The 55450-nt window shown below is 34.5% G+C and overlaps 3 protein-coding genes and 1 long non-coding RNA gene across 10 annotated transcripts; 2 read left to right on the top strand and 2 right to left on the bottom strand.

Annotated features, from left to right (window-relative positions):
• The first annotated feature begins 3391 nt into the window (after positions 1 to 3391).
• On the top strand, positions 3392 to 5667 carry LOC126725024 (uncharacterized). The gene has a single exon (XM_050429498.1). The coding sequence runs from the start codon at positions 3646 to 3648 to the stop codon at positions 5368 to 5370; it is 1725 nt and encodes a 574-aa protein (XP_050285455.1). The 5' UTR covers positions 3392 to 3645; the 3' UTR covers positions 5371 to 5667.
• Positions 5668 to 6236: 569 nt separating this feature from the next.
• LOC126725023 (aminopeptidase M1-like) lies at positions 6237 to 27497 on the bottom strand. Of its 3 annotated transcripts, XM_050429495.1 has the most exons (19): positions 14990 to 15302; positions 14745 to 14893; positions 13952 to 14054; positions 13365 to 13551; positions 13072 to 13165; positions 12183 to 12336; positions 11635 to 11739; positions 11423 to 11539; positions 10832 to 10945; positions 9843 to 10025; positions 9416 to 9737; positions 8931 to 9052; positions 8745 to 8842; positions 8167 to 8344; positions 7964 to 8078; positions 7808 to 7875; positions 7642 to 7719; positions 7369 to 7443; positions 6237 to 6589 (listed from the first exon to the last, which is right to left on the bottom strand). In XM_050429495.1, exons 1-19 carry the CDS (start codon positions 15218 to 15220, stop codon positions 6407 to 6409), a joined length of 2676 nt encoding a protein of 891 aa, XP_050285452.1. In that variant the 5' UTR covers positions 15221 to 15302; the 3' UTR covers positions 6237 to 6406. The 3 variants fall into 3 exon arrangements, with proteins under 3 accessions (XP_050285452.1, XP_050285453.1, XP_050285454.1); XM_050429496.1 differs by lacking the exons at positions 14745 to 14893; positions 14990 to 15302 and adding an exon at positions 27376 to 27497; XM_050429497.1 differs by lacking the exons at positions 14745 to 14893; positions 14990 to 15302 and adding an exon at positions 16765 to 16892.
• Positions 21265 to 26540, bottom strand: LOC126725025 (uncharacterized). Of its 5 annotated transcripts, none has more exons than XM_050429503.1 (9): positions 26014 to 26540; positions 24992 to 25353; positions 24365 to 24540; positions 23842 to 23909; positions 23593 to 23694; positions 23284 to 23439; positions 22175 to 22288; positions 21667 to 21723; positions 21265 to 21590 (listed from the first exon to the last, which is right to left on the bottom strand). In XM_050429503.1, the coding sequence occupies exons 2-9, from the start codon at positions 25096 to 25098 to the stop codon at positions 21570 to 21572; spliced, it is 801 nt and encodes a 266-aa protein (XP_050285460.1). In that variant the 5' UTR covers positions 25099 to 25353; positions 26014 to 26540; the 3' UTR covers positions 21265 to 21569. The 5 variants fall into 5 exon arrangements, with proteins under 5 accessions (XP_050285460.1, XP_050285459.1, XP_050285456.1 ...); XM_050429502.1 differs by having other exon boundaries at positions 21667 to 21796; positions 23842 to 23964; positions 26014 to 26535; XM_050429499.1 differs by having other exon boundaries at positions 21667 to 21796; positions 26014 to 26533.
• A 3254-nt stretch (positions 27498 to 30751) lies between the features above and the next one.
• On the top strand, positions 30752 to 32382 carry LOC126725027 (uncharacterized). Its single transcript, XR_007655257.1, has 3 exons — positions 30752 to 30921; positions 31522 to 31576; positions 32087 to 32382. It is a non-coding gene; the product is annotated as an uncharacterized LOC126725027 (long non-coding RNA).
• Positions 32383 to 55450: the final 23068 nt, after the last annotated feature.

Genomic DNA, 55450 nt, shown 5'->3' with positions numbered 1-55450 from the left:
TTAGGGTATGTGGGCTTTAGGCCCACCTTGTTTACTTGTATAGCACACTTACTTGTACTGCACACTCTGCCTCCTATATAAAGGCACTTATGTATATTCTATTACTTGAGAAATACAATACAATTTATTCAGTATCTCTAACACTAAGTACTAACTGACTTTTTATTTTTATAATCAAGCACTAATGGACTTTGATAAGGGAAATTACAATCATCCATAACTCTAATAAAAGCAAAGGCAATGAAGCTGGTAAAAGATTAAATTGCCATAGACTAAGTTCTATGCAGATGCAGTTGGGAAAAAAAAAATTAATGGGGTCAGTTAATTTTATAATTACAACCTAATCATTTAAACATATCTTTACTAGCTCTTGCTTTTAAGATTCATAAAATCTCTAGTATGATGTTGCTGGGGCTCCCACTATCCCAACCCCAATGGTACAAAAATGTTATTAACCTAACCAAACTAACCAAGGCAATGTCACTTTTTTACCTTGATGCCTTGATGGAATGGGGGAGTACAAAGTGAGCCAAAAATGGTTGCCACTTTTTTCAGTTTTTTAACCCATCAGCTTGTTTGGCATCATTTGGTAAAATTTTTTGTGTTGTGAAAAAGAAAAAGTTTTTCTCCATATCGGAGAGAATCATGTTATTATTAGATGGTGATTTATAAGACTACGAGTAGTAAAACCCACTACGTAGGAGATTTGATTTTCTCTAGAAAAAGATTTGATTCAAATCTTGTCCACACTAAAAAGAAATTTATTGGTGTCTTATCATAATAATAAAAAACAAGTATCTTGAAACAAACGTCATAAATTTCAAATCCTTCACACAAAAGAAAAAGTTAATTGATGCCCTAAGAATATTGGTTTAGAAACTTTTTTTAGAAACTCTTTATGGGAAAAAAAATTAATTTTTTATAGCTTTTTATATTCCCATGAAAGTGAGATTAAAACTTTTCTAAAATAATTTATGAATTTGGCATACCTTAAGTATTTTTTAACTGAAATTTCTTTTTGTTTTAATAAGAAACTATCACATCATCTATTAACTAAATAAAATGTGGAAATTAAAACTCACTACTATCTGCTATTGTGTATTTAAAACAAAATGAGATCTTTAATTAAAAAAGTACTGAAAGTAAGCTAAATCTATAATTTATTAACAAATGCATTAAGAATATCCCTTAAATAAAAAAGTAGTCTTTTAAGTCACAACACAACCTTTTGATTCTACCGGTCCACATAGCAACTAACCATTCACACCAAACTTCTAGAATTACCAGTGCACATTGTGTAGAGTCTGTAGACATGCTGCGTTTTGTATCTGCATCACGTGTGTTTGCCAATTGTAAATGTGAATACTTGTTTGGTGGGAATTCCCTTTCCCTCTTGGAATTATTCATCTAGATTTCGTGTTTATTATTTTAACTAATACAAAAAACAAAGGTGCATACTGTTTTGGTGGGAATGCCCTCTCGGAATTATTCATCTAGATTTCGTGTCTATTATTTTAATTAATTCAAAATTTTATTTTTTGCTGAATCAAAACTTACTTGTTTAATACTATGTTACTTATTACAAATATTATCCTCAAGAATTTGTTTGCATGGGAAATTGAATTCTCATGTGAGCAAGGAATCCCTGTCTGCCAAACAAAGCTGTTGTAATCTGACAATAAAACTTTGAGCAAACTCCATGGTGTTGTGTCCTGAGCCCTGCAGCTTATTTTTAAGCCTTTCAAAATTTTTTTTTTTTTCAAAATTGTTTTCAGTTCTTTAAAATTCTGGTGCATTATCTTGTGGAACAATTTCTGCAACAATAAAGGCTTATCATGTCAGTTATATTGTGTTGCAAGTGAAATTCTACCTTATAATTACTCTTTTATGCAAAGGATGTCGGCTAACAAAAGATCCCTTAAAAAACCCAACAAGAAATTGAATGTAGAGCTCATATGACCCTTACATACTTAAAAAAAAAAAAAAACATTATAAGTTTCTTAGAATTTCATATAAATACATCATTTCGATGTTGAAATTCCAATGATAAAGGAAGAGTAATGGGGTTGAACTGTTGAAGTGATATTTCTTTGTGGTGTTCATGTTTATGGCTCAAAACCTACATTTCCATCCCCTATTATCTACTAATCTCAACAAAAAAAAAGGGTGATAAGACCTATAAAAAAAAATCACAACTTACTTAAATGGTTACGATTTGTGCAACATTACTTTTATATAAACTTGTCAGTTGTCACTGACATCATTAGTAATAGTACCACATCATTTTCACATGAAATCATTACTAATATTATTTATATTGTACACTTATCATAATCTTCTACCTAACCGTTATAAAAAGAGGAATGTTTATTTTATACTATTGTTGCACACAACATACACACAGGATTGTGTTTACAATTGCATGCAACGACCCGTGTATACTAGCATTTACTTTATGAAAAATATTGTGAAATTTGTTATACTGAACTTTCATACAAATAAGATAATAACAATGTTAAACTGATGAATTCGCAGGGTTAGGGGGAAATGAAACCATTTGACATTCTTGATGCCAAAGTTTAGAAGCTTGCTGCAGAAGTATTGAATAGTGTTTTCCAACTTTAAAAGTGGTTGCTTTTAGTGAAGAATAAAACAATCTGATAGAGACATATAACAATGAGTGGAAAACGCGTTTGTCTAAACGTCTATACGTTGTACCTAGCTTTTTCTCTATACTTGTCATTGTCATTGTCTTACTCTATAAAACTTGTACAAAAACATCATATTAAATTATTAATAATACTTTTTTTTTTTGTTTGATCAATCTATTTTTCTTTTGGGTTTTGTGAGATTTAATTGTCTTAACGCGGAATGTGTGTGTGACCATGACCAAATCGGTGAGCCCATAATTCTTCCTTTGCTTTTAAAGCAACAATTATGAACCTTCTAAAAAAATGAAGTGGTAGTTTTAACTTTTAATACATAAATAAATAGCTTGGATTTCTTGAGAGGCTAATCAATTTACATGATACAAGCCGCAAATTCAGGCCTTTTTGTGGTGCCAACTACAAAAATGTGTAAGAAAAGTCATGTTTCTTTTTCCTACCCAACTGTTTTATAAAAGATACAAATTTACTTTTTGGCGAAAAATTAATGACACACAATTTTACCATATTCAGATTGAACTAGGATCTCAATAATTGAATCAGCTACTTGGTCAAAGTTATAAAGCTCAAAACTTTAAAAAATAAAAGATAAAATCACATGGTTTTCTACAATCATATGCCTGTAGTATGCAAATTTAGCTGTCATACTAACAATGACAGATGCTAACGTTTTTCTTGGACATGAATCATACTGTCATATAATAAAAATAAAAAAGGACCCCACATTATGTAAGAGTGATGATGCTTGTAACTTATAAACCCATCACTCCCCATTTTCAACAATAAATACACATTCTATCAATCCAAGCCAAATAATTTATCAAAGGCAAAGCAATCAAAAGCAAAAGCAAAAGCAAAACACAAAAGCATATTACATAAGGTAAAGCAAAAGAAAAGTGTCTCAAAAAGCTCATCCTCCTCAGCTCCTCCACACCTCTCTGCTGTGAAAAGGCGTAAACACACAATTCAGCTTCAAATAATGGAAGAAGAGGAAGAAGTGCCCTCACCATTTTGGCTACAAAACACTCACTCTCGCCGCCGCCGTCGCCACTCATCATCTCTCTTCCTCAACCCTGGTCTTCTTCTTGTACTTTTGTTAGTCATAGCCATCTTATTTATCTTCATAGTAATTCCTTCATTCCTGTCTTTCACATCACAAATATTTAGACCACATCTAGTGAAGAAAAGCTGGGACTCCCTCAATCTAGTCCTTGTTCTCTTTGCCATTGTTTGTGGATTCCTCAGCAGAAACACCAACAACAATGAAAACACAAGCTCTTATGAAGATGCAAGCCTTTCAAGCTCATCACAAGAGGCTCACAAGTCAACCCCATCAACCTCAAATCAATGGTACACCCAGTACTCAGATCGTACAGCTGATAGCTATAGCACCATCAACAGGTTAAGGAGCAGCAGTTCATACCCGGATCTTAGGCAAGAATCTGCTTGGGTGAGCCATGATGAACGGTGGAGATTCTATGATGACACCAATGTTAGTGGTAATTTTCGGTTTCCGAGCTCAGATCAGCTGCATCATCGCCATCCAACGCGAGATCAACCTCAAGAGGAGGAAGAAGAAGGTAACTTGGAGCCCAAGAATATACCTAGAGATACTTTTGTGGTTCCTGCAGTAGAAGAAGATGATCCTTTTGTGGTTCCTGCAGTAGAAGAAGATGCCTTGGAGCCCAAGAATATACACGTAGACACTTTTGTGGCTTCTACAGAAGAAGTTCCATCTTACAAGTCTCCATCACCACCATTGCCTTCATCGCCACTACCTCAGCCATCTACACCACCATCACCATTGTCACCATTTACACCGCCTAAGGTGGTCAAGCACAGAAAAAAGAGAACATATCAAACTCTTGGACACAAAGAAAAGACTGGAACCCCAGAAAAAATTGATTCACAAGTCAAGAATCTCCAAACCCCACCTTCTCCGCCGCCTCTGCCACGGCCACCACCGTCGCCACCACCAGTGTTTCAGCAAGTGGAGCAAAGGAGTGGTGACAAGAATGAGAAGAAGAGAGGAGGATCAGCCACTAAAGACTTCTTGAGCTCATTAAGGAGGAAGAAGAAGAAGCAAAGACAAAAGAGTGTTGAAAATTTTGACACCTTTCTAAATTCTCAACCTTCTTCTTCTACTTCTCATCCTTTATATCCACCAACATCGCCACCACCTCCACCACCTCCACTGCCGCCTCCACCATCAGTTTTCCACAGTTTATTCTCTTCTAAAAAGGGTAAGGCCAAAAAAGTTCATTCAGTTCCACCACCACCACCAACACCACCACAACCACAACCACAAGCTAAGGTTTGGAAACCTCCATTGCCGGTTAAAACAAGGATTTTCAATAGTGGGGACGACAATGTGAGCTCAGGTAACGAGTCACCACTTAATCCAATACCACCACCGCCACCACCACCGCCGCCTTTCAAAATGCGGCCTTGGAAATTTGAGGTGCAGGGTGACTATGTTAGGATAAAAAGCAATAATAGTTCGCGTAGTGGATCACCAGATCCAATGGATGGTGGAGAATCACCTACAAAGACTATGTTCTGTCCCAGTCCTGATGTTGACACTAAGGCTGATAGCTTCATTGCAAAGTTTAGAGCTGATCTGTTGTTGCAGAAGATGAATTCTTTCAAGGAGAAGCAAGGGAGAGGGAGGTCCAATCTAGGCCCAGAACGAAGCCCAAAGTGAGAGGAAGATCAGACCCAATATAGAGTGAAGTGGGGGGTTTTTTCCTTTTTTGGTCATTTTTTGATTTTTTTTCTCAGTCTTGACTTTCTGTTTTGAAGGTTTTGTTAAAAGTGAGCTGTTCTGACATACACATAAAATCTGATTATACATGTTACATATATAGTTACAGAGGAAGTTTAATGTATTTGGGATATTTTTCTTTTTTTGTTAATTCTTTTTTTTTATGAGGTTTTCCAAATTCCAATTTTATTTATTAAAAAAATTTACAGAGATGTATGATAAGGTTTGCTTTGGACATTAAGGTTGTCAGATTTTGTGTTTATTCAAAAGCTGCGGTCTTTGGCCTTTTTTTTATTAAAAATGGACAGGAACGCGTGTTTACATTTGGATTTTACCTTTCTTTCTGTGCGAGATTCTACGTATGAGAGGGAGTAGTCCAGGGAATGGGGACTATAAGCACATGACAGGTAAGTAGTAATGCAGAAGTAATGCTACTTTTGAATTTAGACAACTTCAAGGGGAGAGAGATTGGGCTATGGAATGGCCCTATGTTGGCTTCTGACAGATAGTTGATATAGAACACTTCCTGTTCAAGTAAGGTCATGACAATAGTTTATAAAAGTAATGAAAGAAGTAAAGATATTTTATAGACGATTTTAACTTTTTGTTTTAGGTGTTCAGCTTATAATAAACTAAGCAAAGGCGTTTGGGGTCGTGCACTTTGTATGAGGGCTCTAATAAACCACTTTCCGCCTGACCAAATAAATTAAGACTAGGTATGGCTGTCCTAGTGGCTAGTAGGAATATTGAAAAGGAACTTGAGAATATATATAATCCAGTTGATTTGCTGGTCTGACTCAACTGACTTGCCTTGGGATAATGATGCCAGGTTGGAACCTGTTCATGGTATATTAAGTTGACTTGAATAACACCAATACACCATACATATAGAACACAATTTGTGGAGTATGCAGTGTATGTAGCTCATCAGTCTTAACATAATCACAATATAGTTTTGGAATCAAAGTGAAGGCTTTCATTTCTTGAGAGCCAATTGTTTGACTAGTTCTGGTAGAGATTGCTCCTGCCTTATGTTCTCAACCCACCTTGCTTTGAGTCGGATTTCCTCGATGCTTTGCTTCAAATTCCTAGTAAAAGAAGGATGCACTCGGCTGACAAAAAATTCTTCTATCTCCTCAGCCTTTTCATTGCTGCAAAACTGCCGTTTGATAATATTCAAGGAGTGAGCAATCTGTCTTTAGGAATACAAATAGATAGATTTACCAAATATCATAATTTGGCATACTGTGATTGCTTTATATTAAGTGAATCAGATATGTGATCTTATATAAATGAGTGCATATATTCAAATAGACATTGGTTTAGCAGTAATCGATTTCATCATTTAATTGAGCACTAATGTTAAAACTCAGCAGTTTCACTAGTCATTACTAGGAACAAGCTATCAAAAATTGATAGACACAACAAAACTGATTTCAAGAGATAACTGGCTTTTTGGACATAATATGAGTAATTTGATGGTGATTACTTTTCCTATGATGAATTTCATCATACTAATAGAAACAAACTTTTCAAGGTCATTCATAAGTAAGGAACATGTCCTTGAGTGGTGGAATATTCACAAAAAAATAATCTTATTTTTCTTGATATGTTGAAATCACCCTTTAAAAAAATTATAATACAATTTATTCAAAAAACTGACAGTGAATTTGACCCATGCCAATTAAGGTATAGGTGGATGGTACGCAACAAGGCAGCAGTACCTTAAGCTTGATATGTCTAACTACTATAGATAAAGCACTATTTTCAAAGGTCAAACTACATTTATCAATATATAATTATTGCGACATATCAAATTGCATAGAGTTTTCTACTGAACTTGTCAACCAATGAATCATAGCTAACAACATGCATGAAAATACAGACTCAAGATGCATCACATATACCATTGCGATCCAACTAGGTTGAATTGCTTACCAAAGTGAGAATGTAGGTAATGAACTGGTGGAGTAGAATTGCACCATATTTGCTAAAGATCAAGTCCCAATTCTCCTGCATTTATCACAAAAAAAATAATAAGCCTCCAGGTCCTCCACAAAGTGTAAAATTCAAGAAGAAACCTTCATCCTAACACCCAATCATAATACTTTCCTGACTATATCCATATCTATACATACTTCAAATTATTTTCTTAATTTCAATATGATAGTAATACATTCATAATGAAGATGTTGACCATGAAATGCATACCTTCAACCATCTCCACGCTACCTCACGCCCTTCAGATCTTAGTCCAGCAAGCACATAAAGAATATCTTGATCTCGAACCTGAAAAGATATTGAGATGAAGCAAAAATTAGACTGACAAGAAAGATGGGACTTTTAGAAACCGTAATTCAATATGCACAGCAAGTACCTCCTCAGACAACATAAAATTCAGAGCCTCAAGAACTATATTTGGGTCTGGACACGATGCAATACAACCTGTATAAGGATCAAAGGAATGGCATTAAATCTAAGTAGCTTTTATCCACAAAGACAGGATATTATTTCAAATGTTACTACTTATTACGTAAAAGTGGTTCTTTCTCTTGCACTGTATCTGCTTCTCTATAGAGCTTCAGTAAGGACTCAAACCCATTCCTATTCGTGGTGCTAGTGTTCAGCAATACAGCAATGTAAGCAGCCTGCAGGGCACATAGCAATTCTGTATATCAACCTTGAACAGACCCCTATGAATGAAGAGTGATTCAGATATACAGGTAAAACTATTACCTTTCTAGTGTCAGCTGACAGAAGAGGAGTATTTTGATCATTCAGTAATGCCTGAAACCTCTGGACTGCTTCTTTGTTAGTTTTATCATGGCCAAAAGTAACCAAGGCCAGAAAGACTTCTCCTCTCAATAGTGCATTTAAATGACTCTCTCCAGGTATTGATTCCCATCCTGATTTTCTGCACAAAGAATAAAAAGAATATGATATTTAAATGTATGAAGAAGCTTACTTCACTCCATAACAAAAATCCAGTACATAAAAAATGTCAGTAATGTGAAACATGATGCCAAGGAGACTAGAAAACATCATAAAGACGATGATATACATTTTGTGAGATAGAATTTCATATATTTGAAAAACGATTTGATGCACAATTGAAAGATACAAAGGAATTTTCTTTTCATTTTTTTTTCTTTAATGTTGTTTCATAGTTCATACTCCTCAGCCCTAACCAAGAAAGTTGCAAACAGAATAAAAACTCATCTCCACTCAAAGTAAACATTCATGAAGAAGAGGTTCCAATAAATATCCCGCAACAAGAGGGTTGGCATATTAAAATATATGGTGATAGTTCTTACTCTGAGGAAAACAGAAGGAGATTGATGAAAAATTGTTTCAAGTCATTCACTAAATCTGGGATAGCATCACCAGAGATCTCAACAACTTTATAACATACCTGTTGTATATATCACATAAAAACTTCAAGTTCTGGTAAATATTTGATGAAAATGGTAACATTATCAAGATACAAAAGTTATCCCTACATTAATGAGTTTCGATAACACAATAAAATCAAGCTCTTTTCTGTATACATCCATCAAGGAAAGCAATGACGACAGTGGTTGCTCGCAAGCCACACAAAGAGCATATGTGTCATCCAAAATGCCTGAAAATTGAGACTGCAAGGAGTTATATGCTATTCGACAGTGATCACTGAGCTTATAATGGCAGAAATAAAGGAAACCACAAAAGGATGGAATTAATTATAGGGATGGGAAATATGTAGCCTGAACAGTCCATTTGGTATTCAAAAGGATTTAATATATAGAGAGACCAAATATGCAGTATTAAGTTAGCCAAACTCTACTCATTGGAATTCCACCCTGCTGTGGAACTCACCTGATGGATCAGGCACAAAAATGAGAAATCTAGTATACTTCACACCATGTGATCATGCCAATAGATACAGCATACCCACTACAACAACATAAGATACAGTTATTAATTCATCTTTGGACATAGTATGTACCAAATTTATCTGTTGCTGACAAGCAATTACTCTCTATGGCTTTCCTCAGTCGGGCTGCAAGCTTATCTTCATATTTTACCCTGTAGAAACCACTCTGCTCAATATTAACTTTGACCCAGAAATGTTCATCACATTTCTCTTCATTCTTTTCGTTAAATGTGCTTTTGTTTTGGTGGGGAGAATGAACCAGTTCAGATAAATCCAGTTTTTGAGACTTTTTTTCCAAAAGGAAAGTCTTGCATTTGATGTATGAGCCAATGGATACTGTTATTGGAACAATCCATAGTCCATCACCACACAAACCAGACGACAAGAATTGTGACTGCAGATCCTAAAAATGTATCAGGTCTCCAAAGTAATAAAGATGAAATTTGTGGCTGTGAATCTTTTAATGCATGCATGTTTGCTTATTAATCAATAACAAGACCTGTTCAAATTCCAAAATATCATCTTTGGATTTTACAGAGATAACTGGATATCCATTTTTCTTCGTCCAATCATCCATCATTGAGTTGATTTGAAGACCAGATTCCTCTGAAAGAACGCACCATAAATCTTCTGTCTTTGCATTTTTCCCAGCATATCTTTTTATGTATAAACTTAAGGATTTCTGTTTCAAATAAGAAGTCACAGAGTTAAATAAGTGATTTAAGCAACTTTAATTTTTATCAACTCATTACATAGTAAAATGATTACGTTCAAGAAATGCATAGTAAATGACTACATGATGGAACATGCTCCAAACCTTTCCCTTAGTCATTTTGTTCATGACTTTATTTACAACATTTTGACAACAAAAGTTTTCATGTTGACATTTTCCTTACCAAGAACCTCATTTTCCATGAAAAAGTGATGTTAATTTATTCCACACCAAGAAATGATAAATTGTACACGTTACTGACAACAACCAGTGGAAAGAGTGATCAAAGAATGCTTCCAATATGACGAACGTAACAGACACAATGCAGATATAGATTCCTAAATCACACCACACTGGACAAAGAGTTTCTACCCAGGAAGAAACCTAGAAGATGTTACATGGAAAAAGTATCCTGAGGGCTGAGTCACATGCCCAGCAACTCGAAATTTTTTAGCCCACCATCCAATCAAAGACAACAACAGCATTGTTAACATAGAATATGGTCAACAAAAAACAGAAGTTACACAATAGTCTTGATAATTATAGAGTGAAAGATGTATTTTTTAATGGGTAAGAGAGCCATTAAAGATATAAAAACCAAATTACATCAGACAATAAATGCCAACTTGTAGCCATGTGTACATTTTAGAGTGTGTTTATATATATAAAATTTAGTAATAACATCCACATAGAATTTTAACCATGAAAATATAAAGTCATTGTTTGGTGCTTCATATAAAAACAACGCTATAAGCTAAGAACTCAAACTATCCCACCTGGAACATGTCATCGCCAAGATAACCCTGCAACATTCGAATAACAGCAGATCCCTTTTTGTAGCTGATATCATCAAATATTTCCTCTATTGAACGAGCATGATGTACCTCCACCTGAAAATATTCCAAACGGCATGTGAAGGACATAATTGAACTACATGTTGAAGTTATGCTTGCTTTATATAGCAAATTGCCTAACAATTTTCTCTCATTTGAAGTCATAATTGGGACTTTATTAAGATGTAGTAATTATTGTGCTACAATCTTTGGAGTTGGGTTATAAGAAATTTCCATGCATTGTTACCTCCATTTTACTGGGTAGAACTCCAAACACACAGATGATAGATGCAAGTTCATGTGCACAGACACCCAGACACATTAAGTTCACCACATGTCAATGCATGCATTTACTTTGATGATATTCATTGCAGTGCTTGAAAATTCAGTACAACAGGCCATTAGGGGAAGCAGTTTGCTCTAAATAACTATTTCTTACCATTGCTTTATGACTGCATTTGCTAATAAGCTATATAATTTAACGTGTAAGTGATGTGTTCCCACTAACCAGAAAATTCTGGAGCATTCACTTACCTCAATAGGATGTGACTGTTCCATTGCATCCATACGTAAGCCATCAGCTGTTTGTCGAAGAAACTGAGTCCATATTTTCCACTCAGGAAATATGATGTCAGTGGCCATATAACTTATCTGGAGATTTAAGATTGAACAGAGGTACCAAAATCATAAAATTGAATGCAGTGGAATGGCCAGACAAGTGGTTGCAGAGATTTAAGATGACTTACCCAGGTTGCAAATCCCTCATTCAGCCATAAATGACTCCACCATTCCATTGTTACCAGATTGCCAAACCAATGATGGGCTACTTCATGTGATACAACAATCGTGAGCTGGCAAAACATGAATAAGCTTTGAAGATTACATACAAGTATTTAGAAAAATGAATGAAGAATCATATTTCAATGTCATTTCTTTTGTAATTGAACTGTTATTTGCTTCCAGAGTTTTCTCATTGGTATCTATATATAAACTCTTTAATGGGTTGACTGCATAAATCAATTATATATAATTGTCAGTTATTCTGTCTTAAGGCTTTTTGGGGAAAGAAAAAATAATACTGCACTTCCCTTTTATATGTTTTCATTTATGAAAAGGGAAATGGAGAAAAAGTAAGGCAAAAATTGTCTTGAATTTCATTTCTTGACAAGCAGATCTGCACCTCGCAGTAGATTGATTACTTTTTGGGAGCATCATAATGCAAAGGAGAAAACTGAAGCTAAAAGTGTGTTAGATATGTAACTTACAAAAAAAAAGTGTTAGATATGTAACTTACAAACTGCTTCATGTTAGCTGATGAAAGCAAATCATCGTAAAGTAGTATATTTTCACGATATGTGATCAAACCATAATTCTCCATAGCTCCTCCAGAAAATTCAGGGACTGCAACCATATCCAGTTTTGGAAGTGGATAAGGAGTTGAGAAGTACCTAAATGATTCCATAATCAGGGCTGACCAGTGTTATCAGTATCACCACAGAGAACTTAAACAGTCTTCAACCAAAGCAAAAAAACACAATGTTTCGTAACTTTTGATTCTTCTAACCTACACTATAACACTGGTTCTGTTTTCAGGCGATCTCCGTGGATAAAGGAGGTCAAGTTATCTAAAACAGTCTTTGTTTTAATTTGGAAAATTTTGAAGGGGAGACCCAATGAGGGAAGAAATCCATGTGTATCAGGTACTTGCTTTGGGTGCAGTCATATAGTGCAGAGAAGCTAAATTGGTACACAAGCTTTACCAATCAATTGAAAGAAAAGAAGGAAAGACAACAAAAACAACAACAACAAAGCCTTAGTCCCAAAATTTGGGGTTGGCTATGGATCTTTGACAGATTAGATTGGTCAGCCACATGAATTCCTTTTTGCCATTCTATCCTATCTGAAATCATGCTCTTTGTTACTTTAAATAGGGTAGAAGGGAGAAATTCATTCTGTTCTTTGCAAGGTCAAACAAGAAAGAATTGAAAGGATCACCTTCCCTTGAACATAAGCAAACACTAAACTCTCTATTTTGTGGCATGTGGCTGTTTTTTCTCCCTCATAACTTAGTTCTGTGTAAAACTACATTATGTTGGACACATTTCAATTTATTGATTTATGAGGCTGAAGATCATAAAATTTAAAATCTCCACATGAACAAGGAAAATAAAAGGGGAAATTACCTAGTAAATATGTCAAGCGCCTTCACAGCAAGATTTAAAGCAAACTTCCCTTTATCACTCTTTCCAACAGGACAATATACACGAACCTTGATCCCTGCATGCACAGTGCATTATTCTATATAACAACAACCAATCCCTAGTCTTAAAATTTTTAGGTTCAACTATGGATTCTCAACAAATTAGTCAAGGTAGGCCACATGCTCTTTCCCACCATTTTAGTGTAATAAGCTATTTAAACCAAAAAAGAAGAAGAAATAGAGTAAATGAATGCGCCTCTGCCATATATGCATTACCATCAGCTGTTGTTTCTTCAATATGATCAAATACCCCAACAACAACACCCACCAAATAAGTTGACATGACCGGAGATTCCTCAAAATAAACAGTCTTAATATTTTCATTAAGCCTTTCATCAGCAATTGGCATATTAGACAATGCTGTCAACTCTGATGGCACGTCTATCCTGATCCTGAAGGTGGCCTGTAAAGAAAGTATTAGTAATTTCTGAGTAGTATATAGAAGGGGGAAAAATGAATTTTCAAAGTAATTTAGACCACATGAGAAGAGTATTATGTAACTTCAATCAGAAATTTTCTGCCACTTGTTATTCATTAACATTTACTAAACAAAATGAAAATACATGTATGTCCTGTACCTATCTGTTTTATGTGCATCAGTATTAACAAACTTTTCTCAAAAATCTGTGGTAATGTGTTTATATTCTTTTTTCATGATTAAAGTTCTATTTCACAAATTCTTTCAAATAAGCATGTACATGACACTAATTAAATGCCACTTACGGAAGATTGATTCAAAGGTTCTAAACAAGTAAAATAATGAGTTCTTCCAAGGGTAAAAGCAAGTTCTCGATTACGCATACCTTAAGGGCAGGTTCATCCCAGCAAGGAAAGCACCGCCTTGCATCCACAGCTTCAAACTGAGTAACTGCCATATTCTTCTTCACTCCCCCATCCACATAAGTACTGTAAACAGTGACAGAAACCAGGATTTCACCTTTCGGGGTCCAAATTATGAATTTTCACCATTCAAGATTGAGAAATATATTAAGTTTCAAGATAAAATTAATACATGAACAATAAAACTGGCATCTACTGTTTTTGGTTTTCCCAAGATCTACAAAATAAATGAGGTCATACATATGATCTCATTATATGTCCAATATTCATCTATCAATAAAAAACCAATTATTGCTGCCAAGTTAAAAAGGGGGAAAAAGAGAGAGCTAAATATCATAATCAAAGAATGTGTGCAAGATCTATACAGACACAGAAATGAATCATCAAATACAAAAGTACGAAAGATGAAAAAATGATGCAAGCAAGTGTTAATGTTAAAAATAATTTACTTGAGCACTAAAATTCGTCACAGAATGAAATTACCATATATAATTCGAGAAAATTATCTCTGTTCATCTCAATGATTTACATAGTTGTTCAGTTTCATTATTATGTATTTGATCATTCTCAAAAGTAACTAAAAATTCAAAATTTATAGTTTCTTTCTTTCTTTTCACTGATTTTCTTAGCAACCAAACAAGAAAAAGCTTGAATAAAACTAACCAAATTATTCCAAATCACTTTCCAAGTTCCATAAATTTAGAAACAAACTCACTCTAAAAGATAGAAAATTTAAATAAATAAAAAAAGATTTACCATTTATAGAGACCCTTCAAGTGTGGGTTAAGGGATCCAGAAAACTCAATCCCCAAAACCCCATCACCAACACTAAGCACTTCATCAAACCCCAGCACCAGTATCTCATCTTCACCATCCAAAACAACAACATCACAAGGCTTATATGTCTGCAAAAATCAACAAAAACATCATTTAAAAAAAAAAAAACCCATAAGAAGTTAAAGCACAATAAAACCAATGGTTTAAGAGAGAGTGTTAATTACTTGGTGATTGGAGTTGGTGAACCAGACTTGATGTACATCAAGTTCGAGAACATTTAGGACAAGGAACTTAGTGTGTTCGATGATGTTAAGGTTGACTTGTACTGTACCAGAAAAAGTGCATGCTGTGAGATCAAGTTTGATATAAAGATCATAACTTGTTGGGATTGCAAATTTTGGTAGCCTTGTTTGTCCTTTGAATTGCTCTATGCTTTGTTTTGTTTTTGTCTCCATTTCTCTCTACGTTTCTCAGTCACTCTGAATTTCGTGTTAGTTTTGCGAAGTGCATGGATTACTGAGGCTTTACTGTATATTTTTTTGCTAAAAGCTTTTCGATATATAGGGCCTGTTTGGATAGAACTTATTTTGCTAAAATTGAAAACTGAAAACTGAAAATACTGTAGCAAAATAATTTTTAAATGTGTGAATAGTAACGTGGGACCCATTTTTAATGAAAAAATTGATAAAAAATAAAATTTGTGGGTTCATGAACAGTGCACGGATGCACTATTCACAGAAAACTGGTCAAATATTGCGGCTACTGTTCATGTGCAGTACATGAACAGTAGCCGCTTGTGAGGGGGAAAACGCGTGGAAAAAAAAAAGGAGAAAACGCAGAAACGGAAACGCAACGCAGCAAACGTGAACCCAAACACACACATAGTGACCGTTTGGATTGAGCTGAAAGCTACGTATGCGTTTGTTATTTTACATTTGGTTTTTTTTTTTTTTTTTTTTTTTTTTGCCGCAACATTTGACTTTTTCATGGTAAACAGTGTATTTGTGTACTGTTTACAGATCCTACAAATTACATTTTTGAGTAACTTTTTCATAAAAATAATCCTACAGTATTATTTACACATTTAAAAATTATTTTGCTACAGTGTTTTTATTTTCAGCAAAAATAAACTGTATCTAAACGGATCCATAGACACATGGACGTGGGGCCAATATTAAAATAAAAAATAGTAATATATATATATATACACACCAACTGAGTGCCCCTAAAAAAAAAATTTGCAATCTCGCACTATAAAATTATACTATGTTTCCTTACAATATTATTGATTCTTTTTCTTCTAAATTTTTTTTTTATTAATTCTTTTATAAGCGTAATGTTATAGTTACAAATTTTTCTACAAAATTTTTACAAATGGTTGAGATAGCAAATTCTTCACACCTGAACCTATTACCTACATCACATTTTTTTTTACTTACCAACAACTACTCACTACATTAATAATTTGTTAAAAAAATTGTAAATATAACATTTCTCTCCTTTTAAAGACCATAAAAAAATTTATAAATTTTAAAAAAAAAATAGCCCCACAGAAAAATTTATCAATAGTAAAGTTAAAAAAAAAAAAAAAATTAAGGCAAATCAACTTATTTTACAAAAAACAAACAACCCGATCCTTTAAATTTTTTAAACAAAATAATTTTGTTCATACACGCATGTAACAAAAAAAAAAAGATAAAGAAAAAAAGACCTCAACTATTAAGCAATAAAGTCGGAGGTGAAACCATTGCACACAACCAGCAATAAACCAACTTTTTTTTTTTTTTTTTTGAGAAACCAATAAACCCACTTTTAAATCCAAGTCCTAGCTGATTCATGTTAACTTGTGAAGAAAGAGTGACAATTACACTTTGGCCAACGCATGCTCCCATGCATTGAGTGTAATGAATATAACAGTTGCTTTACAATTTTTTTTTTTTTTTTGGTAAAAAGGGAAATGCATTAAAACTAGAAATTAACAACTGTCTCAGGGCAGCACCTGTTTAAGTACAAACCAGAACAGTCAAAATCTAACAAAGATTGCAAGCCCTCAGGGGGACTATCATACAAAATAAAACTGGAAGATTGCTGAGCTCCCATCCTAGCTAGCATATCAGCACTCCTATTAGCTTCTCTATAACAATGATCAAAACGAATCTGGGGAACTCGGGAAGCCAGCAGCCTGCAGTCATCCACGATGGAGGAAATGATTAGATTAATATTGTTGGGGTTATTCAAGACTTCAATAATAGCTTTGGCGGAAACTAGAAGCCAGCTGCCTGCTTTACCATTTTGGATTTAGCCAAAATTTCACATGCCAAGTTGAAAATAAGTAAATAACGCCAAGAGGTCCCGTGGAAAATAATGACCTTATCCTTTTCAAATTGACATTTTGGGCTTGAAAAAGGATATATATACAAGAAGAGCATGAGTGAAAGAAAATGAGACATTTTTTTTTTGGAAAAGAAAGTAAAGGAGACTTAAAAGAAAATGAAGCATCAAAATACTTAAATGCATAAGTGAAAACATATTAACTTAAAAAAAAATTGATTCAGCAATTAAATCAACAATAATAAAAAGGACTATTAGTGGAAGGAAAAAAAAGTGATAGAAATAATAAATAAATAAATAAAGAAAAAAAGGAAGCTAAATTGAAGAAATAGAAAGAGTATTGACCCTTTATTTATTTATTTATTTTGGTGTTGTGGATTGAACTTGGAGGAATAGGTGATTGCTTTTGGTGTTGTGGATTGAACTTGGAGGAATAGGCAGTGGCGGAGTCAGGATTTCAAGTCAGGAAGGGCAAGATTTAAAGACAAGATTGAAGGTAAAATTAATCTAAGAAATATTAATCGATACTAATAATAAGATAAATAAACAACTATATGCCAAAGTCATTGTCATACATAATCTAATATAAAATTTTACTTTGATTCATATTTTTTTTCATTTCTAGTTAAATTTACTCAATTGCAAAATCTACTTCGACACAAGCTCGTTTAGAATTTGACCTGGACATATTACTATGAAGTATATATATGTTCCTCAATGCCATAAATGCTTTTAAAATCTTATGTAGACATTTGAGTTTATAGCAAAAACTCAGGTTTTTTTTTTTTTTTTTTTAGATCAGCAAAAACCTCAGGTTGAGACTGAAAATGGTTGATTACAAGAGAAAAAAAATTGTAAATAAGAGGCTGACTGGTGAGGTTCTACAGTTTGGTATCACTATATTTTTTTTCTCAGCCCTATTCAACGAAGTTGTGTGCAAAACCAATGTACTTGTAGGCGGGGTACCTATTATTTAATAAAAGTGCTGCTTTAGTGCTTAATTTGTGGATGTAAAATTGTCTTCTTGTTGACTAAAAAGTTGCTTCTGTCAGAGGGGCAAATAACCTTTTATTATGTTTATTAATAGTATACTACTAAAACATAGAAATTTTTTGAGAAGGTCAGGGGGGGCAGCTGCCCCCCCTCGACCCCCCCTCTCTCCGCCCCTGGGAATAGGTGATTGAGGTGCAAAGGGAGTTATACAAAATTTATATAAAAAAATAAAATAGAAGAAGAAGGGTTGAAGGAGATGAAAGGTTGAACAAAGTAAAAGAGTAGAATTTAAAAGATTTAAAGGAGAAAATTTAAGAATGCATAAAGGATTGAAATGAAAATTTTAAGAAGATAACAATGGGAGGAGATAAAAAGTTGAACAAAGTGAAAATTACAACAAAAACAATAAATAATAAATAAGAAAAATAGAAGGAAAAGATGTGATAATGTAGCATAACAAGAATTTTGCAAAATTTATTACAAGGCTTCCATTTTTATATAGAATATAGATTTTATTTAAGACCAAAACTAACAGTAAAAGAAAAGAAAATTTAGTATAAATGGCTTTAACTTTTAAGATTCTGATCCCAAATAAATAAACCAGTTTCAATCCTTGCAGAAATATTAAAGGAATACTTAGACCCTAGTGTCCTTGAATTTCATTTAGCAATTGATATTAGAGAACAACTAATCCCTTACAGCACAAACAAGAAAAAATGCTCGGGATATGTTAATATGAATCCTTGACAAGTATTCTTGGAAGCTTTCAATGTTTGGAAAGTCATAGGATCTACAACATTTCTAAATAGAAATCAATAAATTTAGGCACTCAACATTTTCTCAAAAAAAAAAAAAAAAAAAAAAAAACATTTTCTCATTTCCACAACAGTTAACACAATTTGTGATTGGTGTAGTGAATAATAAAAATGGTATTAGTGGTAGTAGTAGACCTAAGTGAAAGTGATATTGTTCTAAATTCTAATCACAACAAAACATGTTACTAGTTGTGATAAAAGTCATGAAAAATATTGTGTACTTTGTATTACTCATTAGAAATGGACACAAAGGCGTTGCAAAGCTATGATAGGGCATTCTTTGAGTTTATTTAAACAGAAGAACTATTATGACATTAAAATGAAGGCCTTGGAACTTGAAATTGGAGATAAAGTTTTCCTACGGGTTACACCTATGAAAGGAGTAATGAGATTTGACAAAAGGGGTAAGTTAAGCCCTAGGTTTGTAGGGCCTTTTGAGGTCTTGGAAAGGGTGGGCAAAGTTGCATATAGAATTGCCCTACCCCCGACCCTATCAGGAATTCATAATATTTTTCATGAGTCTATGTTAAGGAAATACATTCTTGGCCTTTCACATGTATTGAGCTATGAGTCTCTTTAGATTAGAGATGACTTGTCATATGAAGAAGTTCTGGTAGAGATTTTGGATCATAAAGAGCAAGTGCTATGCAATAGACCAATATCTTGGGTAAAGGTGCTTTGGAAGAATCATTTGATGAAAGAGGCATCTTGGGAGCGTGAGGATGGTATGCTGTTGTTGATGTATAAATTTTCGGGCCTTAATTTCATTAGCCCACTTACAAAAATACCCACATAAGCCCATAAATTATTTTGAGCCCACATAAATATTCCCCATATATATATTACCCAAATATTCTTCATGTTATTGGACTTTCACAAATATTCCACACACAAGCTCATAAATTGCCTTGGGCCCTCTCACAAATATTACCCATTATATCCCACATATTATCCAACTTGGGTTTCACAAAAATACTCTCCATATTGCTTGAGCCACAAAATTATACCATCTCTATAAAAAGCCCAAAAGTATTTACCTTGTGGGAAAAGTCCAAATGGCCCAACAAAACCCTCTCTAAAGTCCATTACGATACGACACTCTAAAGCCCATTACGATATAGCATCTCTAAAGTCCGTTACGATATGGCACTCTAAAGCCTGTTATGATACGACATCTATAAAGTCCGTTACGATATGGCATCTCTAAAGCCCGTTATGATACGACATCTCTAAAGTCTGTTACGATACAACATCTCTAAAGTCTGTTACGATACAACATCTCTAAAGCCCGTTACGATACAGCATTTCTAAAGTCCGTTACGATATGACACTCTAAAGCCCGTTACGATACGACATCTATAAAGTCTGTTACGATACGGCATCTCTAAAACCCGTTATAATACGGCATCTTTAAAGCTCGTTATGATACAGTACCTCTCAAAGCCCGTTGCTACATGACAATATTTTTACAAAATCCTACAAAGCCCAAAATACTATTTTGGCAATAACAATTACTTTATACTCAAAAGCCCAAATACTAATTTGGCACTTATTTTTACGAAGACCAAATATTATTTTGGCAATACTTTACAAAGCCAAAATGTTATTTTGGCACATACTTACGAAACTCAAAACTTTATTTTTGACACTTGTTTTGCATATACTAAATCCCTCACTCTTGGGGAATATGATTACTCATCCTTCAAGAAATACCTCTCTTACAAGATTTATAAAAGCCCATGTATATCACCCATGGCAAAACTATTCATTTTGTAAGGATAACCAAGACCAAAGAAGCTTAAACTACAAAGCCTAGCTGGGCCAGCCTAGCTCACACACAAATTCCAACAGTTGAAGATCACGTGAGTTGACGAGCCAAATTTTAGCACAACTAAACAACTGGAGCCCATTCCCATCAAGTCCTAACTTATCCAATCAGATCAGAAGAGGACATGTGTCCATCAGGGGTTAAACCCTTCCTTTACAAGCTGAAATTCTATCATTTCTCATGTGACATAGAGCTGAAGGTGATGTGCCAGAAAGCTGGGAAGCTTCAGCCAACTATCACTTCTTTCTTCTCCAACCCATTCGGTCAAGAACCAGGAGCAGCCATGATCAGGCCATTAAAGCTCCTGAAATAACTTGAAATTAATTTATTTTCATACTAAAAACGTGTATTCTTTGGTTCATGAATCAAGCACATGAACCCCAAATGGGGAAACTTAAGGAAATGTGATTTGGAGGGCACTAATGGAATCCCAGCAGAGTTCCCAGCAAAGGCTCCAAGATTGACACCTGGCTTGGGGTGATACAATTTGCCCTAGGGAGCTCTGATTCTAGCATAGACAAAAATTTCAGAGTTGATGCAAGGAATTGGTCTTTAAATTTAAAATGAATATACAATAGACAATTTTTTTTTGCAAAATCTGATATCCATTCTACAGGCAAAGCAGAGGCGCATTGCTGATAGTAAATAATAATACTGTTAAGTTATACTCTCCAATTGCTTAAAAAACACAATTTGGAAAGGTCGGAGAGCTGAGTTCACAATGAAAACCATTAATCATTTATGATTCTTAAGTTAAGCCAACTATTGCTACCACAGCATCAGTTCCAGAAACACATTCATCTTCAACAAATGGAATGGTTCTCCGCACTGTCAATTTCATTGGGCGGGTCCCATTGCCTGCAAATAGCAAGATATAAAAATGTACCCACACTTGCAAGTTATTTTATATTACTCAGAAAACTCAGATTCTTACCTTCAGTGGTTCTATCCCCTTCAATGCAAACAGCAGCATAATGAGAACCAGCCAATTCTATGAGAGCAAATTGCCAATTGCTTGTCAGGTTCTTGGGATCATCAAAAGAATCAACAACTACATCAAATGCCTGACAGCATAATAAAAACCGCAAGAGATTTCAGAAACTTCTTTGAGGAAAAAATGTTTATGCAATTTCTGTTTCATATAACATTTTATGAGAATTTACTTCCCAATATCTAAAAATGTATGTGTTTGTAGGAGTAGGGGGGGGGGGGGGGGGGCGCGGGGGAGAAGAAAATTAATAATTGTATGAAGCACTCAATCGATAAGGATGAAAGGAATGACATATCCTACAATAATATCCCAACATCTACCTAAACAATCTCAAAGCCACCACCACGTCTTATGTAAAAAAAGTTCAGATTGAATTTCCTATTGAGTAGAATACTATCTTTGAATGCTTTGAAAACTTTCAATTAAGCTTGTCTTAAGTTCAGTCAGATACCTCAGAATCTCTATGCTCAGAAAGATGTCCACCTGTAGCAGTCCTAAATCGAATGGTAAAGGTTTTAAAAGGTGCAGCTGAGAAGCCCCTCCCCAATGCTTTCACATATGCCTCCTGAAAGTGTGATCCATAACATTAATAAAACAGCTTCATGAAGAGAAACATTACATTCAACTCTCAAAGCTCAATCATTCTTTTTTTCATTTTTGGTGGTATTTTACACACACCCAATCAGTCTTTAACCTATGAGGAGGTGCCCTTTGAGCAAGTGCTCATTGGCTGCAAAGCTCAATCATCCTATCGTTTTGATTTCCTGAGTTCATGTAGAAGTGTATGCATACTCCAGTATATCCAACTGTTCAAATCCATACTGCTTTGCATTATTTCCTAAAAAGCATGTAAATTCTAGGACAATCTTTTAGACTCTTCTTTCTTTTGTCTGATATCTATTGGTTTTATTTTTTAACTAGATACATAGAAAGAATAATTCATATAGTTTAGTCACATACAAAGAAAACCTGGTAATCAAGCTGGACAGGCCAACATATCTGAGCCCAACATAATGAAACACAGGCATATGCTTGTGAAAGAAGAAGAAGAAGATGATGATGATCACAAATGATGACAATGATAAATAGACAAAATTTCCAGAAGAATTTATCCACCTGCATCTTTATGAAATCCAAAGAAATTTGAAATATATTTCAAGCGTGTCACGACTCAAGTGTTGTTTCTACTTTTTATTTTTATAAAGAATATAGGTACTCAATCCTAGTTCCTTTAAAGGTGAAACTTCTGCTGCCCTACATTGAACTGTCTATGATAGAGTAAAACTTCCTAACAAGTTAAGAACATATTAATTTTTCAACTAGATCTACTGTTTTTTTTTCCTTAATGAAAAGACATATCACTAGAATTACTGCTTGAAGATGGAATGGTCTTCTAGCAATGTAAACAAAATTGACTGCTACCAAACTTTATAACATACCATGCATTTGCTGCAGAAGCTACCATGAAACTAATTATTAGGATTTATTAGATTTTCACCCATCTACAACAATGAACTGAAGGTACTTGATGCATATCAATATTCACACAACCTAACTCACCTTGAGAGTCCATAATTTTATAAACTCCTGATGCTGAAATTCAGGGTCTGAAATGGCAGTTAAAAGTCCCACTTCATAAGGAGAAAAGTACCTTCGAGCAAATGCTAAGATATTATTTTTCAACTTCCGTTGCTTCTCTTCCACATCAATACCAATCTACAATAGGAAAAGCAAATCATGTCAGCTTAAATTTGCCGTTTCTTCAACACAATAGATAATTCAATAAATACATCGAACAAAATCAGAACAGAATATAACGATCACACATGCAGAAGTTATAAGTGGCCCATGAATATACAGAAAACTTACTGCTGAATTCACAGTCACTCCACAAGCTATCATAGAAGAAGTGTGTGAAATGTTGAAATGCAATGGTGGTATGTGTGAGCCATCAACATCTTGCCACTCTACCTATTCACATATGCTATCAGAAACAAATATGAGAAAACAAATGAACTTTAAAGAGATATGCTAATAACGAAAAGCAAGGAAGGTACAAAAAAAAAAAAGTAGAGAACAAAGTCTTATTGTACATCAATGGTCAGAAAACAAACTCACCTCAGGCTTCCCATATATATTCTTGTTAAACTTCAAGGATCTTGGTTCAACTTGACTATTTGTATGATCTAGTAACAAACGAAATTTGTTTAAATATACACCAATCTCTCTATGCAACATATTCTACAAAATTGGAAACAAGAATGCTTCTTATGTCAAAAGAGTAGATAGTCAAGTAATGAAACAAAAGGACGTGGATAGCATTTAAATAACTAAAAAAGCTTTGTACATACATGTATATAGCTCAAAATCTTTATAAAGCAAAGCCTAGGTTGCCATCCACTTTGTGCCACATTCAGACTAAAAAATTTGCCTGTCAGTACAACTAATCTAGACCAATGTTGAAATAAACAATTTGTTGTGTACCACAACAAATACAACAAAACCGTGGGCTCTACAATTTACATGTAAGAAACACTTCACCATATTTGACCTCAATGGCGACAACCTAAATGTAAGAATTATTAAATGAAATTTAACAAGAAGAATGAATGATAAAAGTATTAAGCAAAAAAGGACCTACATCTTGCAATGGTAGTGCGAACCAATGCACGGGCAAGCAGGGCTCTTCTTTGGAGCTGATCTCCACGCATACGGAAAACATTTTCTTTCTCACATGGTGATAGAATTTCCAAATATTGATTAAGAAGGCTTGCATTCTTCACCTCATTAGGTAATATATACCATAAATGGGCTTCCCTAGAAACCCAAAAAAAAACAAAAAAATGTTTTCACATTATTGATGTAGATAATAAAGTTTAGAAAGACATATCCAAACAATAGAACATATGCATAACAGAGTCAATCAAGCCCCATAGAATACTGATAAAGCCTATGTTCAAATGTATCCCCAATAATGAAATGGTACAAAACAACCGAGACTTAGTCCCAAAATTCTGGGATCGGCAATGGACCTTCAACAGACTAGTTGCATTCTTTTCCACATAGGAGGGAAGGCCCAATGTGTATCTGTAGTGGATCCATTCATAATAGAGTAACTAAATTTTTTACATTGGACATCAATCCTACTCATTTTTCCGGGCTTGGGACTGGTTGTGAACAAAATATTCATCAGTAAGCAGAGAGACAAGGCGGAGTTAACGAAATGGTACATAGTGTATAAAAGTAAAGGGCATAAAGTGTGTCATACATTGGAGATGGAAGCTGCACTGGGGCCAGAGAAGCAGCAGAGAAGCTCCTTTGAAAGCAACGTATATTCATCATGAAATTTAGTCTATGCCTCAACAGCAACAACATGCATACTTAGCACAACAGCATTGGCATCAGTACACAAACCCAGAAATTTGTAACCATCCGCAAATCACCAATAAACCCAGAATCAGTGATTCAAACCAAAACCCAGAATTAGTAATTCAAACCAAAACCCATAAACCTCCAAAGCCGATGGACAACAAAACCGAAATCCTCTAACACCGATCCTAACTGAAACCCACAAACCACGGCGAACCCATGGCTACAACATCACTGCAAAGGCGAAGAGAGAAGAGAAATCTGCAAAGTGAACCCAGCACGAAGGGAAAGGAGAAATTAGGATACCCACACCGAGCGCCACCGTGAAGAAGAAAGAAAGAAAATAGAAATTAGAGATGAGAGGTGAGATCATGGTTTTAAAAACCGGTACGGTGAAAGAACCGAAAAATGAACTAATTACCGGTTTTATGGTCGGACCGATGACGTCATAAATAATTTAATTAATATTTATTTAAATTATATAAATAATTAATAATTTTTTAATATACTAAAAACATGACTAGCATATTACAAAGAGTTCACTGCCACACATTTACAGATTTACAACATTTATCAACAAGTCATTGAAAGCCCGTCAAAAAATCCTCCTCTAATTAGGCAATTACAGGGAAAAACGGTTAACAATTTGTACAAAATGGTGACTTGGATTATCATTCATATTCTATTCTATTCAAATTCTATTCAATAGATACACATTCATATTCTATTCAACAAACTCAACAATCATTCTCCCTGCTTTGCTTCAAATCCACCCAAGTTACCATCCAACCCCAACCACAAAAAATGTAGGACTTTAGAGGGCGAGACCGAGAACCCGTAAGGACGAGAAAAGAAAATTATCAAAATCAAGTAATCAAAATCAATTAATCAAGTAATAAAATCAAAAGAAAAGAATGTTACCTTACCTGATGAAGCCGAGAAGCAGAGAGCAGAGCACTTTAGAGGGCGAGACCGAGAACCCGTAAGGATGAGAAGGAAAAAACCCAAAAAGAAAAAAAAAAAACCCAATACTTCAAACCCGTGAGCTTGAGTGAGGCGGAGAGGAAGAAAAATGATTGAGGCGGAGAGGGCGAGGCAGAGAGGAAGAGACTAGAGAGTGTGAGCTTGAGTGAGGCGGGGTGGGCGAGTCAAAGGGCAGAGAGTGTGAGCGGCAGAGAAGGCGAGGTAGAGAGAGTGAGGCGGAGAGGGCGAGGCAGAGAAGGTGAGGCAGAGTGTGAGGCGGAGAGGGCGAGGCAGAGAAGGCGAGGTACAGAGGCAGTGAGGCGGAGAGAGTGAGGCGGAGAGGGCGAGGTCTGAGCGGCGAGGCAGAGAGGCTGTGAGCGGTGAGGAAGAGAGGCTGTGAGCTTGGGTGAGGCGGAGATGTTGAGATTTGAGAGTCTGAGTCTGAAAAATGAAAATGACAAACGCAAAATGAGAGTGGGGCAGTGAGCTTTAGGGTTAGGAATTAGGATTCCAGCCGCTAAAACAACAAAACTACGTCGTTTTAGGCTGGGAAAAGACAAAAAAAATTTGCAATCTCGCACTATAAAATTATAATATGTTTCCTTACAATATTATTGATTCTTTTTCTTCTAAAATTTTTTTTATTAATTCTTTTATAAGCGTAATGTTATAGTTACAAATTTTTCTACAAAATTTTTACAAATGGTTGAGATAGCAAATTCTTCACACCTGAACCTATTACCTACATCACATTTTTTTTTACTTACCAACAACTACTCACTACATTAATAATTTGTTAAAAAAATTGTAAATATAACATTTCTCTCCTTTTAAAGACCATAAAAAAATTTATAAATTTAAAAAAAAAATATAGCCCCACAGAAAAATTTATAAATAGTAAAGTTAAAAAAAAAAAAATTAAGGCAAATCAACTTATTTTACAAAAAACAAACAACCCGATCCTTTAAATTTTTTAAACAAAATAATTTTGTTCATACACGCATGTAACAAAAAAAAAAAGATAAAGAAAAAAAGACCTCAACTATTAAGCAATAAAGCCGAAGGTGAAACCATTGCAATAAACCCACTTTTTTTTTTTTTTCTTTTTTGAGAAACCAATAAACCCACTTTTAAATCCAAGTCCTAGCTGATTCATGTTAACTTGTGAAGAAAGAGTGACAATTACACTTTGGCCAACGCATGCTCCCATGCATTGAGTGTAATGAAAATAACAGTTGCTTTACAATTTTTTTTTTTTTTTTTTGGGTAAAAAGGGAAATGCATTAAAACTAGAAATTAACAACTGTCTCAGGGCAGCACCTGTTTAAGTACAAACCAGAACAGTCAAAATCTAACAAAGATTGCAAGCCCTCAGGGGGACTATCATACAAAATAAAACTGGAAGATTGCTGAGCTCCCATCCTAGCTAGCATATCAGCACTCCTATTAGCTTCTCTATAACAATGATCAAAAACGAATCTGGGAACTCAGGAAGCCAGCTGCCTGCAGTCATCCACAAATGGAGGAAATGATTAGATTAATATTGTTGGGGTTATTCAGGACTTCAATAATAGCTTTGGCGGAAACTAGAAGCCAGCTGCCTGCTTTACAATTTTGGATTTAGCGGAAATTTCACATGCCAAGCTGAAAATAAGTAAATAACGCCAAGAGGGCCCGTGGAAAATAACGACCTTATCCTTTTCAAATTTACTTTTTGGGCTTGAAAGAGGATATATATACAACAAGAGCATGAGTGAAAGAAAATGAGACTTTTTTTTTTTTTTTTTTTGGGAAAAGAAAGAAAAGGAGACTTAAAAGAAAATGAAGCATCAAAATACTTAAATGCATAAGTGAAAACATATTAACTTAAAAAAAAAATTGATTCAACAATTAAATCAACAATAATAAAAAGGACTATTAGTGGAAGGAAAAAAAAGTGATAGAAATAATAAATAAATAAATAAAGAAAAAAAGGAAGCTAAATTGAAGAAATATAAAGAGTATTGACCCTTTATTTATTTATTTATTTATTTTGGTGTTGTGGATTGAACTTGGAGGAATAGGTGATTGAGGTGCAAAGGGAGTTATACAAAATTTATATAAAAAAATAAAATAGAAGAAGAAGGGTTGAAGGAGATGAAAGGTTGAACAAAGTAAAAGAGTAGAATTTAAAAGATTTAAAGGAGAAAATTTAAGAATGCATAAAGGATTGAAATGAAAATTTTAAGAAGATAACAATTGGAGGAGATAAAGAGTTGAACAAAGTGACAATTACAACAAAAACAATAAATAAGAAAAATAGAAGGAAAAGATGTGATAATGTAGCATAACAAGAATTTTGCAAAATTTATTACAAGGCTTCCATTTTTATATAGAATATAGATTTTATTTAAGACCAAAACTAACAGTAAAAGAAAAGAAAATTTAGTATGAATGGCTGTAACTTTTAGGTTCCGTTTGAGAGTTCATAAGAGAATAGAATGGAATAGAATGATTATAAGGGAATGGAAAGAAAAGGAATGGAATGTATTTAAGTAAGGGAAATGAATGGAATGGAATGGAATTAAGTAACCTTGATTGGATATTTTAAAATAAAGGAATGGAAAGAAATGAAAATAAATGGAATGTAAATAATCTTGTTTGGAAGAAACATGGAAGGAATGGAATGAAATCATTTTATGACAATATTACTATTAGACCCCCATTTTAAAATTAAGGGTTGAATATATGGATGTATTTTTGGAGTTTTAGTAAAAAAATCATTAAATCTAATTCCATTCCCTCTCATTCCTCCCAATTTTGGGGGAATAAAAATTTGAGGTTTTAAGGGAATAGAGAGAAATGAGTGTTCTCTCCTATCCATTCCATTTCCTCTCACTTAAACTCCCAAATAAGGGAATGAACTTTTCATTCCCTCCATTAAACTCCTAAACAAGGGAAGGGAAGAATATTCTAAAATTATTCTTTTCATTATTTTCCATTCCATTCCCTTCTCCCAAATTAAGGTCTCATTTGAAGGAGAGAATGGAATGGAATGGAATGGAAAGAAATGAAAATAATAATTTTAGAATATTCTTCCATTTCCTTGTTTGAGAGTTTTAATTGAGGGAATGAAATGGGTAGGAGGGAACACTTATTCCTCTCTATTCCCTTAAAACCTCAAATTTTTATTCCCCCCGAAATTAGGAAGAATGGGATGGAATTGAATTAGATTTAATGAATTTTTTACTAAAACTCCCAAAATACCTCTATATATTCAACCCTTAATTTTAAAATGGGGGTCTAATAGTAATATTGTCATAAAATGATTTCATTCCATTCCCTCTATGTTACTCCCAAACAAGATTATTTACATTCCATTCATTTTTATTTCTTTCCATTCCTTTATTTTAAAACATCCAATCAAGGTTACTTAATTCCATTCTTTTCCATTCCTTTTCCTTACTTACATTCCATTCTATTCCATTTCTTTCCATTCCCTTATGATCATTTCATTTCATTCCATTCTATTCCATTCCCTTATGAACTCCCAAACGGATCCTTAAGATTCTGGTCCCAAATAAATAAACCAATTTTAATCCTCTTGCAGAAATATTAAAGGATTACTTAGACCCCATTGTCCTTGAATTTCATTTAAGAAGTGATATTAGAGACAACTAATCCCTTATAGCACAAACAAGAAAAAATGCTCGGGATATGTTAATATGAATCCTTGACAAGTATTCTAGGAAGCTTTCAATGTTTGGAAAGTCATAGGATCTACAACATTTCTAAATAGAAATCAATAAATTTAGGCACTCAACATTTTCTCATTTCCATGACAGTTAACACAATTTGTGATTGATGTGGTGAATAATAAAAATGGTATTAGTGGTAGTAGTAGACCTAAGTGAAAGTGATATTGTTCTAAATTCTAATCACAACAAAACATGTTACTAGTTGTGATAAAAGTCATGAAAAATATTGTGTACTTCGTATTACTCATTAGAAATGGACACAGAGGCATTGCAAAACTATGATAGAGCATTCTTTGAGTTTATTTAAACAGAAGAACTATTATGACATTAAAAGAAAGGCCTTGGAACTTGATGGAGATAAAGTTTTCCTACGGGTTGCACCTATGAAAGGAGTAATGAGATTTGGCAAAAAGGGTAAGTTAAGCCCTAGGTTTGTAGGGCCTTTTGAGGTCTTGGAAAGAGTGGGCAAAGTTGCATATAGAATTGCCCTACCCCCAGCCCTGTCAGGAATTCATATAATTTTTCATGAGTCAATGTTAAGGAAATACATTCCTGACCTTTCACATGTATTGAGCTATGAGCCTCTTCAGATTAGAGATGACTTGTCTTATGAAGAAAATCTAGTAGAGATTTTGGATCATAAAGAGTGAGTGCTATGCAATAGACCAATATCTTGGGTAAAGGTGCTTTGGAAGAATCATTCGGTGAAAGAGGCATCTTGGGAGTGTGAGGATGGTATATTGTCAAGATACCCAAACCTTTTTCAGGATCAAGGTACGTAAAATTTCCATGAAATTTTTATAAGAAGGGAAGAATATAACGTCCCAGGTTTTTTTTTTTTTTTTTTTTTTTTTATAAATAAAATTCATTGTCAGATATTTTGAGACACATGTGCCCCACCTACCACTTAATCCTCCACCACTCATTCTCACTATCTTATTCCCGCTTGGCCGGTCACCTCACTTTTCTTTTCTTTTCTTCTTTTTCATTTTTCTCTCAAACACTCTTCTCACTCCTCACACTCTCTCACTGGTGCCACTCCATACTGCCATTTCCACCATCATTTTTCTGGCAAGATCACTGGAAAACCCTTAGGAACCTCTAAGCACCTTCATATGTCTTATCTGAGGTAAAGATTTCTTATCTTTTTGATGGGTTTATATGCTTTTGTTTGAGGTTATTTTTATCTAAATTTTGATAATTATACCCATGTGATTTATGAACTTTGGAAGTGATATTTATGTGTTTATATGTATGGGTTTTGTATTGGTGGAATTGTTTGATGAGTGGGTTTATGGTTTATACTAATGGTGGCTGTTTAAGGTTTATTTATGGTGGAAATTTAGGGGTTTTAAGTTATAATAAGTGATAGTTGGTAAAACTATTTTTTCTATTGCTATTGGGTTTATTTGGAGTTAGTTGAAATTCTAAGTTTCTTGTCTTGGAGGATATTTTGATTTTGCTTTCATGGGTCTCTTGATGATGTTGTGTAAATCTTATGGAAGCTTGTCATAATGTTGGAGATGATATTGAATGGGTTTACTTTATAAATTGGAGTCTATGCCTTGTGAATTAATTTGTTTAGAAACTTTGGAAGTGAAATACATTATTTGTGATGTTGAATACTAGGATTGCCAAATTAAGTGCTTATTTTGCAATTCCTAATTTGTAGCTAGATACAATTTCAATCTTTATGCCTATTGAGATAGGTTTGCTTGATATTGTTTAGGTTCTAGCTAATCTCCTTTGGAGTTTGGAGAATTAGGCTTTTTGCGGGTTGCAAGGTAAGCAGCTTTTTAATGAGATTTTTGAAAAATAACCATGTTGCATAAACGATGCTTTTTTTTTTTTGGATCAAACACACTTTGGAAAATTATTTATAATACTATGTTTTCTTAAAAAGAGTTGTGTTGTGACCCTACTATATATGAAAATGTATGAAAGTGCATTATTTTTGGTATTGCATTTGGGAAAATGCATGAATTGTTGACATGGAAAATATGAGCACTTTTGATTTAATCTTTGATTAGGAATTCATTGATTTTATGGTATATTGGAACATTTAAAGATGCTTATCTTGTCTTGTTATTTGGTTAATTGATAGAAAATCTTTTTGACAAGAATGAAGTTGAAAACCTTACAAACTTTGTGGAAGTTCAATTATTGAAGGTTTTTTTGAAATTACCTGGATATAAACTATGTATTTGAAAGTACATGTAACCTGTGAGATTTATGTTGTTTTAACCCTATACCATGTGTGATTTCTCGGTGATCATCCGATTTGGTTTCCGTAGTCTTTGTGACACAGAATCATATTAGGTCAGTGCCCTTTCATTTTGGATGACGTGTTTTTCCCTGCTGCCCATGGGGGAAGAGGTTACTAAATTATGTGTGGGTGAGGTTGCTGCCCATGGGGCCAAGAGACTGCACATCAGGGAGGACAATATCATGCCAGTTGTGAATGGGTGGATCCCTTGACTGGTCTATGTAATAGTGTGGTGTATTTGTGATAAATTACCTTATGTAAGATTTTAATGGCTTTGGAATTATATTCTTAGTACTCACAGATTATAGTATTTATTTTGAGAAACTTTGTGTTTAATTACTTAATCATTCTTGTCATATAATTATTGAAAATGATCTTGTGGTATTCAGTTAAAAATTTCTCAAATTAAAACATGCTTTGTAAGTTGTTCATCATCATAAAACTTGCATTTCCCCCATCCTATTAATTATGCTACTTACTGAGCTCTGTCTCATCCCGTTCTTTTACAAAATTTTTCAAAGTAGGCAATGATTGTTTTGAGGCATGTTTTTATGGCTAGTGGTAGTTAGACTAACTACTAGGGGTGTGCAAAAGCTTACTGTCACTGAGGAAACCGATCGGCACCGATCATTTTGAACCCCAGCTGCAACCGACTAACAATACCGATGTTGGCAAGTGGAGGGCGAAGCGATTTCCGATGTCGATGCGGTGCAAGCGTCGGAGTAGAATGTCTGAAACCGAGGATGAATCGAATCGATACGATACAGAGATATAAATTTCAATTGAAGTAATACGGCATCGTTTCACTAGGATTTCTTAAATTTTTTTTAAAACAACGTCGTCGTTTCACTTGTTATTATAAAAAAATAAATAAATAAATAAAAAGGAAGAAGAAGAAGAAGAAGAAGAGAGAAAAAAATAGAGCAAAACAACGTCGTTTTATGCTAGGTTTTCTGAATTTTTCCTATTATAAATTCATTTTATTCTCTGACCGCTGTCCTTCACTCTCTCTCTCTATTGCTCTCACCTCTTGGCTTGGCTGGCCTCTGCCCTCTCAAGTCGCATCATTAGATGCCTCACCAATCAAGTAGTTGTCGCCAGCCACTCAGCCCAATCTGCAACAAGCCATCTGTAATCCCCTCTCCTCTCTCACCTTTCGCCCTTAAGGCTTAAGTTCTTAATAATCTCTTTCTCTATATGTTTGATTCCAAACTAAGCTTATAGTGTTACACTATTACTTCAAGTTCAAGTCCCACTCTCACATCCATCATGTATTAATGTCTTGTTGTCTGCCAATTAAAATTTAAATAACATTTATGGCATTTTTTTTCTTCGTGTTACACTGTTGGACTTTTTCTTTAAATAACTAAAGTTTAAATAGCATCCATAGTTCTGGATAGTATAAAGTTTATAGTGTTATTTATTTATTTATTTTTTCGTGTTACACTGTTGGACTTTTTCTTTAAATAACTAAAGTTTTAATAGCATCCATAGTTCTGGATAGTATAAAGTTTATAGTGTTATTTTTTTTTCGTATTACACTGTTGGACTTTTTCTTTAAATAAATAAAGTTTTAATAGCATCCATAGTTCTGTCTAGTATAAAGTTTATAGTGTTACACTGCTTGAAAGTCCAATTTTTTTATATTAAAAAAAAAACAGTTTTTTTTTTTTTAATGTTTCAAATCGACCAAACCGATTATACCGACCACAAATAACCGCACCATTAAAGGCCGAAAAACCGACACTATGCGGTATGCATCGGTTCCAATTATGAGAAAACTGATTCCTATCGGTTCGGTAATAAATTTAGGAAAAAATCGAGCCGACCAAACCGTGCACACCCCTAACTATTAATAGAGGCTGGACTTTTGTGATGGTGATATTTAGATGATGTATATCCTAGTGTAGGCTTGACTCATTCTTTTGTATATTATAGTGGTTTTGACTTTATTTCTATTGATGGGACAAGTTAATGATTGTTAATTGTATTTATTCAAACCTCCATTCTTTTGTGGCCAATGGTCCTTGTAATTATTACATAGAACTCTGGTTTACTTTGGAAGTATCATTAATGAAATTATTATGATAATTCTTGATGTTGGTACTTTGATAATGAATTTTGGATTGAATTGTCAAAAAGGAAAAAATTACATGTACCTTTTAGATGTTTTTCTCATGCTTTGGACCCTTTTGGGTTCGAGGGGTGACAGTAAACACGAGTATTATCACCAAAAACTGCAGAGCATAAGAACAAGTCATGACACGAAGCTTGAAAGTTGGCCTCATTGTGGTGAAAAATCAATAGTACTAACAAGAAACCCACAGGTCAGCTGCTCATTCCTTGGAGTATTCAATTTCTTTTTGCTGTTTGGTTAATCTGGAAGCGCAGAAATCACATGGTCTTTAGGAGTCTTGGGCCGAACCCCCACTTGGCAAAGGAAATAGTCCAAAGGGCTTTTGAGTACAACTTCTATGCTGCGCCAGCCAAGGAGCCCGTTGTTAAAATTGTTAGGCCTATTCGATGGTCTAAACCTATAGCAGGATGGTTAAAGTTGAACACAGATGGCTCTTCCCTTGGAAATCCGGGTTTGGCAGGGGGAGGGGGTTTGATTCGCAATGAAGAGGGTGGATGGGTAGCTGGGTTTGCTCGAAAAATAGGAATTACAACAAGTTTTCTTGCTGAACTATGGGCTCTTAGAGATGGTCTTAATCTATGTGTTAATCGCAGCATATTAGCAGTAGAGGTAGAGTTGGATGCAAAGTCTATTGTGGATGCTGTTGTGAACACCAAATATTCTAATATCTTTGCTTTTGCTCTCTTGGATGATTGTAGACACTTCATACAGCAAATCCCTCAAATTCGTTTCAAGCATTGTTTCCGGGAAGCAAACCTATGTGCGGATGCTTTAGCTAGGATGGGAGGTCTTCAAGAAGATGAGTTTACTGTTTTTGAAAGTCCTCCTGTGGACATATCAATTTTGTTGGATTTTGATTCCAATGGCTTGTACATGAATAGGCTTTGCCCTGTTTCTCTGCTTGAGCTTTAGTTTTTGTTAATATAATTCCTCTTAACCAAAAAAAGATATATTGGTGGAATGTAAGGTAGAGACTTAAAATAAGGATCCTCCTCCAATGGCAAGAGGAGATGTCCGTACTTTATCAGCAGATTATTGCACTGGAGGAGCAAGGTAAAGGGTCAATGATGATTGTAAGTTTTTAGACCCCTTAAACAATTGATTAAACCTAGGTAATTAGCCAAGTTGTTACTTAGTCCAATTAAACACATCTAGGTTATCACAATCAAACAATCATATCATGCATAGCAGCGGAAAATAAATAAGACAATGATATGATCACCCAGGAAAACCAAATCGGTAAAAAACCTGGGGAGGATTTAACCTAGCTATCCTCAAGGTAAAAAGCAAATCCACTAGAAAGAATCGAAGTTCATACAATAAGACTTATAAGCCCCCACGCTCGACTTCTTATTGCTACCAACCAGTAGAACTTACTGACACGACCACGTGTAAGCTCCGAATCCACGGACTCCTTCTTTCTTTGGCCTTTGCAAAACACAAACATCCCCGTTTGTGACTTTGAGATCCCACTCAAAGATTTAGCAACACAAAAACTCCTGTTTGTGACTCCAAGACCACCCTTGAAGGTTTAGATCATCAACACCTTTGATGACAAGAGAAGGCAGCAACTTCTATAATACCGGATCTTGAGATTCTTTAAGGAATAGTACCGGTAGAAAACATAAGAGAGCTTTTTAGGAATAAAACCCTAAATACAAAAGAGGCATACTCTTTTCTCTCTGAAAAGCCTCATAAAAACGTGCTTAGGGTTTCCTTTATATACTGGGAGAAGTAGATTAGAAACTCTAATCCTAAATAGGCTTGAACTGCTGTTTGGGCTTAAACAAAATTCTGCAGATACGACTTTCGATCGGTCGAGCCTGTCTTTCGATCGATCGAACCAGACAGATTATGAAATCTTCTTCCTTCAGCTTGTATGTTCTTGAATCTTGACTTGAATCACCTTGAGCATTGTTTAATAAAACCTATAGACTCTAAGATCTATATCTAGACAAGTTTGTGTTCACGATTTGCCAATTGTTCTAAACATTTAGAACCTAACAATGATGACGATAATTCAGTACTGACCTGTTAACAAAGTAGCGAGCGAAAGAAGGAACAGAGACAACAGAGCACCGTTCCTTCGACACAGACTTGAAACAACATCACGGGTTTGATATCCAGTCGATGCAGTATTTCTAACACCTGAGATATTGGGAGATCGTCAAAGGTGGTAGTGATCTTCGTTGTCTTCTTCTTAGAAACAATCTGAAAGCACAAGCTGCAGAATCCAAGAACTTGACGAGGAAGAAGAAGATACTGTGTTGTAACACCAAAAAACGGTGTCGTCTAAACAGCTAAAAAGCGTTTCTCGTTTAAAAAGAAACGGTGTTGTTTCTCACTAAACAGAATGCTGCCGTTTTGATTAAATATAAGACAGCTGTGTTTGTAAAGTCTCAAGTGCCGTTGTTTTGATTAGTGTGTAAAGGATTGAAATCAGTGCAATAACAAAAAACTATTTCACCATGCAAATAATCATGATGTGAGAAAGAGGTAAAAAATTAAAATGTAAAAAATGAAATGGTAAAAAACTGAGAGTTAAAAAAAAATTTATTTAAAGGTTGAGATTAAAATTATTACCATTCTTACTTTACAAGTTGTTATGGATGTCTCTTTAATTTGTTATGATAATTGAGAGTCTATTACATAATGCCTATCCTTCTTCTAGTTTCATCTCCAAATCTAAGGCCCACGTTATGTGTTTGATGTTTGGAGAAACCTCTAATACACATAAGTTTACCAAGCTACTCCTAAAGAAATTCAATCTAGAATTAAATGATCTAAAAAGTTAAGCTAAGGAAATTTATATGAAAGTCTTATGCGTTATTCAAGGCTTGTTATTGTTGGTTACAAAGAACTGTGTTCTTGTTACTGGTGGAAGCATGCAGTGAAACCAAATAGAAAGAGGAAAAAACAGGTATATTAACACTGAATCTAATGTGATTATAGAACAATTAATGCTGAAAAAATGTGCTTTACCTTGCTGTAGCAGCAGATGAAAAAAAAATTGGTTTTGATAGTTTGATAGGAGGATCACTTCGTGATACTTCCTCAATTTCCTTCAATGTTATATCAAGTCCTTTTAGGCTTCAAAATTATTGACATGAAATTAACTTATGAGGAGTACGATGGATCCTATTCCTATGATGCTTTTCTTAAGGATGTTCAAGAGGTATTCTCTTTATTACTTTCTTTGAATCTTTGATCTTCTCAATATATTATTTCATTTTAAAAAACTTCTGCTATTCCATAATTCTATCTCAATATGCCTATATGTCAGCAAATGCTATTTCCACCTACACATATGTAGAAACAGCTTGTTTTAGATCCTTGATAAAATAGATTCTGAACACGCCACTTAAATACATTTTGTAGGCTCAAAATAAGAATTAAAAAAAAAAAAAAACCAATTGTTTGGTAACTAGACTAATACAAGATTACTTTCTTTGTTCTACAACAACAACAAACCCTCATAGTTTTCTTCTAATTTGTTAACAAAAATAACTTGAGCTACCAATTGAATATTGACAGCAAATATAAACTTTACTAATCATTTAAAAAAATATATATATAATGATAAAACACAAAAGATCAAATTGACAGTAACCTTAAACATGGAGACAATGAGGAATCAAAATGTAATTTACTTTTAGAATTTAAGGAATATAATGATATAACACAAAAGATCAAATTGACAGTAACGAATGCCTCTTTGTTGGCATCAGATAGTAAATTGTTAAAACTTAAAAGCGGCGATGATTTTGTATAGTTAATTTTAACTATTATTTAGGTGTGCAGCTGTACACCATAACATAACCTGGCCAAGGTGCCTCTACAGTAACTCCCCTCTAATGGTGTTTTCATTATTGATTCTTACAAATCATTCAAATTTAGAAAGACTCCAGTTCTAATGAATTCCCTTGTATCCTCTTGTTTTCAAACCTGTATACTGGCACAAAATAGGAGGTATGTTCTCTTGAGCTGCTATATTCTCCATGTTAAGATAACAGATCAATAGGATCAAGTTAATCCTATTGATGCTAGTTTTGAGAAAGATAAAGATAAGCACCAAGTTCAAATCTCATCATCTCAAGATCAGGATAAGACCAAATATCTAGAGCTGTTGCAGAATATTGAGATAGAAATGGACTATGAAGCACGGGTGCGTTTCGAGACTCGGGTGCGGGTGCGGGTGCGGGTGCGGGACTCGGCAATTTTTGAAAAAGGTGGGTGCGGGTGCGGCGGGACTCGGCAATTAAAAAATTATTAAAAATATTTTTATTTATATTTTCTATTTATTTTTACTATTAAAATATTCTTAAAAAACACATTAGATTCACAAAACAAAAAAAGAAGAAAGCAAAAAACACAAAACAAAAAAGAAATGTCCTACCCTCTCACCTAATCATGCCATATCAGATCATGCACTATACCCATCTCAACCAACACATGTACATTAAGGTAAAATGACCAAAACAGCCACATGACTATTGGTGCATTTAGGGGGTCCAATAGAATACAAAGCAAAGGGCATTTTGGGGTAATCAAATATTTTTATATTGCAACTCTGTCACGGGCCAACAGAGTAGCATTTGTGTTTTTTTTTTTTTTTTTTTTTGTTTTGAGAAGCCAGCCCGGAAGACCAGGCAGGAAAGTAGCATTTGTGTTGGGTTGCTGTGGAGATGCCGAGACAGAGAGCAGAGACAGAGAGGCAGATGAAGCTGAGCACACGCACACCGCAGAGAACACAGAGAAGAGAGACGAGTGACGGAGTGAGAGAGAGTGTTTGAATTTCGGCCTGAATCGGCCGTTTCGTCCTGAACCGGCCATTTCGCCGATTTCGGCCGATACGGCGCGAATCGGGTCGAGTCTCAGCCGCATCGGTGCGATTCGGGTCGAGTCTCAGCCGCGTCGGCGCGAGTCGGCGAAAAAAAAAAGAAACCACGTGGCAGACGCGGCCCGACGCGGCACCGACGCGCGGTCAGCGGCGTCCCTCCCGCGTCGCCGCGTCGCACCGCGTCGGACGCGGGTGCGGCACCTCTGGAGCCGCGTCCGTGCATCCCAGGAAATGGATACAACTGAAATTTAATCTTCTTGTATTTGAATTGTTGCTATATCTTTTCAGGTGTAACAGATTCACGTGTATAGCTGTATAAATATTAATGCAAATGCACTGGTTTTGGTCATTGAAGCCAAAATCAATTCCCCAACTTTATTTTCATGGTATCAGAGCCTTCTTAGGCTAACGCCAATAAACTTTTGATCCTGTGACAATGTCTTCCACTGCTTCCAACCTTAACTTATCTACTAATATCTCATCACCTTCCTTTCTTCTTCCCAATTTTCCTCAAGGGATCCCTGCCAAGTTAGATGGCAGCAACTACCTTAATTAGCTTTCAAGATTTCTTCCTGCCTTACGCAGCAATGGACTGATGGGTATCGTTGATGGTTCTGATCCGTGCCCACCAGAATTTTTAGTTGATGCTGAAGGGAAAAAGACTCTTAATCCCGAATTCACTCTTTGGACTAAGAAGGATCAATATCTTCTTAGTTGGATCAATTTTACTCTCTCGGAGGATGTACTGTCTACTGTTTATGGACTAGACACTTCGAAACAAGTTTGGATTGCACTGGCCAATCGCTTTGCCTCACAGTCTTGCTCTCGCATTGCTCATTTGAAGAGACAATTGCAAAATTTAACTCAAGGCTCCAAGACCTGTTCAGAGCACTTGCAGATAGCCAAATCTTTGGCTGACCAACTAGCTGCAGTTGGTAAACCTCTCCCTGAAGATGATCTCATCTCATATGCACTCAATGGTCTCAATCCTTCATTTAACAACTTCATCACATCTTTCTCTCTTGCTACTCGAGACAACCCATTGAGTTTCGTAGACTTCAGAGATGAACTCTTGAATCATGAAATGTTACTCAACCAACAAAATGCTGCTGTATCTGATGCAACAAACTTCGCTTTATTCACCAACAGGCCTAGATCTAATCAAATTCCTCCCAACAATAAGATGCAGTACACACCCAAGTTTCAACCAAGAAACTTCACTCCCAAACATGCTCATGGAACATTTGATTCTCGTCCTAAATCTTCTCAAGTCAATAGTGGTGCCCCTTTCAACAATGGTGCATGTGTTCCATGTCAAATCTGTGGCAAGACCAATCATCAAGCCCTTGACTGTTATCATCGCATGGATCACTCCTACCAAGGAAGACATCCTCCAACGCAACTTGCAGCTATGGTGGCCCATACAAATGCTGCCTTTGAAGATCAAAAATGGTTTGTTGATAGTGGTGCAAATGCTCATATCACCAATGAACTTGAAAGTTTGACAATTCAGCAACCTTTCCAAGGCACTGACACAGTAGAAGTGGGAAATGGAGCAGGACTTGCTATAGAAAACTCTGGTTCAATCACTCTTCCCTCTTTTTCTTCAAACTTGCATCTTAAAAATGTCTTACATTGCCCAAATGCTTCTGCCAACTTACTTTCTATTCAAAGATTTTGTTTAGATAATGCATGTTACTTCATACTCACCTCATCTCATTATTTTGTGAAGGACCTTCGAACACATTCAATTCTCTTGGAAGGGAAAAGTGAAAATGGCTTATATCCACTACGGCTTCAAAGGAACTCTCTTCATGGCAACCGAGCTTTTACTGCTTTGTTAGGAATAAAAACATCTTCATTGGTGTGGCATTTTAGATTAGGTCATTCGTCATTTGATGTTGTTTCTCGTGTTGTTAAACACAATCATTTACCCCTTTCTTGCAATGACTTTAATAAAAATGTTGTTTGTACTTCATGCCAATTGGGCAAAAGTAAACGACAACCATTTCATTCATCTACTCATCTCTCTACTACTCCTCTCCAACTTGTTCATACTGATATTTGGACTTCACCTGTCCAATCTATGAGTGGATGCAAATATTATATGGTTTTCATTGATGACTTTTCACGCTATACTTGGCTCTATCCTCTTTATAATAAATCTGAAGTGTTAACATGCTTTGTCAAATTTAAATTGATGGCAGAAAATCAATTCTCTACAACCATTAAACAATTGCAATCTGATGGAGGTGGTGAGTACACCTCACTTATCTTCCAATCATTTCTCACCAAGCATGGCATTGTCCATCGAAAGTCTTGCCCATACACTTCACAACAAAATGGTCTTGCTGAAAGAAAGTTGAGACATATTCTTGAAACTGGATTAACACTATTGGCTCATTCTCATCTTTCAAATCGTTATTGGATTGATGCTTTTCTTACAGCTGTTTATATTATTAATCGTTTGCCTACCCCTATTCTTGTCACCCTTTCACAAGTTATACAATAAAGAGCCAGATTATAACAATTTGAGAGTCTTTGGTTGTTTGTGCTATCCACTTTTGCGTCCTCAAGGTCTTCATAAGTTGGAATATAGATCTAAGCCTTGTATTTTTATTGGATATAGCTATGCAGGTTACAGGTGTCTTGATCCTATTACTAACAAAGTGTACTTATCTCGGCATGTTGTTTTTGATGAGAGTTCCTTCCCAGCCAAGGATAAAGCTACTTCACATTTGCCTTCCAAGATTCATGCATCAGGTGATGAACCTTTCCCCTTTTCCTTTCCTCCTTACAATACTTTCTCAAATCTTCCTTCTTCAATTCCTTCTACAACACTTCCAAACTCTCCATCTACAACACCTACTCCTAATTCTGCACCAGCAAATGAACCACTTGTACACAGCCCACCTACACCTCCTACTCCTCTGCCTTCCATATCATTATCACCACAATTGCCACATTCATCTCCAAGTTTGTCAACCTCTACAAGGTCTGATGCACCACTTACTCAACCCATTGTTCCTCATCCAATGCTTACTCGTTCTAAAACAGGTTCTCTTTAGCCCAAAACCTTTCCTGACTATAAATTATTCCAAACTACCAAATACCCCTTCCAAGGCCTCCACACTACTGTCCAAGAGTTTGAACCATCATGCTATAGCAAGGCTGCTGCAGACTCACGATGGAGAGCAGCCATGAAGCTAGAATTTGATGCCTTGATGTCCAATGGCACTTGGACCTTGTGTCCTCGCCCTCCAAATCATAATATCATTCGCAACAAATGGGTGTATACAATTAAACGCAAATCTGATGGCTCAGTAGAAAGGTTCAAGGCTAGATTAGTTGCTAAGGGGTTTGATCAACGAAGTGGAGTGGACTACACTGAAACTTTCAGCCCTGTAATCAAACCTTCTACCATTCGGATTATATTGGCTTTAGTAGTCCATTTTGATTGGGAAATTCGGCAATTGGATGTATCCAATGCTTTTCTTCATGGGAACTTAAGAGAAGAAGTGTTCATGGAACAACCTCAAGGGTTCATTGATAATGCTCATCCTGATTTTGTTTGTAAGTTGCATAAAGCTCTCTATGGCTTAAAACAAGCACCAAGAGCTTGGTTTACACGACTCTCCACATTCTTATTAGAGCTTGGATTTAAAGCTTCATTAGTTGATTCATCATTATTTATCTATGCTTGTGGAGCTGTCCGGGTTTACATGCTAATTTATGTTGATGACATAATCATCACTGGAACTCATGTTTCCATAATAAGTTCCCTCATTTGCAGCATGCAGCAGGAGTTTCCTTTAAAAGATTTGGGTTCTTTAAGCTTCTTCCTTGGCATTCAGGTTTCTCGCACTCCAAAGGGCTTGCATATCTGTCAAACAAGGTATATTTCAGATTTACTTACTCGCACTCACATGGCTGATGCAAAACCTTCCAAGTCACCTTGTTCTTCTACCTCTAAGCTCTCTAAATATGATGGTGACTTACTAAATGATCCTACTGTCTATCGGCATATTGTTGGCTCCTTACAATATTGTACTCTCACTCGTCCAGAGATTGCTTTCTCAGTTAATCAACTCTGTCAGCACCTACATGCTCCAACTTCAACTCACTTATCAGCTGCAAAGCGTGTATTACGCTATCTTAAGGGTACACCTGATCATGGGTTGTTCTACTCTAAAGGTTCTCTCCAACTTAATGCCTTTTGTGATTCAGATTGGGCTGGAAGCCTTGATGATCGGCGCTCTACTTCCGGATTTTCAGTTTTCCTTGGAGATTGTCTTATTTCTTGGAGTGCTAAGAAACAAGCTGTTGTTTCCCGGTCTAGCACTGAAGCTGAGTATCGTTCCTTAGCCATCACCATAGCTGAACTTTACTGGTTGCGAATGCTGTTTCAGGAAATTCAGATTCCTCTTAAGGTAGCTCCTGTGCTATGGTGTGACAATGTCAGTGCCCTTGCCTTGGCCTCTAATCCGGTGTTTCATGCCCATACTAAACATATTGAAGTTGACTATCATTTTGTTCGCGAGAAGGTAGTCAATCGCGACATCATAGTCAAATTCATCTCTACCCTTGATCAGGTTGCTGATATTTTTACCAAAGGATTGTCTTCATCACGTTTTGTTTATCTCAAATCCAAGCTGATGGTTGTTCAACCCCCATCACCTTGCGGGGGGCTGTTAAGATAACAGACCAATAGGATCAAGTTAATCCTATTGATGCTAGTTTTGAGAAAGATAAAGATAAGCACCAAGTTCAAATCTCATCATCTCAAGATCAGGATAAGACCAAATATCTAGAGCTGCTGCAGAATATTGAGATAGAAATGGATACAACTGAAATTTAATCTTCTTGTATTTGAATTGTTGCTATATCTTTTCAGGTGTAACAGATTCACGTGTATAGCTGTATAAATATTAATGCAAATGCACTGGTTTTGGTCATTGAAGCCAAAACCAATTCCCCAACTTTATTTTCACTCCATAATATCTCCAATATTTCTCATAAACTTGGTAACATAACTGAATAAAAAAAAAAAAACCAAATAAAAACAAGCCATAAGCTTAGATTGATGCAGGTGATGTAGGCAATGAGCAAAAAAAAGAATGCAATGAAACTTCTTAAAGATAGAGTTAGGCCACGATGAGCTCTGGGAGCAATGGGCCACGATTTGGGGAAATCATGCTTGCCGATGAGAGCTAGGGCTTCGCTGAGCTGGGATTGGATTTTGGGAGTGGAGGAGAGCATGAGGCGGACGATTAGGGCTTTGATTTCGGCCTTTTCGGAGTCGGGATGAGAGGGTTGGATTCGTTATAGTTTTCTGCCACCTATTCTAGCACCAATTTATACAAATCCATTGCATTCACCTAGAGAATATGAACTTCAATGTAGCACCACTAAGAAAGGCCCATAAACCCTTACACACAAAATTCAATCACCTTCGCTCCAGTATAGTGTTAAGATATTCCATTGCTTCCCTGGCTGGCCATACAAATATTAATATTGTGAGAGAAAGTTCATTTACACCTTATAAGATAAATGATTCTAGATATATACTAGTCCTATAAGTATTTTATGTTTCAAATACATAACCTATTTGGTTAAGAAAGATTTTTTTTTCTTTCAAATACTCTCTTTAGTTACTAGAAGTCCTAGTATTTCTAGGAAAATGTTATTTAGGGTCCGTTTGGATACAGCTTATTTTTGTTGAAACTGAAAACACTGTAGCGAAATAATTTTTAAATGTGTAAATAATACTGTGGGACCCATTTTTAATGAAAAAATGGCTGAAAAGTGTAATTTGTGGGACGTGCACTGTTCACAGTGGAAAAATCAAATGTTGCAGCTGAAAAAAAAAAGAAAAAAAAAAGAACGAAACGTGAAAGAACAAACGCAGACGTAGCTCTCAGCCCAATCCAAACGGGCACTTAGAAGACCTAGTCTAGCAAAACATTATTTAGGAGACCTAGTCTTTGCCTTAAAAAAGACTTCTCTACCGTCAACAAAATTCACAGAGTTATGTTTCAATTACTTTCCTTTGTCATTAACAAGTCCTAGTTTTACCAGATTCCTTAATCATAATGAAGCCTAAACACATAATCAATCAATTAAAGTAGCAACATAAGTGCTAATGGGATTCACAAAAAATTACATGCAATCTGAATTCTATTGCCCTGACTAATATAAATTATCAACGAATGTTTACTAAAAATAACAAAATATTCAACATAATCAGTTTTAATGGATTTTACTTTTCTCATCTAAGCATTGCAAAAAGAAAAATCATATTTCCATGCATTCTGATTTGAAAAAGATTTCTCTACAGTCAATAAAATTCACAGACTTTGTTTCAATTACTCTCCTTTGTCATAATAAGTCCTAGTTTTACAAGACTCTTTACACATAATTAATCAACTAAGTAACAACATAAATGCAATTGGGCATGCAAATTATGCAATCTAATTTATGTTGCCCTACTTGACTAAAGTAAACTATTAACAAATGTTCACTAAAATTAACAATAAATTCAATATTATCAGTTTTAACGGATTTACTTTTCTCATCTAAGCATTGCAAAAGGAAAAAAAAAATATTTTCATTCTAGTAATTACCCAATTTGAAAAAGAAATGCATTCCAATTTTCCAAGCCAAATAGAGTTCAGTGAAGAACAAAAATACACACACACACATTTATATATATCTTCCGAATGCAATATAAACTCAAACATTACCATGCCTTAGAGTCAAAATTTTTTAGTTATATATAAAAAAAAAAAAAAAAAAGTCAATATCTTTGAGTTCTTATATAAATAAAGTCAAGATCTTTCATTTCCAACACCCATATCCGTGACACAACAAAAAGGTACATATATTTCTTACCAAGTACACCAATCAAGAAGAAATATTATTACCAAGAAGATATGTTAAGAACATAAAAACCTTTAACAATGGTAAAATCTGAGAAATTTCACCAAAACACATGTGGGATTTTGAAATTTGATTCATATTGCTTTACCTTTTCCCAAGTCCCCCTATTCCAACATGTGCATCTTAAGAGTAACAATATATAGAACAAACCATACAACTTAACTACCAAAAATAAAAGAAAAATTCTCATGCTAAAAACCAAAAAAAAAAAAAAAAAATTCATTTGAAGGTGATTGGTGATTATTCTTTATGTTTCTTCTCACTCAAAAGGAAAGGGTGAGAGATTTTTGGATTGTGTCACATTATTTTTGCATACATTGTGTCACAAGTTCTATCACAATACTAATGTAGTAGATGGTAAGTGGTTGCCTATCATTTTCATATTAACCCCATCTTTTTTCCACACTTACAGTCAGCCACATTAAAGTTATGATAAAATTTATAGCACAAAAGTTGTGTTTCTTATTCATTAAATGGGATTTGGATTGCACAATGCAATTATCAATTGGTTGTGAAATGTAAAAATTAATAAGGTAAAAAAAATCCTTTTACTTTTTTATTGTTGTTTTAACCTTTCACTTTTTTACCATCTTAAATTTTGCATTTCACAACAAATGGTAATTGCACAACAATTATATATCATTTTCTTGTGTGTGTTTGTTTCTTCTCAAAAAGGGGAGGCAATGTAGTTAATATATTAGACGCTTGCAAATTATACCCAAGTTATGGACTTGGAAAACTTATTGATAAGTGTCTCATAACAGTTGGTCAATCTGGCAAATTGTGGATGCATGACTTGCTTCAACAAATGGGGAGAGAAATTGTTCAACAAGAATCAGAAGAGCTCAGAAAACGTAGCATGATATGGTCTTTTGAGGATGCTCATGAAATACTAACTACAAATATGGTATAAGCTCTTTTGCATCTCTTTTTTTCCAAATGAGTTTTTTCCATTGATTTTTTAAAAAATATTGAAGAAAATTTAACTTTATTTGTATCATTTGTTTAATTTTTTTTTAAAATTATACTTCTATTATTTAGTGTAACTAATGCTTTGTCCAACTAGGGATCAAGTAAAATTCGGGGCATCATGTGCTACTCACCTCAACTAATAATGATGCCTATAGAAGCTGAAGCTTTTGAAAATATGAAAAATCTCAAATTTCTTATAGTTCATAATGTACAAATTTATGAAGAACTCAAATATCTTCCCAATAGGTTAAGATTGCTTCAATGGCCTAAATTTCCATTTTCCTTGCCATCCAAATATTATCCTCAACAAATAGTTCCACTTGAGATGCCACATAGTCTTTTTAGATTGGAGACAACATTCAAATTGGTATGAGTATTAGTATTTATAAATTTTATTTTCTTTAAATTCTATTTGAATGTTGGTTGAAAATAAATTTTTTTTTCTTCAATAGGGAATCCAACTAAAATATTTAAAATATATCAATTTCAGCAGGTGTGAGTCCATCACAGAATTACCTAAATTATGTATCCCAAGCCTAGAAGAATTGGATCTTTCCTTTTGTCAAAATTTAGTTAAGGTTCATGAATCGGTTGGATTTCTTGATAAGCTTCAGATATGGGATCTCCAAGGTTGTGAAAAACTTCAAATTCTTCCAAACACCCTCAAGTTGAAATCTCTTGTGGATTTTGTTCTTATAGACTGCTTAAGGCTTGAGAAGTTTCCTAATATTCATCCAGAAATGAAATGTTTAAGGACTTTATATTTACGTCATAGTGGTATTTGAGAGTTGCCTTCATCAATCAAGTATCTTACTGGGCTTCACAGCTTAGACTTACATGATTGCCAAAACCTTAGGTATCTTCTAGATGACATCTATAAATTACAACTTCTTAGTGAACTATCTATTCCCACTACCAGATTGAGATAGACATTCCATTATTTGGATGGCTTTTCCAAATATGGGTTTTTTATGTTGGATTTCTTGAGTTTCAAGGGCAACAAAAATATAATTGAATTAGACTTTTTGATGAAACCCGAGTACTTCCCCGTATTGAAATCTCTAGATCTATGTGAAACAAATATTTTTAGCATCCCCACTAGCCTTAGCAGATTTAATACATTAGAGTTCCTATATATAGGACATTGCAGCAGCTTCGAGAAATTCCAAGGCTTCCACAATCTGTAAAATTTGTGGATGTAACAAATAGCTATTCATTGAATCCACAATCATCAAGCAGATTATTGAATCAGGTTTGTCTCTTTTTTAAAAGTTATAATAAAGAAACAATTTTTTGTTACTTTCTTCCCTAATTCAATTTTTGTTGAATTTACAAATTGCATGCAGATTGGAGAAATTTTAAGGATTTTACCAAATAATTGCTTGCTTTTGCCTGAACCTAAAGATGATAAATTTATAATTAGACTACCAGGAACTAAGATTCCAAAGTGGTTAAACTTAAACCATGAAAGTGATGGAAATGTCATATCATTTTGGGTTGGTCACAAATTTCCAAAAATTTTTGATGTCTGTTTTGCTTTTGGACCGGTGAAATATCCACGGATGTCTACTTGTATCATTTACCTTTCCATCAATGGTTGTGAAAATGAGAACCTTCTTTCAACTCCTACATATGAATTCTCCGATCATCTGTGGATATTTTCTTTACCTAATAAGAAATTGCAGTACCAATTGAATAAGTCAAACCCATATAAACTAAATTACGTTGAGGTAATATGTGAAATGAAGGATAGGGTTAATAACCATCCAAGAAGGTGGGGGGTTTGTGTAGAGTGCATCTGTTGTTCCCAAAAATGAAAAATCTGACGTTTTTCACATGCTGAGTCCAAGTGCTAGGCATAGTTATGGCTCTAATATGGATCAATGGAATTTCAACATTAACCATCCTATGCCTGCAAACGTCCCCAAAAACACTACCTGTCCCACTTCAGATGGCTTCAAATCTGATTCCGACTCTAGATACAGAGCTCTTGTCCAAGGAAAACTCCTAGAGTCCTAGGTACTTTCAGAGCAGAGTGAAAAAATGCTCCCTCCTTTTACATTTATGGTAGACCCCGTCATGAATTTAATGAGTGGACCCACCATAAATATAAGAGAAGGGAATACGCACTATTTTCTATACTCTGGAAGTACTTAAGAATTACTCCTCGTCCAATTGCAATGCTCATTTCTAGGTACCTACTTTTTTTATTATTCACTCTCTTAGTTTGGAAAACCAAAGAAAATTAAACAAACAAGTTTTGTGTTTTTTCTGTTTTTTTTTTTTTTTGGGAAATTCAGGGGCTCTGAGGAAAATGGAAGAGATAAATCCCAGGCTTTCAACAATGGAGAAGAAGATTCAGGGCTTTCAATGGCCCACACTTTTGTCAATGATGGTTTCAACTCCAAGTTGTATTTACCATCAAAGAAAACATGAAAATTGTGATCCAACTTCGATGGTTCCAGCTCCCATAATAATCAATTTTTTAAAAACAAATTAAAAAAAAGTATTTTGAAGTTTTATTTATCAGAAGTGTTATTGGAGTTGTCTTTTTTTTTTTTTTTTTTTTTTTTTTGGGCTCATTAGCCTCTTCATCACAAATTTGTTGTTTATTTTTATACTAAAAAATAATAAGATAGTCGGCTAAAAGGGTCACATGGGACTGTGATTCATGAACAACAAGTAAATTCAAATTGAGTGAGGGTACTTATCAGAAAAAGAATTTTTTTTTTTGAGTGAGGTAGTTTACTATTCATTTTACTGCATAAACTTTATAAAAAAATATATCAATTTTTAATTACACACGATAGAAAAATAATAAAGAAATTTATTTTCACCTTGTTATAATAAAAGTAGGGATAAGTTATCAAAATGAAGTAAGGGTATTAATTTAAATAATATTTTAAAAACTTTTTATAGGAAAAGAAAAAAGTAACTAATTTTTTTTTTTACAACTTTTTTATATTATTCATAAAATTGGTATTAAAACTTTTCTAAAATTGTCTATTATCAAATACTCAGCGAACCCATTAACCAAATCCATATAAGTATTGACTGTTAAGTTGGAATTGTGAATTTGAAAATGAATGATAGCCATGGCTTTGATTAGGTTGAACTTGCATGACTAAATGTGCTTGATGACCAAAAAAGGAAAGTTAATTATTTGGTTTCTTTTCACATTTTTTCTTTCTCTACTTTTATTTATTTATTTATTTCCTGATATTCATAAACACTTTCTTCCGTATTGTTTTTAATATACACAATGTCTGTATGCCTTTCATTTTTTGGGAAATTCTGGGCTGATCTCTACTTCATGATCCTATAAATACACTTTATAGTTTATATAGTCAAAAATGTTTACTAGATATTAATTGGTGCACTCATTTTTGTGATTCTCAACTGTTTGCATTGGTTACAAAGATAATCTTTGGCTCAGCGGAGTGTGTCAAAAATGTTTTTGTGTTGAACTTGGTCATAATAAATCTGATGCATCATGCAACTGGTGATTGCAAAATGGTTAAAGGTGAATAATGGTACGTGGGCAAAAGCGTTGGAACCTGTTAGAAAGGTTCTCATTAATGGCAGTGCTATAATAAATTACGATGGAGAGTTAAATAATGTTTCCCTTGTGTATACTACCATACTGTCTAGCACTGCTATTTGTGCATTCTGTATGTAGCATATAGCAAGAAAACCAGACAAATTTTTCATATATTGTTGCGAATGTGCTAATGTTGGAATTCATTAAGCTATGGTTGGGAATTATCACTAATTATTGTTGCACGCACTATTATACACACTTCAGTTGAAATTGTATTTTGAAAATTTCAGTTATTATTGTTGCACACGATTTCACAACTATAACTAAAATTGAGTTTTTAAATCACAATTTCATGCTGTCTTTCGTATACACATATTGTGTAACTATCACCACTCTTACCTTATAAGTTGTCACGGATGTCTCTTTAATTTGTTAGGATAACTGCTGAGAGTCTATATTAGGCAATGCCTGTCCTTATAGTTTCATCCTATAACTTCGCCCCACATTATGTGTTCGATGTCATGAGAAGCCTCTAATACACATGACATACTCAAGGCTTATTATATGGCAGTCTTATTATGCCTTACTCAAGGCTTGTTATTGTTGGTTACAGAGGGCTTTGCTCTCGTTACTGGAGGCATGCAGTGAAACCTAATAGAAAGAGTTAAAACAAAGTGTGTTAACACTGAATCTAATGTGATTATGAAACAATACTGAAAAAAAATGTGCTTTACCTTGCTGTAGCTGCTAGCAGTTGAAAAAAGTTGGTTTTTGATAGTTTGATAAGAGGATCACTTAGTGATACCTCTTCAATTTCCTTCAATGTTATCAAGTCCTTTTAGGGTTCAAAATTATTGATTTGAAATTGACTTATGAGGCATACAATGGATCCTATTCCTATGATGCTTTTCTTAAGGATGTTCAAGAGGTTTGCTCTCTATTACTTTCTTTGAATCTTTGATCTTCTCAATTTCTTACTTCATTTTTTAAAATTTTCTGCTATTCCATATTTCTTTGATTCTTTCCCAATATACATATATGTCAGCAAATGCTATTTCGGTATTTCCATTGTACCTATACATATGTTGAAGTAGCATGTTTTAGATCCTAGATAAAATAGATTTTGAACACAACACTTAAAATACATTTTGTAGACTCTACTTAAGGTGGTCTATAATTGATTTGGGTCATGGACGGTACTTGAATTTTTTTTTTCTCCCTACAATGACAAAATCCCCTGATGGTTTTCTTCTAATTTATTAACAAAAATAACATGGGCAATTAATTGGATATTAATATCCAATTAATATCCAATTTACTAATAAAATTTTTAAAATAATAATAATAATAATAATAATAATAATAATAAAGCATAAAAGATCAAATTGACAGTAACCTTAAACATAGAGGAATCAAAATGTAATTTACATTCTTCATTTTTTAATGACTTTATGTGCCGCACTTTTGTCAAAAGCGAATTGTTCTGAAATACACATGAAATCAGATTATACATAGGTAAATACTAAGTTTAATGTACTTGGTTATTCTTCATTTTTGGTGTTTTTGTTTTTCTATGAGGTTTGTAAATCCAAATATACTTGTAATAGAAAGTTGCATGGATGTATGATGAGATTTCGTTTTGTATAATACGATTGTAAGACTCTGTTTAACTTTACTCTCAAGCTGTGGTCTTTGGCATTTTTGATAGAAAATGAACAGAAACACGAATTTCTCTTTGGACTAGAGCAATATTTTTGTGTGTTAGCTTGGGAATGGAATGGGTCTTACTTGCCATGCGAGATCGTAGATACGACGGTTTGATAGCCAGAAATTCCAAGACTTTTGTGGGCAACTAGGAATTAAAAACCATTTTTCATAACCTTGACATCCGCAAGCAAACACAGAGACGGAAGTTACAAACCGTACCTTGCTGAAAATTATCAAGACCCACCTTGAGGAGGGATATGTCACAATGACGAAGTAATGTTGCTTTCAGAATTTTCAAATAAAGCCTCTATTAAACCATTTTCTGTCTGATCAATTAAGTTAAGAGTTAAGACTAGTTATGGCACATAGAGCGGTCGAGAGCTAGTGGATAGTTGGAATATTGAGAAGAGTAAAGTTGAGAGTATATTTATTTGGTTGATCTATTGGTCTGACTAAACTAAATTGAATGCAGGATAATGATGCCAGGCTGCAAATTGTTCATGGTATAGTTGATTTCTTCATATGTAACTCCTTACATGTAGAACACAAGTTGCTGAGCATGCAGTGTATGTAGTTCATTATTGTTAACATAATTACATTCACAATATAGTTTTAAAAACAAAATGAAGACTAGCATTTCAGGAAAGCTAATTGTTTGACTAGGTCTTCTAGAGATTGCTCACGCCTTATGTTGGCAACCCACCTCGCTTTGAGTCGGATTAATTTGCTCAATACTTTGCTTCAAAATCATAGTAAAAGAAGGATGCATACGGCTTGCAAAAAATGCTTCCATCTCATCAGCCGTTTCATTGCTACAGAATTGCCAAATGACAAAATTCAATGAGTGAGCAATCCGTTTTAGCATCACTAATGGATATCTTTACCACATATCATATGATGGAGATCAAGGCACCGCTTCGAAGGATCTCGTTCAAGTACCAATTGGGTCAGTTACGAGAGCACGAGCAAAGAAGTTCAAGGATGTACTCAACGGACTCATCCAAGAGTTATGGGCTCAAGCAAATTCGTGGAGGCCCATTGAGCATGATCCACGTGGGCAACAAAAAATCGTCAACTTGATTCAAGTTCTAGAAGGATCCGGTCAAGGCTAAGAATTGGCATGAAATATTTTGGGTCTATGTAAAAAACGTTATTCTAGGCTTATGTGATTTATTTCCTTGTTTTTAGGTGCATTTAATGCTTTTTAGGTCAAACTTTATTCCTAATATGGTTAGGTATCAATTATAAGTTATTTTAGATTATATTTTCTTGTCTGTCAAGTTTTAAAGAGCCCTTAAATAGTCATCTAAGTCTGTAAACGTTTTTCAGATATTATTGATAAAAACTTGTGAGGTTTATTCTCTTTGGTTCTTTGAAGAACTACTCGAACTTATCAGGAATTCCCGTGGTGTTCATCTTGACTTATCAAATCGAGTTTCCACCACTGTTTGTGGCGTCTTCCTTATACCGAGGTTCTTGTTTGTTATAAACAACGAGTCGAGATCTCCCATTTGAATTTGTCCATAGAACGATCTTGGGTTCCCTTTCGTTGTTGGGTCTCGTTATTCTTGACTGGGTTCACATCATCATAATCTGGCATGCTATGATTGCTTTATATTAACTATTAATAAGTGAATCAAGTTCATAATCTCCAGTAAATGAGTACACATATATTCACACCAATATTGTTTTGGCGATAATTAATCAATATCATCGTTGTTAAACGCAAGCTATCAAAAATCAATAAACAAAACAAAACCACTTTCAAGAGATGACTCACTTTCTTGACATAATTGAGAAATTTGAGGGTGATTTTGTTGCCTATGCTGAATCAATTATTATTATTATTATAAAAACAGAGACTTCATGCGAGGAAGCATAATATTCAGCCATGTGGTGCATTCCTTGAATTTTTCTTTATTTATACTTATAAATAATTATTTTTATAAATATTATATAAGAAAATATATAGTTATAATAATAATAATAATAGATTTAAAATTTGAAATTCTTCGTTATATAAGAAAATATTTTTATTTAAAATAATAATAATTGATTTAGAATATGACATTTTTCCTTAGGTTTAGTCGCTTTGACAACTGACAAAAGTCACAAAAAAATCAAATAGTTGTGAAATCACTAAAAATTAGTCATAACCATTTAGATTTCCTAACTTCTTTTAGTGTGTGTGTGTGTGTGTGTATTGTGGGGAATTGGAGCAAGTTTGCCTCTTGGACTGCAATCTGAGGAGGGCATTCCTAAAAGCCTCCTCCACAGGATAGGCCTGGCCTATATGTAAATATAGGATAACTAGAACCCAATAGAGGAAAGACCATCTAGGGTCGTTACCGAGGTAATCTGTGGAACTAGTCTTCCTGAGGTAATGCAACCCATCCGAGAAGCTACCAACTGCTTTACTGAAGATACCTCTTCAACTATTTTCCAGAGGAACACATAGAAGAAGATGTAGAGCCCAATGTAATAATCACCTTTGCATTAATGAGTTCTCCTTACCTAATGTCAACCCATTAAATGCAGAATGATTGGCCTAAACAGTAAGAACACCCTAAACGTTTTCCTTCATGACCAAGAAATGGTAGGGAGAGGGGTTTGATGGGACAAATATCTCCCCAAATCCAGCTAAGGGAGGAACAGCTGGAAAGCAAAAAAGGGGAGAATAAGAGAAGGAGGTCACCAACATGAATGAGGATCTAGAAAAAAACAGTGGGAGAACTAGAAAGAGAGAGAGAGAGAAAAGCTAGAGCTTTCATTTGTTTCCTTAGAACCTCTATGTGTACCTTAGGAAACCGATTTTTATCAATCTAAGAGTTCAGTTCATTTGTTTCTATTTCCAATCATTTGTCTAATCTTCCCATTGTGAAATTCTTTCCCTTAATAATTAGAAATTAATTGTGTTGATAAGAAACTCATACGCTTTTAAGTTTGTATTGTGTTTCTTAACCCCCCCCCCCTCACACACACACACACACACACATAAAACCATTCTATGTAATTTTAAAAAGATTACTAATGTAATAAATAAATATTTTTTATTAATTATTTTAAGTGGTTCATTAATTATTTAAGTATAATAAAATTTTGATGTCAATTTTTTGAGATCTATATGTGAAAAAAAAAATTGATTAAAGAAATGATATTCTTGCATAAATTTAATTACTTTTGCAACAGTGGAAACAAAGTCCAACAAAAGAAAAATAAAATAAAATTAATAACGCACAATCAAGAATGTAAAAAC

Source organism: Quercus robur, chromosome 5 (genome assembly GCF_932294415.1).
Source record: "Quercus robur chromosome 5, dhQueRobu3.1, whole genome shotgun sequence".
NCBI classification, from domain to species: Eukaryota; Viridiplantae; Streptophyta; class Magnoliopsida; order Fagales; family Fagaceae; genus Quercus; species Quercus robur.
The sequence above is the reverse complement of the archived record's forward strand: the minus strand, read 5'-3'. Positions and strand labels throughout refer to the sequence as shown.

Coding starts and splice junctions, on each gene's coding strand:
- LOC126725023 (XM_050429495.1), bottom strand. CDS start 15,220: ATGGAGACAAAAACAAAACAAAGCATAGAGCAATTCAAAGGACAAACA. Junction 10,946..11,422: donor AACAGTCACATCCTATTGAG/GTAAGTGAATGC, acceptor GAATATTTTCAG/GTGGAGGTACATCATGCTCG. Junction 9,738..9,842: donor ATATTTTGGAATTTGAACAG/GTCTTGTTATTG, acceptor TAGGATCTGCAG/TCACAATTCTTGTCGTCTGG.
- LOC126725025 (XM_050429499.1), bottom strand. CDS start 25,098: ATGTTGTTGCTGTTGAGGCATAGACTAAATTTCATGATGAATATACGT. Junction 24,541..24,991: donor GTGCAGCTTCCATCTCCAAT/GTATGACACACT, acceptor TTGGGTTTCTAG/GGAAGCCCATTTATGGTATA. Junction 21,591..21,666: donor AGGGGATAGAACCACTGAAG/GTAAGAATCTGA, acceptor TGCTATTTGCAG/GCAATGGGACCCGCCCAATG.
- LOC126725024 (XM_050429498.1), top strand. CDS start 3,646: ATGGAAGAAGAGGAAGAAGTGCCCTCACCATTTTGGCTACAAAACACT.